The sequence below is a fragment of the Orbicella franksi genome, chromosome 4, assembly GCF_964199315.1.
Source record: "Orbicella franksi chromosome 4, jaOrbFran1.1, whole genome shotgun sequence".
NCBI lineage: Eukaryota > Metazoa > Cnidaria > Anthozoa > Scleractinia > Merulinidae > Orbicella > Orbicella franksi.
In genome coordinates this window covers 17,746,543-17,817,848 of record NC_138148.1, presented here as the reverse complement: position 1 = coordinate 17,817,848, position 71,306 = coordinate 17,746,543, and the positions used below count along the sequence as shown (strand labels likewise).

The window sequence follows — 71,306 nt, the reverse complement described above, 5'->3', positions numbered from 1 at the left end:
TGCGGCACGGCAATTGAAAACTTATCGGCCTTTACAGAATTCTATTTACAACCACTTGCCCGAAAATTACCATCGTTTATTAAGGACACCACCGATCTGCTTAACAAAATAGAAGATCTAAATACAAGCGGCCCCTTTCCAAATGGCACCTTACTGGTTTCGTGGGACGTGGTTTCAATGTTTCCTAACATCGATAACAAACTCGGCCTCACTGCAGTGAGGAAGGCTTTGAATGCTAGAGAAAACAAATTTCCATCCACGACTTGTATTTTAGAAGCTGTAAAAATTTGTTTGAAAAGTAACCATTCTGTTTTTAAGGAAAATTTCTTTCTTCAAAGCCATGGCACAGCTATGGGTCCAAAGAATGCTTGCAGTTATGCCGACCTAGCCATGGGCGAAATTGATCTCAAAGCTAAGTTTTCTGATCCGATAAAGCCGTCCTTATGGTGGCGGTATCGAGATGATGTTTTTGATCTTTGGCAGCAAGGCCTTCCTGCCCTACATCAATTTACGGATTACAATAATTCTCTGTATCCTACCATTAAATTTGAGTTAGTTTTTTCTGAGCGTGAGCTTCACGTACTGGATCTTACTTTATATCTTATCGATGGGTTTATTAAGAAAGATGTCTATTCCAACCCTACAGACAGCCACTTATATCTTCCATCTTCTAGCTGCCATCCTAAACACGTTTTCAATGCTATTCCTTTTGGAGTAGCCACAAGATTAAAAAGAAATTGCTCGGAGGAAATTTTTCTCGCCGAGAGAACAGCTGAGTACAAAAGGTACCTTGTTAACCAGGGTTATCGCTCTAAATTAGTTTCTGATCAATTCTCCAAAGCCTCCGCCATTCCTAGAAATGATTTACTTAAGACCCGTGGAAAGGAAAGGAAGAAATTATTTCCATTTGTGATCACATTTAATCCAAATCTACCCGACGTAGGCAAAATAATCAGAAAGCATTTATTCATTCTACAATCCAACCCCAAATTAAAAGAACTTTTCCCTCGAAGTTCTATCATACCATCTTTTCGTCGATCAAAAAATCTCAAAGAATTATTAGCACCATCTCGTTTCAAAACTGTCGAAGAGGGACAAATAATTCATCAAAACAATGGTTGTTTCAAATGTGATAGATAGATGCGGCCTGTGTCGAAATGTCTTCGTTGAATCCAAATCATTTCTTAGTTTTCAGACGGGCAAAAGATATACCATTCATTCCAGGCTTTCTTGTGATTCAAAAAATGTAATTTATTTGGCTTCTTGCAAGAAATGTCGCTTGCAATACGTGGGATCTACCACTACCGATTTTAGAATTAGGTTTCGTAATCAGAAGTCTGCTATGCTCACAAACAAAACAACTTGTGAAGTAGCAATACATTTTAACAAAATCCCACACACTCTACATGACTTTTCGTTCCAATGTATTGATCAGGTACAGACCCCAAACAACTCTGAGGAGATCGATACTCTTCTAATTACAAAAGAGGCTTATTGGAGTGCTCAGCTGTTCTCTTTGGCACCCCATGGCTTAAATAAAAGAAAGGAATTTCATTCCAAAAATAGAATTTGTTATAATTAATTAAATCCTCTCCTATATCGTACGTTATTGATTGATCGTTCAAAGGCCCTTTTCTTGGATTTTGTCAGCCTTTTAGGTGTTGATTAGACTCAAAGGCCCTGTCAAGGGATCTTATTATGATTAATATTATTTAAGGGCCCCTCCAGGGATTTTGTTGCTAATTTACCCTTTCAGGCTCCAAAGGCCTCGTTTTGGGATTTTGTTACAGTTGATGTTTTCGGTTATATGTAAGGGAGGGTTTTACTTTTTCCAATGCTTGCCGCGTTGCCTCTTCGGTTATTTTATTTGTTTTAGCCAGTTTGGTCTTTTAGTTTTTAGCTTTTATCTCTCAGACTCCGCCGATTATTTTCATAATAGTTTGTTTTTGACTTATTCAATATTTTTGCGCTTTGTTGATTTTGTTTTTTGTTCTTTGTTAATTAACACCACTTTTTGCTCTTTCACGTGATTTTGTACTTTTATTAATTGTCACTTGTAATAACGTAATCACTAACACCTTAATCTTATTTAAAGCTCGTTTTTATTCAAAAGTTGTAATAACTGAAGGTCTCTGACCGAAACGTTTTTTATTAAATTTTTTAATCTTTTTTACGTCAGAAGTTGTCCGTCCTCACAAATTTTTTAACTTGCTATCTATATATATAATGTTATATATATATCGATATAACTAACTGCAGACAGTACTGTTTCGGCCTTCTGGGCCTCATCAGTGCAGTGCTGAAGACTAAGATGGAGGCTAAGCTTAAAAAGCCGCCCCAAATACTACACATGTGGTAGTATCTAAGCCATTACCAGAGTGCTCAAACTAGCGAGCGAGTGAGCATACGCAATTGCCACAGTAACGACTCATCCCAGTAGAGTACTCAAACTGGACATGAAAGCAGAGCTTTGTATGCCAGCGAGCTATATATCGATATATATATATATATATATATATATATATATATATATATATATATATATATATATATATATATATATATATATGTATATAACATTATCACAGCCTACAACAACCACTGGAAACCACGAACCTCTCCAGATGACTGGTGGTTCTGGCATGTGCCATCGACAAAAACGCCGCGGAAGAGTCCGTTCGCAAGATGTTCGTTGATCACGAAGGAAAGAAAACCATCCAGGTAGTAGTGCCCGATGCAAGCGTCTATATACTGTCAACTACAGCTGGTTCTTTGATCAAATAGCGAAGGGAGTACAAGAGAACATCAAAGCACCTGAGTTCGTGGATGGAATGACGGCAGATTCCAGCACCACAACTGCAGTGCCGAAAATCGTTTCACAGATACTTTGATGTATTCAGTTTAAAACTATTTTTGTTATAAATTGGTGTTTGAATGTGGAATCCCTGCAGTAGAGATGCTAGGTACTGAAGACGACTGGAACAAGTTACAGTCCAAACTGAAGGTACTGCGGACACTGCTTGAACCCATAGAGAACGACCTTGGCTTATCATTGGCGTGGTGGGATCTTGTGGAAAAAGTATTCCGCAAATTGCTGTCTACTTACCAAGGAAGACCAGGTAAAAAATGGTGGAGTCACATCATCAGCTACCAAAACAGCTTTGATTCAGGTGCAATAGGTTTCAAGGGCTGGATTACTGGAGGGGACAAGAGAAGTCATAGATATTGATGAGATGACGAGCGGCCTGGTTAGCGTTCCACTCATCCTCGAAGACCCTGTCTGTTGTGTGAAAGACAACGCCACACTTTTAGCAGGAATGCGCGGTTTCACTGTCCATACTGGTGAGAGAAAAGAGATATCTGTGCAACCATTCCGAGGTTGGTCTCTTTTTATGTCTAAAGACGGGCCATTTCGCAAGTAAGCTCAAGAAGACTCTCCCTCAAGTAAAGTGTCTTCGTATGAAGTTACGGCAACCATATTGGTGACCCAAAACAATGAAACGTGCGGCCATGTTGGTGTCCAAGCCCCGTCCCGTGGGAGTTAAACTCTTTAGTTATATAAACACCTTCTTTTTAATTTATTACAATTAATTTGAATGGCTGCTGCCCCGTTGCTGAAAACACTTTATGGTGCCAAGACGAATACAGTGAAACCTGTATTAAGCGGACACCCTTGGGATCTTCACTAGTGTCCGCGACTGCTCATAGCACAATGTCAAGTCAATCAATGTATCAATCTGGAATAATCTACTTCGACATCGCTGAACAATGTTAAAGGAGTCTGAGCTGAGCTTTCAGAAGTAAAAAAGGCCTTGAAATGTTCGCTTGTTGCAAGTCCGCTGAATGAAAGTTTATTTTACAGTGAATATGGGAAGAAAATTTTGGGACTCAAGCTGGTGTCCACTTAATATAAATGAGGGTGTCCGCTTAATACTGGTTTCACTGTATAGCGTTTTCACATGACATCATGGCTGCCATATTGGTGTTCAGAAACAATGAAACGGCGGCCATGTTGGTGAACCAAAACAATCCTTTGAAAGTTGAACTCTTTTCTTATGTAAACACTTCCTGTTGTTCCAATAAATTTGGATGACTGCTGGCCAAGTGAGTAAGAAGGCTCTACTGTTTAACTGCGTGTAGATTTCTTTTCAGTACACAGTTGGCGCATTCGCACTAGACTACCAAGGCACATTGCTTTCTATTGCTCTACCTAATTCCTCCACTATTATTACTTTTATTATTAGATGATTGACGTCAATCGTCCAGTAATAATACAGAAATAAGACAAATGTCCTAAATCTTCCAAATTTGATCCACGTTAGCTTGTTATAAAAAAAATTGACTGCGTCATTTTAGCCTGTCGGAAACGAAGAAATCATTTGCATGAATTATAAACGCAGGACGTGTGTTAAAAGAAAGGACCCTAATTGATATTACACTTAGCTGTCAGAGCAGATATCAATGAAGGCCATAATTCCAACGTACAGCGAAAGAGTCTGACTTGAACTAACTTTAGCTAGAGTTATTAAAATTATACATAGCAAACGTCAGTGCGACTGCAATATCAGTAAATTATGATAAATGATCATGACAAAACGAAAATGCACCTTCCGCTTGTGTCAACGTTTAAGCGGTTTCTTATTTCACTCGCTTTTATTACCTGCTAGATTTGGTTTTCTAGCTACCGTTGGACGAGTTTAGGTTAACTTATACCATGGCCAAAAACGAATCCAAGTCGCCCATAATCGGTTCCTGTATGACAGCCGATGGCTTGAAACTAAATTCTGTGGTACTCGCGGAGCACCTGATTCCCTCTAGGTTTGAAGACAGCAAGCTTGTCGCAAGACCAGCGAACAAATTGTTCAAGCGTTACACAGATTCCTCCGCCAAAGATATGACAGCCGACGCTTTGAAAATGGAAACTATCTTCCTCGCAGAAACCTTGCGTCCTTCTAACTTCAAAGATAACAAGTTTGCGAATGAATTGATCAAGCCTAATACAGATTTCTCCGCCAAAAATATGGTTCCTGCTTTGGGTTCAACAGACAACGTTTATTCGCTCGGAGATTGCGGATTGTTTTCTTCCATTATCACAGCCTACAACAACCACTGGAAACTACGAACCTCTCCAGATGACTGGTGGTTCAGTGTTGTTAAACGAGTTGCCAGCGCCATCGACAAAAACGCGAACAAAGAGTCCGTTCGCAAGATGTTCGTTGATCACGAAGGAAAGAAAACCATCAAGGTAGTAGTGCCTGATACAAGCATCTATACTGTGGACTACAGCTGGTTCTTTGATCAGATAGCGAAGAGAGTACAAGAAAACGTGAAAGTACCTGAGTTCGTGGATGGAATGACGGCAGATTTCAGCACCACAACTGCAGTCCAGAAGATTGTTTCGCAGATTACATTGATGTATTCAGTTCAAAAATATTTCTCCTTTAAACCGTTATTCTCTTGTGGAATCCCTGCAGTGGAGATGCTAGGCACTGAAGACGACTGGAGCAAGTTACAATCCAAACTGAAGGTACTGCGAACACTGCTTGAACCCATAGAGAACGACCTTGGCTTATCATCGGAGTGGTGGGTTCTTGTGGAAAAAGTGTTCCGCGAACTGCTGACGACCTACCAAGGAAGACCAGATACAGGATGGTGGAGTCATATTATCAGCTACCAAAACAGGTTTGGGTCAGGTGAACATGGTTACAGGGGCTGGATTACCGACTTTCTGGAGGGGACCGAACGCCTTGTTGATATTGATGAGATGACCAGCGGCCTGGTTAGTGTTCCACTCATCCTCGGAGACATCACTAGTCGGCGAGCAAAAGACAACGCCACGCTTGTAGCAGGAATGCTGGGCTTCACTCTCCACACTGATGAAACCAAAGAGTTGTCTGTACAGCCATTCCAAGGCTGGTCTCTTCTGCTCTCTGAGGACTCGCCATTTCGCTAGTAAGCTACATAAGACTTCCCAAACGACATGATCGAAAGAGCCAAAATTAAATTAAATTTAACGGATGCGGCAAAATAGTGACTGTAATAATTAGCAAAAGAAAGGAAACTTCAATAGACACTTTAGAAACGGCGGCCATATTGGTGTCCCAGGCCAAACCTGTGGGAGTTGAACTTTTTCCTTATGTGAACACTTTCTTTGTTATAATCAAATTTGAATGACTGCTGGCCACGTGAGAGGAAACGCTCTATGGTGCCAAGACGAATTGCGCGTTTTCACTTGACGTTACGGCAGCCATATTGGTGTTCCAAAACAATGAGACGGTGCCCGTGTCGGCGTACCAAACCAAACTTTTATATAGTCTAGTCGAGCCTTTTTCTTTGTAAAAACCTACTTTTGCTCCAATAAATGTGCTTGATTAATGGCCAGGTGAATCTAAACGTCCCATTGTTGAACTGCGTGTGGTTCTTCTAAAGGTACATTGTTCACGTATGCGCACTAGACTGCCAAGGCACAATTGCTTTCTATTGCACGTCCTAATTCCTCCACTATTATTATTTTTATTGTTAGATGATTAATGTCAATCGTCCAGTAGTAAAACACTAATCGACTTATGTCTCATATCCTCTAAATTTGCTCTGCGCTACCTCGACCGTTAAGAAAAAATAACTGCTTGCATCATTTCGCTAATTCGCAATTAAGCTACATAAGGCTTCAAAAACGGCGTAATCTAGAGTCAAAACAAATAGTTTGATAGTTAGGAGTTTTGTTAAATTGTACAAATGCAGCCGAATAGTGACTGTAAAGATAAGCCAAAGAAAAGCGAACTTTATCAAATGGACATTTTGAACTCAAACAATCCAGGAGGTTGATTTTTTTTTAGCAATATTGGACTCTTGGACTCACTAGATATCTAGTTCAATGGCTTTACAGCCGATGTCTGCCATGTATGGATCTTTTTCCGCGTTTTTCGTGAGAAATGAGTGAAGTGCCTTGTTTATTTTAGCTTCAAAATTGGACACTATAATATATGTACATCATGACACACAGTACGGAATGATACAGTGTACGCTTGAACCTACCTAACTGCAGTCAAACCTCTATTAATCGGCCACCGATGAAGCGGCCATTTCTTGTTAAGCGGCCAGTTATCAAAGTTCCGAAATCTATGTCAGTAAAATGCTGTAAATGAAACTCCAATTACCCGGCCACCTTTTGTTCATCCCGATTTGGAGGTTAGCCATCAGATTTTAAAATACACGTAGTTTGACTTTCTTTTGGAAAAGACGATGACAGATGAAAGTCCGAACTGAAATAGTCAGAATTTCATGTTCATTATGATTGTCTAGACGAGATTCCATGTTCACTAAGCAATCAGTCCAATCTAAAAAATATTGAAAGTAGATGAACCTCTATAAGGTACCAACCCTATGAAGCGACCACCTCCCATTTCCTCAAAGGGGACCCTTTAATAGGGGTTTGACTGTATACCTGTATCTCTCCTTGTTATAAGGCAAATAAGACTTTGACATATTCCTTTCATCCACCCGGATATGTTGCTATGGACTGCAACCTCGATATGTTGGTATCGTGGATTACCGAGTTTCTGGAGGGGACAACAAGTCATAGATATTGATGACACGACGACCGGCCTGGTTAGTGTTACACTCATTCTCGAAGACCCTGTCGATTGTGTGAAAGACAACGCCACACTTCTAGCAGGAATTCTGTGCTTCGCTGTCCATACTGGTAACACAAAAGAGGTGTATTTACAGCCATTCCAAGGCTGGTCTCTTCGCCATTTTGCAGGTAACCTCCGGAAGACTCTTCTTCAAATAGAGTGTTTTCACATGATGTCACATCAGCCATATTGGTGTTCCAAAACAATGAAACCGCGGCCATGTTGGTGTCCCACGCCAATCCTGTGGGAGTAAAAAATGTTTCTATACAAACACATTCTTTTGTTATAATAAATCTGAATAGCTGTAAGCCACGTGAGTAAAAACGATTTATATTGTTAAGACGAAGAAATCATTTTCACATGACGTCATGGCAGCCATATTGGTGTTCCAAAACAATAAGACGGCGGCCATGTTGGTGTACCAAACCAATCGTTTAGGAGTTGAGCTTTTTTCTTATGTAAAGGATTTCTTTTGCTGGCTACGTGAGTAAAACCGGTCTATAGTTAAACTGCGTGAAGTTCTTTTTTTTTCAAAGAAGATTGTGCAGACATGCGCATTAGACTGCCCTAGCACAATTGCTTTCAATTTCCCAACCTGATTCCTCCACTATTGCTTTTTACTATTATAAGGTGATTGATGTCAGTCGTCCAGTAGTAAAACGCTAGTCGTTTAATGTTGTACATGCTCCAAATTTGATCTGCGTTGTCTCGTTAAGAAAAATTAACTCCGTCGTCATTTAGCCAGTCAGGAACGAACTGATATTTTGAATGAACTATACTGGCAGGAAGCTGGCTAAAAGAAAGAGCACTAACTGATACTGCGCTTAGCTATCAACGCACTGAGATATCAGACTGATGTCGTAAATCCTCCAAATGTGATCCACGTTAGCTCCTTATAAAAAAAAAAATTATTAAATCCATTTTGAAATCACTGGTTATCCTTGCAATCTGATTGGCTCTCACTGGTGGGATTTATTCACGAATTGCACTATTTTTTCTCTAAATCGCATCTTTTCCTCAGCCAATGAGAATGGGACAGTAAAACAAAACAAACAATCAGATTTCAAGATTAGCTCAAAGTAATCAATAAAATTTCAGGAAAATGAAAGGTAAAAAGCTATTGCGTGGAGAATTTTGCCACAACTATTGCCAAACCTTTGTTATTATTGCAGTTTTTTGTTTGTTTGTTTGTTTTTAAATTGACGAATTTAATTAATTACAGTTTCTGAATGCCGATTATGAGCTCCTCCAGGCTTAATACCTACTTTAATGGAAGTTTCCAGCTTTCCGTGTCCATTTTGACGAATATTTTGGCGATTTTTCTTCAACATCTGTTCAAGATCCGTATCATACCGAGTCCAGTAAAACATAAACAAACGAAAACCACACAACAACAAATTCAGAGCCATCTCAAGAAGGTAGATGTTTCCAGGTTTCCGGAAGTTTCAAACGAAGCAACAAAAGAGCTTAACTCTGTCGCTGTGAATAAACATAGTCAAAAGACGCCACACTGCACAAAATAGTGAACGAACGAACGTCTTACGAAGCCGGTGCCAGTCCCGCCATCTTGGAAACATCTTAAAACAAATGGCGCCGCAAGAACTTGACAAGGTCCTGAGTATTGAGTCCTACGCCGAGGTCACAAAAAGAAACGGAGATGATAACGAGCTGGACTCCCTTAAAATCATGCCATTGAACGGTATTTAAAAGAAAAAAACTTACTATCCACTGGGCAACGTGCACTCGAGGGAGTTTCACAACTCAAAAGAAATCGATCGCATAATTACACAGGCTATGCACCTTCAAATTCCTTCTCCAAAGACAATGAAAAGTCTCAGCTTCAACCACAGAAGAAAAGAAGGCCTTCCATAATTGATTCAGGCGACGAGAATTGAACTTTTAGACCTGAAGTAGACTATTTTCGTTCTGACTTCAGAACTGCTTGTTTCTTTGTCATGCTCGAATGAGTTTTCGTCACATGACATCGTTTTGCATACTAAATGGTCGCAAAGACGTTTCCGGTTCCGCTTTTTTAACAAACCGGCTACTGGAACAATGCACCAAAAATCTAAAATTTAAGGCGATAAAATTGTGCAATTTCAAAATGGATCTAATAAAGTGGCAATTGAACTTCGTATGGAAGGCGCGGTGGCCTCATGGTTAGTGCGCTCGTCTCCGGATCCAGCGGTCCGGGTTCGAGCCCTGGCCGGGGACATAGTGTTGTGTTCTTGGGCAAGACACTTTACTCTCACAGTGCCTCTCTCCACCCAGGTGTATAAATGGGTACCGGCGAACTTAATGCTGGGGGCAACCCCACGATGGACTAGCATGCATGCAGGGGCGAGTAGAAATACTCCTAGGCGCTTCATGCTACAGAAACCGGGATAAGCTCCGGCCTGATGGGCCACTTGGCTCGTATGGAGACTTTTTTTGAACTTCGTGTCGTGCAATTTTGGTCTGAAATCATACTTGTGATTTCAAATCGAAATCACGCGTATGATTTCAGACCAAATTGCACGCCACTCAGTTCAATTACCATTATTAATCACATAATTTAGCCCGTCAGATATAAAGAAATGTTCGCATGAATGATAATCACAGGAAGTGTATTAAATGAAAGGGCCCTAATTGATATTGCACTTAACTATGAAAGCAGATGTGAATCAAGGCCATGATTCCAACGTACAGCAATAGAGTCGGACTCGAACTCAAATAAGCAAGAATTATTAAAACTATGCATAGCATGCGTCAGTGTGACTGCGATATCAGTAAATTGTGATTAATGGTCATGACATTAAAAAAATGCACCTTCCGCTTCTCTCAACACTTAAGGTTACAGTATACCTTCGGGTCGGCAATTTTCTTCAAATTTGGGTTTTTGGGTCAAAATAGAGGTCGAAGAATAATCTCTAATTTCTGAAAACAATTTTTGAAAAAGGCTAAATATTAGCGGAGAAATGGCGGTTTTACGTTTTCACCGGAAGTAAAAGTTGACCTCTTGATTGACAGCCCTATGGCGTGTATGCAATCAACCGAGGCGATTTTCGCGGGAATTACCTATATGGATGTCACGAATTGACTACTCAGTTGATCAGCATTGTTGTTCTGACTACCCAGCATTTTTGATATTAGGCGTGTCTCTATTAAGTTATAAGTAAACATAGACCACGTTTAAACCATGGACCGGTTCGAAAAAGCGAAAACAGCGAAGAACGAATGAAAATACATCAATGAGTGAAGAAGCGAAAGTTCGCCACGCCGATGAAGCTATAGTTATCGTATAAGGCGGGCAAATATTCGTGGTGAGAGGAAAGAAAGGTTCTGTAAAAATTTCGGAACTTGACAGCAATAACAGGGATGCTGACAGAGACTCTTCTGATGAGTCCGATATCGACGAATTGTCGGACTCATTGAGACCATTTGAAATATTATCCATGCACAGTTGCCCACAAACAGTTGCTCTCCGCGCTCTCTTTTGTTTGTTTCTTTCGCTCAGCCACTCTAGCGTTCGTATCCTTTTTAGTCTTCCCCATTTTGGCAGACCAGCTTCAAGAAAAACCGAGCTACAGAAAAATTATCTCTCTGTCTTCGGTTCCTTGAGCGCATTACGAAACAGAAGAGTTTTTTAGAGATTCGCGCGTAAATTTCACCAGGAGGTTAACGGTAGTAAAGTTTCCCTGCACTGATTGGCTTAGTTACCTGAGAACCCAGTCGAAGGCGTTTGTGGAAAGAGTTTGTTCGCGAAGCAGAAAATTTTTCTTAGCGCCGTTTTCTCGAATAAATTTTTTCACTTGAAGCAGACACTTTAAAGAGTTATAACTCAAAGGGAATTTGTTCAATTGCCCTTAAATTTGGACAGTGGCTAGTTTAACATATAAACTACAAAAGCGTGACTGGGAATTGTTAATTTCGAAATACTTTTTCTTCGAGAGCGATTTTTGTACGATCACTCCACATGTTTTTAATCCTATTTCGAAAATGTTCTGTAACTTTTTACTGCAATTAAATATGCCAAAACGCAGACACGTTTTTTAAGCGCTTTGGGCCCAGAAACCGAGGAAAAAATTAAATTGGCGAAAAACGAAATTCGCTTTGACTTGTAGCTTTCGAAAGGTGATTCGGGCGCTCGCATTTAGTGGTCGTGAAAAATTCGACAATTCATTTTCCTTCATTTTCTTTGATAGCCAGCTCCATAAGCTTTAATTTGATATAGGGGTTTAGGTATCTACAGCTTAAACTGCACGCGCAACATCGCTTGCGCGCGAGACACCCCTGAAGGTATACTGTAACGTTAAGCGGTTCCGAGTCATTTGACTCACTTCTATTACCTGCTAGATTTGGTTTTCTATATAAGCTACTGTTGGAATAGTTTATATTAACTTTTGCAATGGCCAAGAACGAATCCAAGTCACCTGGTATCGGTTCCTGTATGAGAGCCGATGGTTTGAAACTAAATTCTGTGGTACTCGCGGAGCACCTGATTCCCTCTGAGTTTGAAGACAGCAAGCTTGTCGCAAGACCAGCGAACAAATTGTTCAAGCGTTACACAGATTCCTACGCCAAAGATATGACAGCCGACACTTTGAAAATGAAAACTGTCTTACTGGCAAAAAACTTACGTCCTTCTAAATTCAAAGATAGCAAGTTTGCGAATGAATTGATAAAGCCTAACACAGATTTCTCCGCCAAAGATATGGTTCCTGCTTTGGGTTCCACGGACAGCGTTTATTCGCTAGGAGATTGCGGATTGTTTTCCGCCATTATCACAGCCTACAACAACCACTGGAAACTACGAACCTCTCCAGAAGACTGGTGGTTCAGTGTTATCAAACGAGTCGCTTGCGCCATCGACAAAAACGCCGAGAAAGAGTCCGTTTGTAAGATGTTCGTTGATCACGAAGGAAAGAAAACCATCCAGGTAGTAGTGCCCGATACAAGCATCTATACTGTCGACTACAGCTGGTTCTTTGATCAAATAGCGAAGGAGTACAAGAGAAAGTGAAAGTACCTGAGTTCGTGGATGGAATGACGGCAGACAAAAGACCTCATTGATATTGATGAGATGACAAGCGGCCTGGTTAGCGTTCCACTCATCGTCGTAGACCCTGTCCGCCGTGTAAACGACAACGCCACACTTGTAGCAGGAATGCTGGGCTTCAATGTCCACACTGATGAAACCAAAGAGTTGTCTGTGCAGCCATTCCAATGCTGGTCTCTTCTGCTCTCTGAAGACTCGCCATTTCGCTAGTAAGCTACAGCAAACGGCGTTATCTTAAGAGGCAAATCAAATATTTTGATAGTTGAAAGTACGGATGCGGCAAAATAGTGACTGTAATAATAAGCAAAAGAAAGCAAACATCAATAGAAACTTTGAACTCAAACTGATACAATGAAACGGCGGCCATGCTAATGTACCAGGCCTATCTTACGGGAGTTGAACTTTTTTCCTATGTGAACAATTTCTTTTTTATGATAAATTTGAATAGCTGCTGGCCACGTGAGAGAAAACGCTCTATGGCGCCAAGACGAAATGCGCGTTTTCACATGACATCATGGCAGCCATATTGGTATTCCAAAACAATGAGACGGCGGCCATGTTGGTGTATCAAACCAATCCTTTGATAGTCTTGTCGAGCTCTTTTCTATGTAAAAACCTACTTTTGTTCCAGTTAATTTGCTTGAATAATGGCCAGGTGAATGGAAACGCCCTATTGTTGAACTGCGTGTGGTTTTTTTAAAAGGTAGATTGTTCGCGTATGCGCACTAGACTGCTAAGTTACAATTGCTTTCTATTGCACGACCTAATTCCTCCGCTATTATTATTTTTATTATTAGATTAATGTCAATCGTTCAGTAGCAAAACACTAATCGACTAATGTCTCATATCTTTCAAATTTTCTCTGCGTTGCCTCGATCGTTAAGGAAAAATAACTGCGTCATTTAGCCATTTCGCAAATAAGCTACATAAGACTTCCCAAACGGCGTAATTTAAAGAGCCAAAACAAATAGTTTGATAGTCGGAAGTTTTGTTAAATTAAATTGAACAAATGCAGCCGATTAGGGACTGTAATAAGAAGCCAACAAAAAAGCGAACTTTAATAAATAGACACTTTGAACTCAAACAATCCAGCGGGGGTATTTTTTTTTTTTAGCAATATTGGACTCTGTGGCTTGAAATGTTCGATCCCCAGGACCACTCAGTTTTATTAACTTAATCCTCACCGGAAACTGGCCGTAACTTTGGCGGGTTGTATTCCTGGTTGGTTGAAAAGGTGGCTGGCTGGGACACTGTTACCTGGAAATTTATTGAGATGTAGGAGTTCCAAATTGTCACAATTTTGCTGGGAAATCTGTCATCGCGAAGAAATATTTTAAGAACCAATACTTATTTTTTGGTTACTTCGTGGCCTTATAATAGTGCCAGATGAATTCGGACAAATTAGCTCGTGTTTTGCCCTTGAAAAACACAAAAACGCCAGAATACTTTCATGCAGTAAAAGTGTCAGTTGCCTGCTTATTGACCTTATAATTAAAACGCAACCAGAGAGCGCTAGCTTATCATTATCAACCTGTACCCATAGGCAACTAGTACACGCTGAATTTTATCAGCAATCGAGGCACGCTTTTCTAAAGTTTTTCTTATGACACATCGAGGCAATTCGTAGTCTTATTATCGTCGATAGACGCTGCAAGTTGCCATAATTTTTTAGCTCACAAACGCAAATTTAGACAGTTTCATTTCTAAAATTTTGCCGTTAACAAATAGATTTAGATTGGGATTTTGGTGTCAAGATAGTTCATTTGTTCACAAAAATAATTAATGAAGTATATAGCCATGATCTAAATTTAGGATAATGATGTTCAATAAATTGTCAAATTAACTGTACTTACGTTGATTTTTGATCCTATTAGACTGGAGGACCTGTGAGGCTATCGATTATAGATTAAGATCGATTCACCAGATATCTTGTTCAATTTCTTTACATGTTTGACATGTATGGATATTTTTCCACGTTTTTCGTGAGAAATATGTGAAATGCCTTGTTTATTTTAGCTTCAAAATTGGACACTATAACATATGTACATCATGACATATATTACGCATTGATACAGTGTACAACTACAGCCAAGCGCCTATTAAGTGGCCACCGATGAAGCGGCCATCTCTTGTTATGCCAGCGATCGAAGTCTCTAAATTTACGTCTGTAAAATACTGTAAATAAAACCCCTATTACCCGGCCACCATTTTTTCATCCTGATTCTGGAGTTCTCTATTGTCCTTACCCCTTTTAATTTTAAAATGCACGTAGTATGACTTTCTTTTGGAAAAGACGATGACAGACAACTTGAGTCCTAACTGAAGTAGAATTTGACGATTGATAAAAACATTCTAACACACGTTTATTATAATTGTCTAGACGTGATTCCATTTTCACAAAGCAATTAACCCAGTCTAAAAAATATTCAAAGTACACGAACGTACGATGACCGGCCTGGTTAGCGTTCCACTGATCCTCGAAGACACTGTCCGTTGTGTAAAAGACAACGCCACATTTGTAGCGGGAATTCTGGGCTTCGCTGTCCATGCTAGTAAAAGAAAAGAGTTGTCTGTGCAGCCATTCTAAGACTGGTTTCTTCTTTTGCCTAAAGAATCGCCATTTCGCAAGTAAGCTCCAGAAGACTTTTCTTCAAATAGAGTGTTTTCACATGAAGTCAAGGCAGCCATATTGTCCCAAAACAATGAAACGGCGGCTATGTTGGTGTCTCAGACCAATCCTGTGGGAGTAAAAAATGTTTTTATACAAACACATTCTTTTGTCACAGTAATTCTGAATGGCTGCCGGCCACGTGATTGAAAACGATTTATATTGTTAAGACGAAGAAATCACTTTAACGTGACGTCATGGCAGCCATATTGGTGTTCCAAAACAATAAGACGGCGGCCATGTTGTGTACCAAACCAATCCTTTGGGAGTTGAGCTTTTTTCTTATTTAAGCGATTTCTTTTGCAGGCTCCGTGAGTAAAACCGGTCTATTGTTGAACAGCGTGAAGTTTTTTTTTTAAAGAGGATAGTTCGCACATGCCCACTAGACTGCCCTGGCACAATTGCTTTCTATTTCCCGGTCTGATTCCTCGGCTATTGCTTTTTATTATTATAAAGTGATTGATGTCAGTCGTCCACTAGTAAAAGAAAAAATAACCGCATCATTTAGCCAGTCGAAAACGGAGAAATATTTTGAATGAATTATACTGGCAGGAAGCTAGCTAAAAGAAAGAGCAATAATTGATATTACATATTACTATCAAAGCACTGAGATATCGCACTGATGTCGTAAATCTTCCAAATTTGATCCACGTTAGCTCTTTATGAAAAAAATTAATTTCGCCATTAAGTCAGTCACACAAGGAAAAATAATTTGCATGAATAATAATCAGAGGAAGTGTTTTGCACTTAGCTTTCAAAGCAGATATCAATGAAAGCTATGATTCCAACCTACAGCGAGTCTGACTCGAACTCAAATTAGCCAAACTTATGAAAATTATGTATCACAAAACGTCAGTGACTGCGATATCAGTAAATTATGATTAATGATCATGACATAACGAAAACGCACCTGCCGCTTTTCTCAACGTTTAAGCGGTTTCTCATTTCACTCGCTTCTATTGCCAGCTACATTTGGTTTTCTATATAAGCTACCGTTGGAACAGTTTATATTAACTTATACCATGGCCAAGACCGAATCCAAGTCACCTGTAATCGGTTCGTGTACGACAGCCGATGGTTTGAAAGTAAATTCTGTGGTACTCGCGGACCACCTGATTCCTTCTAAGTTTGAAGACAGCAAGCTTGTCGCAAGACCAGCGAACGAATTGTTCAAGCGTTACACAGATTCCTCCGCCAAAGATATGGTTCCTGCTTTGGGTTCAACAGACAACGTTTATTCGCTCGGAGATTGCGGATTGTTTTCCGCCATTATCACAGCCTACAACAACCACTGGAAACTACGAACCTCTCCAGACGACTGGTGGTTCAGTGTTATCAAACGAGTCGCTTGCGCCATCGACAAAAACGCCGAGAAAGAGTCCGTTCGTAAGATGTTTGTTGATCACGAAGGAAAGAAAACCATCGAGGTAGTAGTGCCCGATACAAGCATCTATACTGTCGACTACAGCTGGTTCTTTGATCAAATAGCGAAGGGAGTACAAGAAAACGTGAAAGTACCTGAGTTCGTGGATGGAATGACGGCAGATTTCAGCACCACAACTTCAGTGCAAAAGATTGTTTCGCAAATTACATTGATGTATTCAGTTCAAAGGTATTTCCGCTATAAAGTGCTGTTTGAATGTGGAATCCCTGCAGTGGAGATGCTAGGCACTGAAGACGACTGGAGCAAATTACAGTCCAAACTGAAGGTACTGCGGACACTGCTTGAACCCATAGAGAACGATCTTGGTTTGTCATCGGAGTGGTGGAATCTTGTGGAAAAAGTGTTCCGCGAATTGCTGTCTACTTACCAAGGAAGACCAGATAAAGAATGGTGGAGTCATATCATCAGCTACCAAAACAGGTTTGGGTCAGGTGAATGTGGTTACAGGGGCTGGATTACCGACTTTCTGGAAGGGACCAAACGCCTCATTGATATTGATGAGATGACCAGCGGTCTGGTTAGCGTTCCACTCATCCTCGAACACACTGTCCGCCGTGTAAAAGACAACGCCACACTTGTAGCAGGAGTGCTGGGCTTTACTCTCCACACTGATGAAACCAAAGAGTTTTCTGTACAGCCATTCCAAGGCTGGTCTTTACTGCTCTCTGAGGACTCGCCATTTCGTTAGTAAGCTACATAAGACTTCCCAAACGACGTAATCCAAAGAGTCAAAACAGAAAGTTTGATAACTGAAACTTTTGTTAAATTAAGTTTAACGGATGGGGCAAAATAGTGACTGTAATAATAAGCAAAAGAAAGGAAACTTCATAGACACTTTGAATTGAAACATATAATGAAACGGCGGCCATGTTGGTGTCCCAGGCCAAACCTGTGGGAGTTGAACTCTTTTCTTTTGTGAACACTTTCTTTGTTATAATCAAATTTGAATGACTTCTGGCCACGTGAGAGAAAACGCTCTATGGTGCCAAGACGAATTGCCCGTTTTCACTTGACGTTACGGCAGCCATATTGGTGTTCCAAAACAATGGGACGGTGGCCATGTTGGTCTACCAAACCAAACTTTTGATAGTCTAGTCGAGCTCTTTTCTATGTAAAAACCTACTTTTGTTCCAATAAATTTGCTTGATTAATGGCCAGGTGAATGTAAACGTCCCATTGTTGAACTGCGTGTGGTTTTTCTAAAGGCACATTGTTCGCGTATTCGCACGAGACTGCCAAGGCACAATTGCTTTCTATTGCACCACCTAATTCCTCCACTGTTATTATTTTTATTGTTGGATGATTAATGTCAATCGTCCAGTAGTAAAACACTAATCGACCTATGTCTCATATCCTCTAAATTTGCTCTGCGTTGCCTCGATCGTTAAGAAATAACGAAAAAATAACTGCTTGCGTCATTTAGCTATTTCGCAAGTAAGCTACATAAGACTTCACAAACGGCGTAATCTAGAGTCAAAACAAATAGTGTGATAGTTAGAAGTTTTGTTAAATTGTACAAATGCAGCCGAATAGTGACTGTAAAGATAAGCCAAAGAAAAGCGAACTTTATCAAATGGACATTTTGAACTCAAACAATCCAGGGGGTTAATTTTTTTTTTTTAGCAATATTGGACTCTTGGACTCACTAGATATCTAGTTCAATGGCTTTACAGCCGACGTCTGCCATGCATGGATCTTTTTGCGCGTTTTTCGTGAGAAATGAGTGAAGTGCCTTGTTTATTTTAGCTTCAAAATTGGACGCTATAATATATGTACATCATGACACACAGTACGGAATGATACAGTGTACGCTTGAACCTACCTAACTGCAGTCAAACCTCTATTAATCGGCCACCGATGAAGCGGCCATTTCTTGTTAAGCGGCCAGTTATCAAAGTTCCGAAATCTATGTCAGTAAAATGCTGTAAATGAAACTCCAATTACCCGGCCACCTTTTGTTCATCCCGATTTGGAAGTTAGCCATCAGATTTTAAAATACACGTAGTTTGACTTTCTTTTGGAAAAGACGATGACAGATGAAAGTCCGAACTGAAATAGTCAGAATTTCATATTCATTATGATTGTCTAGACGAGATTCCATGTTCACTAAGCAATCAGTCCAATCTAAAAATATTGAAAGTACATGAACCTCTATAAGGTACCAACCCTATGAAGCGACCACCTCCCATTTCCTCAAAGGGGACCCTTTAATAGGGGTTTGACTGTATGCCTATATCTCTCCTTGTTATAAGGCAAATAAGGCTTTGACATATTCCTTTCATCCACTCGGATATGTTGCTTACCGCCTTACTCCACATCCTGGCAAGTGCGAGGTAATGTTACTCTCCAAAGCTCGGCTTATTGGTCCGCTGCCTGCCATTTATATCGGCAAGTCCATCATTGAATACAAGGCTACGGCCAGGCTTCTGGGTGTTACCTTGGATCAAAACCTGAGCTGGATACCTCACCTGAAAGAAGTCATTAAAAACTTTGCAAACAAATTGAGCCTCCTGAAGAAATCCAAGTTTCTACCCAGTCATGTGTGCGAGTCACTTTACGTAAAGGTTATCCAGCCATCCATTACGTACGCGATGCCCGTCTGGGGCGGGGTTAATCAGACAGAGTTATTTAATACATTGGAAAGACAATATTGCCGTGCTGCTAGAATTATTTTTGGCTATCCACCGGACATGCCAACAGTTGACGTTTTAGCTACCGTTAAGTGGAACACTTTAACATATATGTATAAACGTTCTTTAATTAAACTTTTTTTCAAGGGTTATCATGGCATGCTCCCTAGCACTTTGGCTGAAGAGTTGATTATCCACGGCGACAGACCTTCTTCACGACTGAAGCATGGGCTGATAGTACCGAGTTTTGCCGCCAAATACGTTAAAAACTCCATTTCCTATAGAGGGGCTGTCCTCTGGAACGCTATAGGGCGCACTAATAGATCGATACTAGAGAGCACAGACCTGAAATCTTTTTTGAAGAATGTTGTTAATTGTAACACTATTAAGGAATTTAATTTTAATGTTTTAGCCCCACAAATAATTAACAAAAGATTGGAGAATTTTATTTATTTTTAACTATTGATCTCATTTGTTGTTATCAAAATTATATTTTTTATAAGAATTACTTAATTCTTGTATTAATTTTTTATTAACTGTATTAATTATTTATCTATTAATTGTAGTTATTTTATGTATCTTATTAGTACACGACCCCACAAGCTTGTTAGCTTTGACGTCTTTTATCGTGTATAAATAAAGGTTGTATGTATGTATGTATGTATGCTATGGACTGCAACCTCGATATGTTGGTATCGTGGATTACCGACTTTCTAGAGGGGACAACAAAAGTCATAGATATTGATGACACGACGACCGGCCTGGTTAGTGTTACACTCATTCTCGAAGACCCTGTGGGAAAGGCAAAAATATCGTTTGTGTAGAAATCATTGAAGTCATAAGGCTCCCTTGGGGTTGGATCACATTCTCTCGCATTATTATACGTTAAACCCAAGGTGGTGTGTTCTCCGTCAATGCTTTCGCTTATTTTTAAGAAATTTACATCTTGTGTAATAGCACTCTGTACATATTGCAAAAGCTTTTTGGAACAGCCACTGCCTCGAAACAAACGAATTAAAAATGTGTTTTGTAGCCATGATGGTAATGTCTGGACTTTTTGCAGCTACTTTATGGGTTATCCTGCCGCGGACGCAGATATAGAGCCTCTGATCAAGGATGATGTTACCAAATAAGTCGTGGATTAACCTGGGACGTTTTCCTTCCTTCCCTGACAAATCAGATGTCCACTACCATGGTTTCATGGGGTGTTATGCACAGGGCAGTTAATGGGACAGTTATACTGTTCTTTAGGACTCCATAGAAGAACTTTGGGTAGTAAGACCTCCGCTTGGGTTTTTCCAACTGGTGATATTGGTGGAAGGATCACGCTATAAAATCTTTCATTCATAGAATCCTCTTCAAACTCCACTATAAGGCTGTTTATAAACTTTGTGTCTTCATCTATATTACTTAAATCAAGAGAAGATAATCTCTTGCTTAAAATAAAATCCATAAGTCCCATTGAATGTTGATATTCGTATTAAAAAAATAAGTATTTCGACATTCTTGCAAATAACACTCATTCCTGTAGAGATAATAAGATAATCAAAAACGGTATATGTGTTTAATCACGGATTCCAAATTTTCATGTACAGTACTCCCAAAATCTCCCCTCTACCTTCTAAGAAACAAGATAAACAGCGTGCTCGACGCTCGACGATATTTCTTTCCGTTGATAGTTTGTGGAGGGGGAGCCGGAAGGAAGCGGGTTTCATTCACCAATAATTGCTAACTCAGGACGTGCGGTTAGATAGTGTATTGTATTAAGCGGAGTATATTACTCCACATACCTAGATTGTCAGCAGTCTCTCTCTTTTGCTCTCTAATCTACATATTTGAGTTGGCAGAAAAAACAAAAGGGTATCGAGCCGTAGAAATTTGACAGGAGGTAATGTATTGTTTTTAAATGAATAAAATTGGTACTTCTCTGGCAGTTCTTTTCAAAATTAAATTAAATTAGGGACAAAACATCACTGCTAGAGACAGATGATCAATGCTAGGGACAGATGATCACTGTTAGGGACAGATGATCAGTGATAGGGACACATGATCAGTACTAGCGACAGACTGATCAGTGCTAGGAACAGATGATCAGTACCAGGGACAGCTGATCACTGTTAGCTAGGGATATTTGATCAGTGCTAGGGATAGATGACCACTGGTAGGGACACTTAATCAGTGCTAGGGACAGATGATCACTGGTAGGGACAAATAATCAGTGCTAGGGACAGATGATCACTGTTAGGGGTAGATGATCAGTTCTAGGGACAGATGATCAGTGAAAGGGAAGGATGATCACTGTTAGGGACAGATGACCACTGATGGTGACAGATGATCACTGTTATGGACAGATGATCTGTGCTAGGGACAGATGATCAATAGTAGGGACAGATGATCAGGGACAGATGATGCTAGGGACAGATGATCAGTGATAGGGACAGATGATCACTGTTAGGGACAGACAATCATTGATAGGGAGAGATGATCAGTGCTTGGGGCAGATGATCAGTGCTAGGGACGGATAATCAGTGAAGGGGCAGATAATCAGTGATAGGGACAGATGATCAGTACTAGGGACAGATGATCAGTACTAGGGACAGATGATCAGTGATAGGGACAGATAATCAGTGATAGGGACAGATGATCGGTGATAGGGACAGATGATCAGTGAAAGGGACAGATGATCAGTACTAGGGACAGATGATCAGTGATAGGGACTGATGATCACTGTTAGGGACAGACAATCATTGATAGGGACAGATGATCAGTGCTTGGGGCAGATGATCAATGATAGGGACAGGTGATCAAGGATAGAGACAGACGATCAGTGATAGGGACAGATGATCAGTGCTTGGGGCAGATGATGATCAGTGATAGGGACAGGTGATCAGGGATAGAGACAGATGATCAGTGCTAGGGACAGATAATCAGTGCTACGGACAGATGATCAGTACTAGGGACAGATGATCAGTAATAAGGAAAAGATCAGTGTTAATCACTTCAGTGTAGTTTACATGAGGCAGGATACTTCAGTTTAGTTTACATGAAATAAAATGCTGGTGCACTTATGGCATTCAGCCATGAAGAACCCATGAAGTATATACCTCCGCCTGAATATCACGTTATACCGCTCTTGACGTCATTGATATCATCTCTATACTGCAAAGACCACGACATAACGAAAATATGGCTTTCGCTTTCGTGAACCTCAGAGCCTTGTCTCATTTCACTCGCTTCTGTTATCTGTTCCTATTACTTCTCGTGGTAGATTTCAGATTTCATAGCCACTGTTGCAACTGCGAAGAGTTTACGACTCGTGCGATGGGCAAGAACGAATCTAAGTTACCTCAAAAGTGTACGATAGCCAATGGTTTGAAAATGAACTGTATCACACTCGCAAATAACCTGCTTCCTTCTAAGTTCGAAGACAGCGAACTTTTCCTTAGGCCAGCGAAGGAATTGCTCAAGCGTTACAAAGATTCCTCCGCCGAAGATATTGTTCCTGCTTTGGGTTCTATGGAGAGCATTTATTCTATCGGAGATTACGGATTGTTTTCTTCCGTCATCACAGCCTACAACAACCACTGGAAACTACGAACCTCTCCAGACGACTGGTGGTTCAGTGTTATTAAACGAGTCACCTGCGCCATCGACAAAAACGCTGAGAAAGAGGCCGTTTGCAAGATGTTTGTTGATCAGGAAGGAAAGAAAACCATCCAAGTAGAAGTGTTCGATACAAGCATCTATATTGTCGACTACAGCTGGTTCTTTGATCAAATGGCGAAGGGAATACAAGAGAACGTTAAAGTACCTGAGTTCGTGGATGGAATGACGGCAGATTTCAGCACCACAACTGCAGTGCAGAAGATCGTTTCGCAGATTACATTGATGTATTCAGTTCAAAACTATTTTCGTTTAGAAATGGTGTTGTTATGCGGAATCCCTGCAGTGGAGATGCTAGGTACTGAAGACGACTGGAGCAAATTACAGTCCAAACTGAAGGTACTACGAACACTGCTTGAACCCATAGAGAACGATCTTGGTTTGTCGTCAGAGTGGTGGGATCTTGTGGAAAAAGTGTTCCGCGAATTGCTGTCTACTTACCAAGGAAGACCGGATAAAGAATGGTGGAGCCATATTATCAGCTACCAAAACAGGTTTGGGTCAGGTGAACGTGATTACAGGGGCTGGATTACCGACTTTCTGGAGGGGACCAAAGGCATCATTAATATTGATGAGATGACCAGCGGCCTGGTTAGCGTTCCACTCATCCTTGTAGACCCTGTCCGCCGTGTAAAAGACAACGCCACACTTGTAGCAGGAATGCTGGGCTTCACTCTCCACACTGATGAAACCAAAGAGTTGTCTGTGCAGCCATTCCAAGGCTGGTCTCTTCTGCTCTCGGAGGACTCGCCATTTCGCTAGTGAGCTACATAGATCTACATAAGACTTCCCAAACGGCGTAATCTAAAGAACCAAAACAGATAGTTTGATAATTAGAAGTTTTGTTAAATTAAATTTAACGGACGCGGCAAAATAGTGACTGTAATAATAAGCAAAAGAATGGAAGCATCAATAGACACTGAACTCAAACAATTGGTGTCCCGAAACAATAAAACGGCGGCCATGTTGGTGTCCCAGGCCAATCCTGTGGGAGTTGAACTTTTTTCTTATGTGAACACTTTCTTTGTTATGATGAATGACTGCTGGCCACACGCACCTGAGTGAAAACGCTCTATAGTGCCAAGACGAAATGTGCGTTTTCACATGACGTCACAGCAACCATATCGGTGCTCAAAAACAATCAGACGGTGGCCATGTTGGTGTACCAAACCAAATCTTTGATAGTCTTGTCGAGCTCTTTTCTATTTAAAAACCTACTTTTGTTCCAGTTAATTTGCTTGAATAGTAATGGCCAGGTGAATGAAACCGCCCTATTGTTGAACTGCGTGTGATTTTTTTAAAGGTAGATTGTTCACGTAAACCGCTAAGGCACATTTGCTTTCTATTGCACGACCTAATTCCTCCACTGTTATTATTTTTATTATTTGATGATTAATGTCAATCGTCTAGTAGTAAAACACTAATCGACTAATGTCTCATATCCTCCAAATTTTCTCTGCGTTGCCTCGATCGTTAAGTAAAAATAGCTGTGTCATTTGGTCATTTCGCAAGTAAGCTACATAAGACTTCACAAACGGTGTAATCTAAAGAACCAAAACAAGTAGTTTCATAGTTGGAAGTTTTGTTAAATCAAATTGTATAAATGCAGCCGAACAGTGACTGTAATAATAAGCCAAAGAAAAGCGCACTTTAATAAATAGACTCTTTGAACTCAAACAATCCAAGCGGGGGGTGGGGGGGGGGGGGAGGTATTTTTTTTAGCAATATTTGACTCTGTGGTTGAAATGTTCGATCCTCAGAACCAGTCACTTTTATTAACTTGATCCTAACCCGAAACTGGGCGTATTGTTCGTGGGTTGTGTTGCTGGTTGGTTGAAAGGGTGGCTGGCTGGGACATTTACCTGGAATTTACTGAGATGTAGGAGTTCCAAATTGTCACAGTTTTGCTGATAAATTTGTCATGCATCGCGGAGAAATATTTTAATTAAGGACGGTACCTACTAAATACGAAGGTTTCTTCGCCAGGTTAGGAGCACGCGGAAATAGTAGATCTTTGCAAGGGCTACTGAAATTCACAAGGAAAGATTGGGGTAGCGACACATTTTATCGAGATAATTAGCCTTAAATCTCAACAAAAATGTTGACATAGCATTTTTCTGAAAAAAGAGAAGGAAGGGATATTTCTTCACAGATTTCATTAGAATTCGCCTTTACACACAGAAAAGCAAACACATTTATAAAGATCTTGAAACTGCATGGTAAATGGTAACTGGTAAATTGCTCATCCCGATTTTGGAGTTCTCTGTTGTCCTTACCCCTTTTAAGCAGCCATCAAAAATTTAAAAAAAATCTTAGATTTATTTTCTTTTGGAAAAGACGATGACAGATAAGAGTCCTAACTGAAATAGAATTTGACTACTGATGAGAACAATCTAACGCACGTTTATTATGATTGTCTAGACGTGATTCCTTGTTCACTAAGCAATTAACCCAATCTGAAAAATATTCAAAGTACACGAACCTCTATCAAGGAACCACCTCCATTAAGCGACCACTTCCCATTTCCTCAAGGGGGTTTGACTGTATACCTAATATCTCTCCCTGCCATAAGGCACGTAAGGCTTGGACATTCTCTCTCCTTCCATTCACTTCGATTTGTTGTCAGAATTCTAGAAGGGATTGGAACGGCTTAGGGAGAAGGGAGAACGAGGTTAAACCATTTCTACGTTTCTTAGTGGTCGATAACATTTAATTGCCAATACCAAATAGTTGTCGACATCACAATTTCTAGTCTGTAAAGGGCCCTTAGCTATCTTTAATTCAGTTGTTTTCACACCCTCAGTGCGACGTCATGCAATACAAAGCAACTATGTCACACAACACTGCTCAAGAGCATTCACTTTATTGAGGAATAGAGGAAATGGACCTCACTGTTTGCTTGAAATCGTTTATTCTTGTTTGGATATGATTCATTCCCTAAGATTATGGATGTAATGTAAACTACATATATAAAAAAAGTTATAGTGTTGTTGAACACAAAAATAATTCCCTCAAAGTACTGTGGAACGTACGTAACCAAAAGTTGATTTGTTATGAAAAGTGACTAAGACGTTACGCACTTGATCAAACAAGTAAGGGATATCATCACCACAGGGAAAGTTGTCTCGATTACTTTATTAATTCTTCTAACTAGTACTGTACGAAATGTATGGAGACAAGAAAGGAGAACTTGTAATGTAACATTAAAACCAACACCATTGAGACCCATAAGTCTCATTTGGGCTTGGAGATCAAATTATAGTGCAATCTTTGGCTACATCAGGGGTCTTTCATATCCTAATTAGCATGCCAATTGTGTTGTTCCAAAAATTATCCATACCCCTGCCATGAAGGGTACTTTTAGTTTGACCAACCTCCCTCACCCCCAACCCCACCCCCCAGGCACAGATCTAGGTGGAGAGTGCAGGGGGTGCACTCCCCTACCTGAGATAAGAGTCAGTTCCGCCAGCCTTAGTGGTGCACCCCCTCTTAAGAATAATCCTGGATCCGCTCCTGCCCCCAGTCTCTCTGGAAATTCCCGTTCCTTCAAAATTTTGGTTGTTAGCCCCCCACCTCTCCCTTGCAATTTCCAATAACCCTCCTTGGGGTGGGTAGGAATAGTCTCTGGAACAACAAATTATGGATGCATTATGCCAAAACAAGCATTCCAATCATTCCCTTGCAAATCTGGAATTTCATCATTAAATTCATATTTTCATTCTTAGTCATGCTAGCTTGTTGTGCATACTTGAAAGTAAAAGGCAACATTTCAAAATTAAGACGCAAATTATAATGTCAACAAAGACTGCCCAATAAGTGACACAGCTTTCCCAGGCCCTCAGGTGTGCAGGTGAACTAAAACAACTCTGGATAAACATGCTGTTGGGATCATAATTCAAAATTCCCCCAACAAGTGCAATGTAACTATATGGAGACCGAGGGGGCAGGGGGGGGGGGGGAAGCACTCAATTACAACATGTAAACTACAACAGCTCATACATTTGGTTAACTACATAGGAAAATAAATCAAAAATAACATTCTCATGGACTGGAAACAATAAAGAACTCTATAATTATTGATCCTACATAACAATCACATCGAAACAAACTGAACAGGACAACAACACACTAATGATTGTCACACTTAAGAAAATGTCAGACAGAGGCTGAAGCTTAGGCAAATTTATAGTCCCTCATTATGACGAATAACTCACAGTGGAGAGCTAGGTTGGGAGTGGCTTCTGGTGTGAAAACAGAACATTGAGGAGCTGAAACTGCACCTGAATCTGTCCTCTCCTAAACCACTTACATTCTTTTTAACCATTAGATGTTACTACATACAGTGTATAAGACAAAAAGTGCAAGCCTTTCTGACAAATACTAAGCAAGTAAAAATAGAAACTATTTATGGGTTCAAAATCTCCATCTGCCTTAACCAACACTAACATAGTCCAATAGTGGCATTCCATGCAAATAAGAAACTCTCTTACTCTCACAGCCCAAGTGTCATATTGTTACTACATTTTGCTATCTCAAGGCAATGTATCACTCTGTAAACCTCCCTCTTACCAATGCTGCCACATTTGTATGAGTTTTTTTGGTAAGTAATAATGAATATTACAAACCCAGTAAATCTTGAACATTTACAAGAGGCAACAGTTGCTGAGAAAACTTTTGTCAATGACTATATTCATCTAACTTGCCCATTTAACAACAGCCACCCCCACCCAGTCCTATTTCAAGTACAGTCTTATCAGTTATTGTACAAAGTTTTATTTGTCACTCAACTGTTACTTTCATAATATTGTTTTGTTATGTTATAAACCTTCAGTTACATGTAACTTATAATCCAACGCAAGTCTTACAGCTTCTGGAAAGTTTGGCCCTTAGGTTTTTAAGCTGTGACTAGTTACTTGAACTGGGCAACTTGAAAGACAACAACAACAACAAAAAAACAGAAATAACAGAGATGGCAGTCTTTTTCATAAACAGACCTATGCTGAGAAACCATCCAAACAATATGCTTTGTAAAAAAAAAAAAATACAATTTGAAACCAAGTGAAGGAAATTACAGGTCTGTTTTACTCAAATTCACTGACTACTTTACAGATCCATCTTTGGCAGGAAATAACCAGACCTAATTGAGATTATTACAACATTAACTTCTTTAACGGCTTGAAGTTTAGGATTGAAATCCACCACTCAAAACCTAAAAAAGGTACGAAGTTTCTTGAATACACCTTATTCCAAAATGGCAGCCAATTTATTATTCTTTTGTTTTCATGTTAATTAGCCCTCTTTGCCTCATCAACACGTACAAAATACAAAAAAACTTTGAAGTGAAAACGAGGCAAAAGGGCTAATTAGAATGCAAACAAAAGAACAATAAATTGGTCGCCATTTTGTAATGAGGTGTATGAGAAGTCTGTAACATACTTTATTATGATTTGCTTATGTTGCTCACTTAATTAACAAATAACATTGATTTATAGTCTGCATGCTTCAACCCTGGTTATTGGTCCATGTGTAAAAAATTTTGCCATCCTTCATTCTCTCAATAAATGACACTGTTACCACCAGAGGTTGTTGTTGTGTGACGTTCATTTATCTTTACTCCAGCTGCATTTGTCATGGTGTGCACCGCACACATGAATACTGATATAGCTAGGAAATTAAACCACTTCAAGAAATCAATTTGTGAGTACATTTGTAAGCATTGAACCATTTACCCGACAACACTGTGGTTAATTTTATTTGAAGCAGCCCAGTTCAAGTAGTTCCAGTCTATTTTATCTCCTCCTGTTCTAGTAATCTCACGCTCAAAACATTTTAACCATGTTTTAACTAAACAGCTTTTAAACACGTCTATGCTTTCATGTGAATATAAAGCTAAGAAATTTTTTTTTTATAAGTAGATCTTGCGTGACTGAGTTCTTCAGGTACAACAGACTAGCCTTTAATTTAAATTTAAAAACTTCCTATTACAAGATCAGTTGTATCTGTAGGATCTGTTCACATGACAGCAAACAAATCTGTTGAAAATACTGGGGTCCATGAAACAATAAGATCATGTAAAATGAACATTGGAAGGCCTGAAGATGCATGTCCAAGTGAACTTCTCTGCTCATGAATTTCAAGTGTTAGTGGAATTATTATTCATCCTCTTTTCACATTACTTGTGATCTAAATGCATAAAAAAGTCCAATGCCTCACACTTGAAAATAATATTAAAAAAATAATAATAATAACACAAAGTACATCAAAAGAAATCCCAGCTCGCATTAACCTGTACAAAGATATTTTGCTTTCACTCCCGATGGTCTACATTTATAATCTAAGTGTTAATCACCTTGTCGCATTAACATACATGTTAATTATTTACCAAGTGTTTAATGAGGCACCATTGCTTTTATTGTCCTTCATTACAGGCACTTCCCAAGGAAATTATGTCAGATAATTATTTCTATGATGAAGCATAAATTTTCTACTTGATATTAAGTCAACTGTCTGGAGTTTGCTCACAGTTTTGTCCTTGACATTTTTTACGATGTCACAATGAGGAATAAAAATCTTATTTCATTCCATTAATCACAGGTTCACCCTTGATTTAATTACATCTTAAGAGGACTGTCTCCAGAATCATTCACCGAAGTCGTGAGATTTCTTGTCTCACAGCTGCAAGAAAAGTGATAAAAGTGCTCCGTAAGAATTGCAAAAATCATTTTGATATGGTATGGAACACCAAACAAAATTAGCTTTCTCAATTTTCAGTTCTCTTTAATGGACCCTAGTCAGTCTCCACCATTTTCAATGTCATTGAAATTATTGATTTGCATGGTGAGGTGAAATCTTATTGCTCTAGTCTACTATAAGTCGTGTTCCCGAAAGTTTTTAATTATCTTGAGTAGTTTCACAGTGATATCTTTCATTTCGACATGCTCCGAATAAAATATAATAGCCAAACTCTCGTATGTAAACTAAAACAAAGGTGTGGCTGACTAGGGCCTTCTAAGACATTTAATGTAAAATTGCATGGAGACATGTCTGTTGTCTTGAAAAGGATTTAGGTACAAATCTCTTGTCAGTTTTTTTCTATGCAGACGTACCTTCAATTATTTCTCTTTTTGCAGCATCCAATTCTTGTCTAAATTCAGCAAGCAATTCCTGGAAAAGAAAACAGGCCACTTGTTAGAGAAAGAAAACAGACTTGCAAAGTATTCCAATCTTGTCCAGTCCAAAAGTAGATGCACAAATCTATAATTCTCAGACTCATTAATAATTCATCAAGTTTAGACAAAAGAAATCATGACCGTGAAGGAGGTTCCTCAGTTTTTGTTTTGATTTAGGTATATCCAACATGAAAGACCATGTTTGACCATGTCTCCAAACACCTAAAAGCTTGATCTTTAAGCACTGAATATATACCAGTGCTGGAAATAATTTTTCTCCTTTAACAGGACATGTGTCCTTTCAAATCTTCATTTTAGTCGGACATCTTATCAATTTGACCGGACACTAATTTGCATAATTGATTAGCATAATTAATAAGCATAATAAAATTCATTGTCATACTGTAAAGATTTTTAATACATATCGTTCAACACTGTATTTAAATTTGATTTATTTATCATTTATGATGATTATATGACTTAATCTACAAGACGACTGCACAGATCTCTCCTGGTTATCTCCTGATTGTATGTTCTTCAAGCAAACCTGGTTTCCTATTGAATTTTACCATTAAAGGGACACAGTCAGCTTTAGGACCACACTGACTTGGACAATAGTTTTCTCACTTTGATAAAAGTTCACCTCAACCTGAAATCAAAGTACATCTAGAAATCCACTTCAATCTTTGCAGTGTTTTTCTTGATTTTCAATCGTTCACTGAAAAACCTGTTTTTGAGTGTGCTTTCATTCAATCCTATGATATTATTTTCATCATATTTGGTTAAAAACAGTATGGATTGCGTCCCTGTGATATGCAAATTAGATATGAAATGGTATCTAATGCGCATATGCACCAGCTGACTGTGTCCCTTTAAAGCAGAAGCCCATCACTAGGAGTGTACAACTACCCCAATTATTCCTGTCCCGGTGTTTTCACAGACCGATCTATTTTTAGTTTGAATTTACCACGAATTCAGCCCCCCCAGGAACCTCAGTGACCAATCACAAGCATGGACTTTATAATTTCACCAGAAGATTAGGTTGACATGTCCATCTAAGGCCGCCATTTTTCTCCTTACTGGTTCGAGCTCATATAGACCGGTACTGACCTTTTTCATGGGAAAAGAAGCCTAAAAATAGACCATTCTGTAAAAATACCATGACATAGGCTTAGTATGGGAGTCGCAGGCTCCTAGTGATGTGCTCCTGACCAAAGTTGACTCAAGGGTACAAACATGAAGTGCTAACAGCATATCGCAATGTACGTAGTGCATAATAGGGAGATTTCTGAAGAGTATTTTATTTGGCAAGTACAGGAAAGATGAACACTTCTGCTTTATGATATGGCAGAAGCCCATAATGGGCTCCTGGATATGGCTGAGACTGTCAGAGTCAAGGGCCTAAAATTAAAAAAAAATCTTGAGTCGCCATTTGGCAACTAAGTGATAACAATCAAGTAGGAATTTTACTCAGAAAAGAACTCAATGCATAAAATCTGTAAAGAAAAAATTTTCAAGACTTTTTTGGGCGCTAATTTTGTGTACGTAGCTAATGTAATGTCTCTGAAGGATTCATGCACTTCAAGAGACACAATCGGTAGGCATACATGATGTACTCAATGCTCAAGGGTTTGCAATGCATTATAGGACAATTTCAAACACAAGCAGCCATTTGCAAGTTTTCCGATGTGAGGGAATCCTTTACAGTAAAGCAAAAGGATAGATTGCTTTCTTTTCTTACGCTGAATGCTATAGAAGCAAAGGTCTTTCACTATGTAGTTCTGGAAGGACATAATGTCTGAGAAAATAACCGTTATTGATCGTCAACACAGAGAAACGTAGTCGCCTTTATGGTAGCCTTTGAATGCAGACGTATTTTCGGCTGTTGACCAGAATTTTTGGCTGCCAAAGATGAAAATTTTAGCCATAGTGGCAACTGTACCGGTCGCAATTTCGAGCCTTTTAGCAATGTATCTAACCAAATTTTATGGATGGACAATAACTTGGTGTTGGTAAAATGTTCAGACATGATGTCCGATGACCGACTGTTATTTCCAGCCCTGTATACACTGCAAAATCTCAATCAAACAATTGAATAGTCAGTTAGCCCATCACTCAAACCATCACTAAGTTATACAGGCAGTCACAAACTTGACATTCTAATGCATGTGTAGCACAAAAGGCATACAGGGTGGTAGGCAGGCAGTCATTGATTGCAACATTTTGATTTTTTTCAGAAAGATGACCAAGGGGATCATTTAATACTTCTCCCTAAAGTAAATAATGAACCAAGCAATGTACTACAATTATTTTGCAAACAATGCATAGTTACATTTTCATTAATTTGTGAAGTTTATCTTCCTCGAAAATGATCTCATAAATAAAATAATTAAGTTACAATTTGTAAAAAATCAATTGGAATTGACAGTGGCACTTTCCAGGCTCTTCATCCACTATTTCATATCTAATTATATAGCTCTGTCGAAATCCATTATTCCCAACAGACCTATTTTTTATTAATTTTTGCAAACTGTCCAAATTTAAAGTAAATTGGATAGTTTTTGCTCGAGCGTTTAGTTTAGCTTTAAACAAACTGTCCAATTTGAGAAAAATGTGGATACTTTCCATCAACCAATGAAATGTCAAGATAAATAAAAGAACTGAGTATTGGCCAATCAGGTTGTAGCTATTATCACTGCCATCAAACATCATCGAGCGATTGTAGCTCGCTAAGTTTTCTTATGTTTTGATAATGGCAGAATTTCCCGACTTTTCTCTCCACCTTTTTGACGTCTAAACTTTCAAATGAAGTCTTCAGCTAGGTTTCCAGAGATAGATGCTACTGATTTACTCAAGATGAGCGAGAATAATCAGAACAAGAACACTCAAAGAAGCAAAAAACCTGTGTTAAAGTGTTTGACCTGTGATGTGCTGAGCAAAGCGAAGTGAGAAATACTGTACTTTAGGTGATAAAATATTTGCCTTGTTCATCTGTTTTTGGATCCTATATAATTAATAGGTAATAGGACCAAATGCTTGTCCAATTTGGAAATAATTGGATTCAAAAAATTCCTCGGACTGCCAAATTGGACGATGCCGTAGGCAGAGTCCAATTTTGGCTGTCCTCAGAATTTTTTTCATCCAATTATTTCCAAATTGGACAGCATGTAGTCCTATTACATATACAAATTGGAAATTTGAGTATAATTCTGTTTTTTTTTTTTTTTTTGTTTTTTTTTTTGTGAAAGGAGAAAAACCGGAGAACCCAGAGAGAAATCCTTGTAGCAAGGCAAGGGCCAACAATTAAACTGAACACACTTACGATGCTAAATACAGGATTCAAACCTGAGCCACATTGGCAAGGCTGCACTCTAAGCAAAATTGCAAGGTGCCAAAGGGTTCTCATGTAGGAAATATTGGGTGCCCACTCTAACAAGTTTTCATAAGAATGAAGTTAAACAAGTCGCCCAAAGACAAAACTTGGCCGCCTGAGGCACCTGGGCTCTGCTAGATGACAGCCTTGATTAGCCTCTGTAAATCCGGGTGCTCCTGATCTAAAAAAATTTTCAAGGAGTTTTCAAGGCCTGTGCCAAAAATGAGGCATCTTAAAAAAAGATAAAGCTTTCAGTTCCCTTCCACCGAATGCAACTTACATATGTACTACATCCTAAGATCGGCCTTACCGTTTTTAATTCTTCTAGCTGGTCGTTGCTTAATGATGATTCACTCTTGCTATTTTTCCTGCAAAACAAAGTGCACTTAATTTTGGTTGTTGAGTAGTCAACTGGAGCTAAAATAAACCAATGATATGATTATGATTCACACAAATGCCAATGCAGTGGCAGCAAGTCCTCCTTACCTGATTCCTCCATTACTGGTTGGTTTAGCTGTTGACAAGAAGTTTGTCTTGACATTGTTGTTTCCAAGAGCTGGGGCTGCTGGAGGATTGCTAGCATTTAAGCGAGGACCTGTGCAGAGACGATCAGCTAATCATTAACATCTTCAACTCTGGTTTAATTATAAGTAGTCCAGGTTGTCCACAACACTAGTTGGATTCACTGTATGGTGCTCTAAAGCAAGACAGGTTACTTTACATTTTTATTTGGCAACCACAATACCTAAAGTACAAAAAGGAGGATCTTACTCACCAGATGGCAATCTTTCTGTTCTTGTTTCAGCTTCTTCCTTTACTGGCTTGGGATTAAAATGTGAACAAACACCCAGCATTAACAGTGAAAACCGCAATCAAAGGCAACCTTAGATGACTCATAAAAATACAACTTACATGCAAGCAAAACAGTCATCATATAATTATGTATTTCACAGTCTAACTTAGTTAATATACAACACACAAACCCTTAAAAGTTCTACCCTTCTTTGCACAACACTGTATGGGACCAACAATGGGACAAGGAAAGAGGGAATATAGAGGATTTTTTTGGACTTAAGCCTGAACATTACAGTTTACTTGTGTCAGAACCAGTGGCACCTCAGCTGGTACATGAAGCTGTTAGAGGCACTTTAAAAACACAAAATGTCGTACCTCCACTTCTCTGCCTTCCTCTTTTGCTTTTCTACAAGGAAAAAAAACAGGTTAAATTCAGCAGTGGAAGTCAAGACCATTTATTTTGCATTAACTCCTGTACATGCAAAGTTAAAAACAGTGAATGTATGAAAACAAACATGGTGTGAACCTAATAACAGCCTGAAGAACATCCTGTGGATTTGGTGGCCCAGACTAAAAATGCAATAAGGAGCTTTAGAGAGGCACCAGTAAGACAAAGAGCTTAGGTTGGATTGGCCAGAGAGCCCCAGAGTAATTAACCCACAGGGGAAGCATGATAGGGAGACCCCAGCCCACCTGGAGGTATACAAGAATAGAATGGCAGAGTAGGAGAAGAGACAGCTTACTAGGCACAAGGCAAAAGGCACTACACAACACTAGTTGTTCCACCAGGAACAAAGAAGACTACATGTAATTAATATGAGTAAGGAAGTAATCAACCGGCCTCAAGAGTCCTCATGGGCCCGATGAGGATGAGTGAGTGAGTAAGTAAGTAATCAAACTGAGTTAGAAGTCTTTATTGTATTGAAGCAACAGCCCACCTTGCTGCGAGCTTTCTTTGCATTTCTGCCATCATGTCCATTCCACCACCCATAGCCTTGCCACCACGACTCGTTGAATTAGCTCTTTCATTTCTTGGACCTTCACTCTCTGCCTGAAGAGTCAGGTAATCAAAGTCAGAACAAAACATTCACCAGGCTTTAGTATAAATTTCAAATGATTTTACAAGTACATAACAATTATATTACAGGCTTTTTTGCTTTTTTCTGAAGTTCATGACGGAATGGAGTACAACACTGCAGAGACAAATTCTGCTGCAGATGTGAGTAGAAGTGACTATACTGTACACAGATAATATGAGTGGGCCTGAGTGATCACTTACTCCTGAGAAAGACATCTGAAGCAATAAGCACTGGCAATCTCATTTCCACTGTTTACATTAATCGACAATGTAAAACAAGATTCTGTTGAGGCTATCCACTTTATGAGTAAAAGACTGCCTGAATAAAGGACTACATGGCACAGAATTGTTTCTGCAGTAGTAAAAACACATTTCATAGTATTGGAACCAGTTGCATACAATATGCTGTACAGTATTGTTCAAGACATGTTCTTTTTAAAAAGAAGCAAAATATATAAAAAAAGATACTTTAGTCCATTACAGTGTCAATTGAAGCTAACAAACAAAGATAAAAGGCCAATCAACAGGTTTAAGGTGGCTTACTACATTTTGATGGAATATAACAAAACAACTTGAACTCTTTTCAAAAATGTTCCAAGATGTTTTGCCTTTCTCTATTTACTGCTTGCTTAAGTCCTTTGCCATTCTATGTGAAACTTGAACAATTAAACGTCAACAAATGGCCAAAATAAACGACTGAGTACCCAAGGAGAGACTGGGTACTAGTAGGTTAAATCACGTTTTTCTCAAAATCTACCTGTATGAACCCGCCTCAAATTTTCAGGAATAAGAAATTGGCTCTGATTTAATATTCACCCAAAGTAAAATAAAAACCTGTTAGACAGATTTTTTGGAAACTAAGAAAACGTGAGATAAATTCTTACAGATTTTTTTAAAATTTTGGCTTCAAACGTGATTCACCCCTACAAATCAACTGTGAAAATTTTATCATGGGTTGTACGGTAGATTTTCGAGCAATCCTCGATCAAAGACAAGCTTTTACAACCTTGGACGAGAGTTGAATTGCACATGCCCTTTCTTTAAGCGCATGCTCATTTGACACCATGTATCGCGTGCAAGAAAGCAAGAGTAAATTGGCACTCCTTTACCGGTTGTTTATTAAGCTTTTTTGTCATATTTTTTTGGCCCTAGGCTCTAACACTTGTTTGAACAGAGTTTGAAACTATTGCTTCGTATACCAATTGAAAGTGATTTAACAACTTTCAAGAGCTGAAGTGGTTTTCTTTTCCTCTTAGGGTCACTTCCATCATTTTTGCATGCACGATTAATACTGACGTCTGGCAAGCAATCGTAGTGCGCACTACTGAGTCCCCGAAAAACTCTAGAAAGCCACCTTAAGCTTGATTATTTAAAAATTACTCTGACCTGCACTTCAAAATTTTGCTGATTACAGGCAAGAAATCCATCTTTATTGGCACTACAAGAACATTTTAGTTTGAATTCAGTTTGAATTTTTTTCCAGAACATCAGTGACATCATTTATAATAACTCGTTCTGTTACTTAAAAGTTTCAGCTCACCCTTACCTTAGCTGCCTTCTTTAATTTTGCTGCAGCTATCTGGTCAGCTAACGTCCCACCACCCCCTCCTGGTGCCGGAGGAGGTGGAGGAGGTGCAGGGGGTCCTCCGCCTCCTGGGACAGGGGGTGCTGCAGGAGGAGCAGGTGGGGCAGGAGGGGCCGGGGGAGCCGGTGGAGCAGGTGGCGCCGCTGGCGCAGAAGGAACATGTGGTGCACCTGTCAAAGATGAAATGAAGGTATATTGATGAGTAGACTGAGTCAAATCCAAGTCAGCTGCAAGTCCGAGTTCCTTTTCATTACAAAGTTACTGAAGCAGTGTAAAGACATAGGATTCCAACCAACCCGGTAGTTTTCAGGAGTCTTTTGGCTTTTTCACAACAAATTATTTTTCTAGGTAACATATTCTACTTTGATTTGAAGCTGTATTGAAAATTACATGTCACTATTACAGGCATCGTGTATATGAATCAACTTACTCTGTATGACTGGCTGTGGCCCAGGTGATGTTGATAAAGAGGCAGTGCTTGACTAACAAAAAATACATGTAAAATATTTTTTAATCATTAGCACAGTCAGTTCCATTAAGCACTTACTGTAAATCTGTTTCAACAACATGAAGAGTCTAGTAACTAGCAGCTCAAGATGAGCTGCTCCCGTACATTATATAGGAACAAATTAATAAACTAAACAACAAACTAAAATTATGCAGACCCTGTGTGACCACCTGTGTGATCAGATCATGAACATGAAAATGACATACAGGTACATATACATGTAACTAGCAACCCACTGCAACTTTAGAAACCTGAGGAGTGTTGGGGATTTTCCAGTGAAAACAAATCAGTCACTCAATTCCAAGGCCTAAACTCTAGCAAATACATGTACATGTATCCTACAAATGATACTTAAAATGTAAGTGTCAAAACCTTCCCACTGAAGCCAGAGGCGAGTTTTGAACAATTTACATCATCACTTCTATCGTTGAAGGGTGTGCAGATCATGACAAACTGTCATCAGTTTGTTAACCAAGACTCAATACTTACATTGGGGCTTTCTGTCTCCCGAGGGACATCATACTGAGGGTGGTATGACCTGTTGTCTGGGACAGCTGAAGGAGCCATCCTGCCACGTGAGTACTGATCATGAGCATCATAATGTGTCTGATCCCGAATCTGTGCAAGCATTTCATCTTGCTCATTACCTCTGCCATTACTTGTGTGTGACAATGGCATAAACTGCTGCTGAGTTATTGAGGGAGACTGTGGGATTCCAGCTAAAAAGAAATTGATATGCACTTTTATTGTACATAGAAACTTAATTGCCTTACTAGCAAATTCTACAATGTTTCACTTCGAGGCAAAAAGTTCAGTATCAGTATTTCACATTAAAGTTACTGGCATGGAATGCAGTCTACCAGTAAAGAACAAAGTCAACAAATGTAATCCGGGTATATTTTTTATCTTGCCATGTATAAAGTACCGCTCAGAACTAAGCGAACCAAAGTTCCCGTTAATTACACATTAACAATGCAAAGGGGTTAACACGCGTGCGCGTTTTGGTGCGTTAGACTGTGTTTTGACTTCGCGTTATAACGCGTTTAAGTAAACGCATTAGTATGTATGAGCTTGGTTATTGTTCGTTTCTTTTGTTAATTTGTGAAAGGAAGTTAATGACCTTTTCTAAAGACAACATTTGGTAATGTCGTGTGTTTTCAAGGAGCAGACAAGTTCTACAGTTGTATTTCTTTCATACCGGCTGAATATTGCAGCAGTTACCTACATACCATTTTATTTTGATTCATTCAACCACAAATAAAAGTCCAAAATAGAAACTTGGCATACCATTGAAAGCAACACAACAATAATATTCCAATTCCAGTCTCATTTATGCAATTTGCTGCTTTTGTCCCTCATCTTGTGGAGAGTAAAATTCAATGCTTGGTTTGCAATATCTCTTCTCAAAGCATGTGTGTCTCCAAGTCCCAGATAAGCTCGAAAACAACTAATGGAACAAAATTGTTTTGTTTGACTCCTTATGCTATGCAATAACAGTGAAAAATGGAAATATCAAGGCATCAAACATCTCCTGTAAAATGATCGCCACGGGACTGCATATCTGTGAGAGACACTGTGTAAACACTGGAAACAGCAATGGACATCACAATTTTCATTCATGGCTACTTTAAATAATCCTGGAAAGAAATTTAATTGGGGCAGATTTTGATTACATGCTAGGTAACCACTTCTGAACTGTGAGTCACGCATAATGCAATCAACAAAGCAATGTTTTAAAAGTTTAATTTTCGTCAAACTTCACCTTAACACTTGATATTATAACCCGTGTGCCCAGAATTTACTTGTTTCAATCTTTATCAAAAATTTAATTGGAGGACGGCTTACCTGGGCTCTTGCCCGTGGGTAAGTGAGGAGAGAAGGTTTAATATACTTCCCCAAGAGGAAAATCTACTTGTACTGGAAGAGGCCTGTGTTTCCATCCTCATGTAATTTACAACTTTCTCCAGTTTTTGAGTGCCGGGTTAAATGAAATTGTCTAGCTTTCAATCTGTCGTTTATTTTGTCGATGTGATTGCTGCTATTAATGTCCATCTGATACAAAGAAAATTTTGGTGAGTATGAATGCCACGCTTGATTTGAGAACAGAGCTTATACGCCGGGTAAATGAGTTTGAAATGAAATTTTCAGGCGAACTAGCGATGGTTTGATGCAAAAGCATTCAAAATTTTTTGTCATCTTGTCAACATCAAAGCATCTTATTTCAGTGAAAGAGGTACAAAGCTGTATTTTCCAACTGCTCTTGTTAATTCCCTGTGTTTTGATTTGAATTTTGCCTAGCATGGAATTACTAAACATAAATCACACATTTGTTTGATCTGTAGTCTTGCTTTGTTCGCCATAACAATGCATCACAAAAGGAACATTGGTTATGAATAACAAAGGCTAACATGTTGGCAAAAACACACAGGCCATTTTGACATGCTAGGGGTGCGTTAAGAATGCGCACGCGATGTCTGTTTAGTTCTGAGCGGTACTGTAGAAGAAAGCTACCAAAAAGTCAATTTCAATCAGTTGCAAACTTGTCACGTACTTGTACTTAGTCATGGTTTTGTACAGTTCTTATTAATTGAAGTCTGCTATCTTTATATTTTGCACCTTGTAAAAACATTACTCAGTGTACACTAGCAAGAAAATGTATTCAATTGTTTCAAGATAATTCTTGACAATTTTTTGAGTACTTTTAACTCAATATCCGATTCTTGTGAGAATTACGTATCAAGTGTCAAGTCACAATTGTCTGATATTGTAATTAGTGATAGAAACTAATTAAAATTAATTACGTAACATTTTGCTTAATACTCTCATGTTAACTCTCCACTTTCATACCAGAGCCACCACTCCTAAGGTTTTCCAAAGCAGTATTTACAGCCTGTCCAAAAATTTGGGCATCTTCTTTGCTTGGAAAATTCAGACCATAGACCTGTCTCTGATCTCTCCATTGATGAAATGTCGGAGTTGCTTCGTTGTATTTTAATCCTTTTGCCAGTGCACAATTTATGACAACCTAGGGTTAATATGCACTGTTAGTAATAACCTCTTGAGGATATTGTATGAAATTCAGCCAGGAAGAACATGGATTTATAGATACACTCCACACACATGTGTAGAGATGCCAGTGTTACATGTAGGAATCCCAAATCTGGGAGACAACCATGCAATTCTTTGTGAACATACAGTGGGTTCAGGTCAGGCATTTAATGGTCTCGGTTGTGGCATTAAATTTTGTTGATTTGATTAGATTTTGAGGAAAATGCATTGCTATGTGGGTAACGAAAACCTCATGTCTGAGAAAGATGTGCCATGACAAGTGACAATGTAGCTGGCACACAGGAGAAGTCACAGTTATCTCCTCCTCTTGATCTTCATGTAAGACATTCAGTGACACCACTGAAGGAGAGGAAGAGCCAGACGAGTAATTTGATTCTGTTCTAAGATTGGGTTAACGAGTGACAAAGTACCTTTTCCTAGACAGAGCATTGCATTTCCAACTTACATGTAGTAATGTCTGACATTTTGCTTTACAATGCAATCAATCAGCAAACACAGTGAGCATGACAACTGAGAGAGTAAATGCCGGAAAATCCACAAGCCCCAGGCTCTTGGAAGAGACTTTCTTTGCACACTGTGCCATGCTAAAACTACCACAGATCCAAGAAGTAAGTCTCTCAATTCAACCATTAAAAATGCCTCAAACATCCCAAATTTACCCAAACTGAATGAGACATTTCCCAGATTTAGCCCAGATAAGAGTGAATCCTTCCATTTCAAATGAATTCCATCAAATCCACTAGCAGGAGATTTGATTACTGGTCTAGACGACCGGGAGAAATTTTTTGTCTGTAACTGGGAGAGTTGTCAGGCATGCAAGTAAACATCAACAACATTTTCAACTGCTACAGCAACATACCGTATGATCTTGAACTTTTCTGCCGACTATTCTATAAGTATTATTAACTGGATGGTGATAAACGTGGACTCTGGAGATTCCCGACGAGCCACCTGAGTGTTCCCATTCTTTCCTGTCATTGTTGTAGAGCATTACAGATGCCCGTGCCTGGGCAATAGACTGTTCACTAAAATGAAAGAACAAAAATAGGAAGCAAACTGATGAAATTAATGGCAATGTTAAATTGAAGCCTCTAGCATGCTCACTGGAAAAAAGTTACCCATCCTGAATTCCCTCCCCATATGAAATTAAAACTATAGGCTACATGTACAATATAGTTTTCAATTTGAAGATAGCAAGTGAGTAAGTACTAAGTAAATACTTTAATTATTTAAATAGGGTTTACACCAAATTTTATACATGTAGCCAAACCTAACAAACTTGTGGCCCTCTGTAATACTCACATTGCAATTTCAATAGCACCAAAAATTAAATTAATAAAAATACAAGAATGGATATAACTATATAACTATAGGATTATTCAATGTAAAGCCTGGTTTTCACTAGGACATGCATGTAAGTACAACCACAAGCATAAGCATAAGCATAATTATGGCACTGAGGATGACTACAACACAAGCATAAGCACATACATGTACACTGCAGGCACTCACTGAATGGATAATTGCCTTATTTTCTGTTCTATACCTCCTTGATACAGGAAAACAGGATGGCGGACTTTCACTTATGCTTATATATGCTTAATATGCAGCAGCACATTCTCACTTGACATGAGCATGAGCACAAATACAAGAAGAACAAAAATTTGTGTTCAGCTTGTGCTTATTGCTTCTGTTGTAGGTGTCCTCACTACCGTTGTGCTTATGCTTGTGCGTATTTCATAAATGTAAAAACCCGGCTTTAGATTTCAAGGTTAGAATTAGATGCAAATAGTACTCAATAGGTAGCTGTATAGAGTGGTAGATTAAGGTTTTTAAATATGGCATTCACATAGTGTGTGTATCAGATGTTTTAGACCTGGTGTCTCAAAAACTAAAACCTACGATCTAAGACCTACAGTGTATGACCTAATACCCCATCCAAATCTCAAAAACTAAGATCCTAAGAGCCCCTTCATATCTCAAAAACTAAGATCCAAATCAGATCCAAAAGTGTGTTCCTCATCATTGTATATTGTAGAGTTGTTATCGTAAGCTAATTATATATTTATTTTTGATTGTAAGTTAATTGTAGATATTTTATTCTTCTGTAAGTAACTTTAATGTAAGTAACGTATGTCATTGGTAAATAAAAAAATAAAAAAAAAAAAAAAAGATCCATCTCTTATAAAAATAATGATATAGATTGCCTTTTTGTATTATTTAAAGGGTTGCAGAACTGCACTCGAACATAACTAGATTAATTATCATTTTACAATACACAAAGACAGCACACTCTTACGAGAAATAAAAACAATGTCCTTCTACTACATGGACTGGAAATGTGCATACAAAGTGTATCACTTACCGGTAGTTATTTAAACAACTCTTGAAGTTGATAATGGTACATGTAAATTATTTAACCACTGCAGCAAGTTTGTGAAGCTGACTTTTAGAACATTAGCCATATCAGCTTCCATAAGTTGCTTCAAAGGTTAATTTACCCCTATTAACTTCAAGTTAAGAAATAGCTTCAGTAGCCCACCAATACAGCATAACAGTTTCTAACTTTAAACAACCACATGCATTGCAAATAAAATGTTTGTAGCAAGTTGTCATATTTCTGAAAATATGATGGAGAAGTATAAAAACTTTAAAGTTAGATTTATGAGATTCCTTCTCCACATTTTTTAACTCAAAGTAAGGTAGAACAAATTTATTTTGGCATGAGTCCAAATCAGACAGAACGAGGATATCTTAGGACAATACAATGTTTATATTGCTTATTTACATAGCAATAGACTGTCCATTCTCAGCCTCAATATGGCACTACAGAAAATTCCATTCATATATCTAAACACAACACGTCCTAACACACTACCAAATCCTAAAAATATCAGTCAGATCTTGTTTTACAAGGAAACTGAAACGTTGATAGGGAACGTTTCGACGGAAAAGAATCAAGAAAAAGAAATTTTGTCTTGTGATTATCCATAGCTCGTCGCTATGGATCATCGCACTTACAGGAGATAACATCTTGAGATTTGCATCATTTTAAAAGTCATCTACCAACAAATTAATTTGAACTGAATAAAATACGGCTTTATATACTAGAATATCTTGGCAAATCTAAATAACAGCTATCACGCCACTGGCAAATGTATGTTGTTTATCCTTATCGATACGTAATTGCCGCCAGCAGGGCTAAGAAAATGTTATTATATTTCTGCTTTGAGTATATCGTCGTCAAAGGAGGCATGTTAAGACTTGTAGGACATTTGCCGACGAATATCTACACTACAGGAAGCTCGCTTCTCCACCAAAGCTGAATATTACAGCGAAAAAGTGAGATACCGTAAAGCTATGAAATTCAAGAGCTCGAACATTTTCAGCCATTCGATTATTTTGCCACAAAACCCAGCTATGTTTAGAAATAATTTGGCATTCCAGCTTGCTTTCTTTTGAACACGATAACACCAAAAGGCTACCTAAACAAAAGTGACAAGTTTATAAAATATAGATTACAAGATATCACAAGGAAGAGAATTTGTAAAAGCGAAACCCAGTAAGCTTACAAACTGAAAACAAAACCCCACGTACACGACGAAAACAATGATGTTGTTTTCCACACTATGATAAACTGAACTCGACTGGTTTTGGGAACTGAAAATGTAATATGCCCCAAATAAGACGATAAAAAAAATGTTTACATCTGCTCCCATTCAGTGATTAACCGTTCGTTAGCAATTCAGCTGGCTCGAGTGGGTGCATGCTTACATTGTTTCCATTCGTCCAGAAAACAAGAACATGGAGGGCAAACTTGATCCCCGATAAGTCAATGTAATCATGTAATCCTAACAAAAGTATAGCAACAACACGTAAATATATTTCTTCAGATTACTTCCTCATAGCCCCCTGCCAAATCTTTTCTTTATACTTTATACAAAGCCTACCCCAGGGGCACTGGAGTTCAGGGGAATCCAACACTAGAATGCAAGACTTTCGAAGCGATTACATGTTCCAAATGCCAATGCCGAAGCCATCAATTGCCAACAAAACAAGACCGGTTTGATCAATTGATGGTTCGAAACGAAAAAAAAAATCGTCACGTATTAACCAAAAACAAACTAGTGGGAATCACAAATCCATTATATACAAACTTATGGCAGAAATATTTACACTGTTTTGACGAGCTGACTGGCTGTTATTGGGAATGTTCGACCGACAAGCGATCGATCGTCTGACATGTCAAGTCGAAAGTAGATCACAAGCCAATAGAATATCGATTCTTACCTCATACTGAAATATGACAATCAATGATTATCGTTACAAGGCAATTGAACTATCCAATGCTCGACCAAACGACTGTTATTCCAGAACTGTTCAATGAATAACTTGGAAGATTGGGAAATTCAAGCTCGGGTATTTCAAAATCGCCGCACCCAAACTGTTCTTTCCCTGGAATTGGTCGACTGCACTCGACGGGGATGCCGTCTAAGTTCCGTGATTAAGAAATAAAGGTCCACGACAATTCAATAGAACGCCGATTTGAACGTTCACTTCCGAGAATTGGGCCACAAGGAAGGCATGGAAGTCTTTCTCTTGTGGTGTATTCCACCGGATATGCCCACCTCACACTGCCGCCATTGCCGCCATATGACGTCATTCGAAACTCGCCCCAATCTGCAACTCGGGCGCAATCAGAGCCTAACCACGTGATTTCTTGTTTGTTCCGCATACCTGGGAGTCACTGGGTGCTTACCATTTAGTTAAAAAAAATATCCGAAAATTGCGGTTGAAAGTCAAATGGAACAGTGATTTTTTGGAAAATCCGTTCTGAAATTGTAGACTGCCTCCAGAGGTAGTCCTCTTTTTCCGTTCGGGACGGAATGGCGGAAATTTCCTTACCATTTGCTAAATTTTCCAGTTTCCAGTCTCCCGTCAGCCGAAAACAATTACGGGAAATCCAATTGCAAATAATAATTGCACTAACGCGGCGTTAGTACAATTTGCAATTTTGGACAAGCCCTTACATTGTTTAACGGTCATCCCAATCGGTTTATTCTGCCAAATGGTAAGCACCCGCTAACTCTTCCATTGTTATGAGGGGTTTTAAATTTCACAGACGTGGAGGAGTATTATCCAGTCCCTAAACTCTCCTTTCTCCGCGCGCTTTAAAAGAGTTGAACCCAGGTTCGAGAAGGGAGAGTCTTTCTCCTCTCTCCTAGAGTTCAACGCCGATCCGAGGGAATGGCCCTGGGAACGAGGTTGAGTTCAGGGATTGGACCAAGAGTGGTAGAGGGGGTGCTTAAGTCCCCCTCAGCCATTCGCCTAACCCAGCCGTTTAAGAAAATTGAGTAAAACCGAAGAAATTCCATTAATTATAATGTAATCCAGCACATCCTCGTAGCCGAGTCTCTTTGCGTCCAAGAACCAAGTTAGAACAGACCTCTTCTAGCAATTAGCTGGTATCTGACGCTAAAACGGAAATGACGACATGGTTCTTACCGTTTTTCTCTAATCACTCTGCAATGTAACGACAGAGCAAATCATTTTCATGCTAAATTTCATCAGAAATAGGCATCTCGTTTAATAATAGCTAGACTAAACACCGACAATGTTATAATCATTTACAATTCTCAACAATATCATCACATGGTCTGAAATCCATGGGTCAACAAACCAGCCAAGCTATCACGTCTTTTGATAGGATCCTAGTCGCATTTACTTTTCTTTGTACACTGGACACAAATTAAAACGCCGCAGGTTTAGTTCGAACTCGGGTTTTGGGTTGTCACTAACATTTTTCTGGGTGCTGGGTGTTGCGAGCTTTCATCAGGTCCTTCACAGTTCTTGCGGTCAAGCAGTTGCTTGCATTATGATCCGTGCAGAGAAAGAGTGTTTCAACAAATCCGCACGCCGCATAAATTGAGCTTGCTTATAGAAGATACTGATGTGTTTTCCTCTCTTTCACTGACTTATATACGGCTCACTAGTGATTATTTCAAGTTTGTGCTTTATTTATGTTTATCAAAAGCTAGCACGGGCTAGAACTTTATGTTATTTGTCGTACTTTCTGCAGTTCCAACACTTTCCGACCGACATACTGTAACCATACGGATGTTCTTTTTTTTCTTCAGTTTCCAGTAAAAATTATTCTTTTCTACCATGGCGTTTTAGAGTGAACTGAAATTGTATATTGTTTCAAAGGACGGCTGTTTGTCCCTCTCAACTGTAATCTCAGTGATCAGTTGTTTTATAATTTTTATACCTAGGAAGAAAAATTAACCTGGGCATTGCCGCAGTCATTTTTTTTTTCTGGCTACAGCCATAAACAATAACATAAAATAAAATTCTTATTCATTTTTACACTAGTTATGGGGCTTATTTATATGCCCGTATTCTAGACAGAAAAGGCTACCATAGAAACAGTACAAAACGTTAAAAGCACCCTTAATTTCGGCTTTGATCGACTGCCCCGTGCGAGGTTCATGTTTTATTCCAGAATTCAGTGTGATTAGCTCCGCCGTTCAAATGTAACTTTTGGCCGAGTTTAAATAAAATAGTGGGAAAACTTTAAGCTTTAGAAATTTTAAGTTGGCTCTCAAGCGCATCCACAATTCTATTAAGTTTTGTGTCAAGTTGGATCATCACATGTTGATAACAATTCGATAACAAAAATAGGGCTCACCGAGTAGCTCGTTTTTGAGTTGTAAGTAATTGCTTTTACACCAGACAAGAGTTTAAAAGCCGTTGCTATCGTATCAGTAAGGGTTTTTTAAAACATTTGACTATAAAAATAAACGGTAAAAGTTTGCGACGTTTCGACCGCTCTTCGGTCATTATCAAGCAGGATGTAAGAAGTAAAATTTGCATAGATATATATAGCTACAAAGAAGTAAGAATGTGTGAAAATTATTAATGAAGTAAAAATATGTAAAAAGTATGTAAAAGAATTTACAAAGTAGTGCTTAAAACAATAAAAAACATGTAAAACTAATTAAAAAAAAAATTAAACGCATCACCTTAATCTCAGCAAACAGGACTTAATCCATCTCCTAGAAGGGGCAACAAAAGATAAAGTTTTCCTGTTTAACGGTCAACTTTATGAACAAACCGACGGTGTCGCCATGGGCTCCCCGCTTGGACCCCTGCTCGCCAATGTCTTTATGTGTAGCATTGAGGAAACCCTGGATCGTGAAGGAAAGATGCCCAGCTACTACAGAAGGTATGTCGACGACACACTGACCATCATGCCTAACCAAGCATCAGCCAACAACTTTCTGGAGACTCTGAACGATTGCCACTCCTCTATTAAGTTCACAATGGAGATAGAAAATGACCGCATGCTTCCTTTCCTTGGAACGCAATTGCTCAACAAATCCAACCACGTTGAGACAAAGGTTTATGTGAAGCCCACAAACTCTGGTCTCTTGTTACACTACAAGAGTCATGTTGACGATCGTTATAAACGCGGCCTACTAAAAACTATGCTGGATCGTGCGTTTCGACTTTCTTCTAACTGGACCTACTTCTCCGAAGAATGCGATCGTCTCAAGTTGTTGTTCTCCCGTCTTGAATACCCAGATGACTTAATTAATTCAACCATAACACGCTTCATTGCCATCAAAGTTTCTGAGCAACCTGTTCCTTCACCGACTGACAACAACAGTCCAGAGCCCGTTCGGATTGTCCTACCATTTAAAGACCAAGCTTCAGCTGATTTTCTTCGCACGCAACTGAAAGATCTTAGCATGAAAACAAACACCATCATCCAACCTGTTTTCATCAGCCACAAGATTGAGCGAGACCTGAAATCACGTGAAGTCAAGCCGCCGGTCGTTGACCAACAGTCCCTTGTGTACCATTTTAAATGTGACCTGTGCGATGCAGGTTATGTTGGTTTTACGCGCCGGCACTTGCACCAACGCGTCGATGAGCACAAAAACCCATCGTCATCAATTGGAAAACATTTTCGCGAGGAACATTCTTTGGCCCCTAAAGATCTTACTAATAACTTTTCGATTTTAAAGAAATGTACAACCAAGTTTGACTGTCTTATTTTTGAAATGTTTTTTATTCACGAACTGAGACCAAGCCTCAATGTACAATCTGACTCTATTCGTGCGAAAGTTTTTAAATAATCTTTTTTTTAAAATTAGTTTTACATGTTTTTTATTGTTTTAAGCACTACTTTGTAAATTCTTTTACATACTTTTTACATATTTTTACTTCATTAATAATTTTCACACATTCTTACCTCTTTGTAGCTATATATATCCATGCAAATTTTACTTCTTACATCCTGCTTGATAATGACCGAAGAGCGGTCGAAACGTTGCTATCGTAACTTGCGAAATTAAATTATCGTCTCTTGGAATTGTTTGATGTCGTTATTGTAACGAGGTTACATTGATTCATCAAAGTAGAAGTGCTGAAACTATTACTAGCCACCTTCAGTTGATTCCTCAGATTTGCATTGCGAATCTGTATACTGCGCACGATTTTCGCGTCATGAGCGCGCGCACATGAGCACGTGCATACACACAACGCGAGACTTTTTCCTCAAGCTAAGGTCGACGACGAAATAAATGCTCGTTTTCTCTTAAACAAACATGGTGACATTGCATAAGTTTGGTGTACAAACTATCCGCTTTAGGTTAAAGAATTAAGAAAAATTGTTCGCAAGGAATAAAAGATGTAGTTAAAAGAGTGAACTGTTATATCCCGTGCGACTTACACGAAGTCGTGGTTAGATGATATATATTTAGTGTGACTCACATGAAGTGTGTGATAATAAAAACCATGTGCTTTTGGAGTGTTACATTGGCGACGAGGATGGGATTCGAACCCACGCGTGCACAGCACATTGGATTGACCAAATGATAGGTCATTGTTTTGACTGTCAAGTTACTACCAAAGATCGCAGACAAGAACCTATCAAACCATCGGTGATCCCGAAGGAACCTTGGGAAGAGATTTCAATCGATTTCGGAGGACCTTACCCAGACGGTCATTACAACTTGGTAGCAATTGATCAAAGAACCCGATACCCGGAAGTAGAGGTGGTGTCCTCAACAGCAGTGAAGCCGACTAAAGAGAAGTTGAAGAAAATGTTTGCTCATCACGGTGTACCCAAACGAGTGCAGTCTGACAATGGTCCGCCATTTAATTCGAAAGAGTTTGCAACCTTTGCAAAAGAAGAGGGTTTTGATCATCATCGTGTGACACCAGAACACCCCCGAGCCAACGGCCAGGTGGAACGGTTTATGCAAGTGTTAAACAAGACGGAACAAATCGCCCACCTCCAGGGAAAAACTGGACTTGACAGGAATATGGCTGTCTGTGATATGTTGATGGCATATAGGGACACACCTCACCCTGCCACTGGGGTTACTCCATACCAAGCTATGTCGAATAGGCCTATTAGGACCAAACTTGATCACACAGTACCAAGAGAAAGAAGTGAGCAGGATGAGCTGATCGATGAGAAAGACCGAGTATATAAAGAGAAGATGAGACGCGATGGCGTGAATATCAAAGAACACAACTTCTGCGTGGGAGACTATGTCCTACTTAGACAAAAGAAGGTGAATAAATGGTCGACCGCCTATGAGCCTATCTTCTACACAGTTATCAGAATTAGTGGTTCGACGATCATGGCAAGGCGAGTTACAGATGGTCGTGAGATAACCCGAGATTCAAGCCAGTTTAAATTGGCTAATGCTATCATGCATGAGGAAGGTGCCAAAGGAGAAGATAGTGAGGATTGGAGAGAAACACTACTTATGAATTCTGGCAATCCAAGCACAGTCCAGTCCAGCAGTCCAGTCCAAGCCATCCCTGAACAAAGTGATTCTGCTGAAGAGACTGTTGCAAACGGATCATTAGGGCATGCCAACCAACAGTTGGAAGAGCTTCCTACAGTTCAGACAGAAGAAGGTTCTACTTCCAGCTCTCCTACTCCCAGAGTACAGTCATCTAGGCCTAGACGAGAGCGACGTCGACCTGCTTATTTGACTGATTACGTCACGTGACATGTTTACATTAATTTTGATCGGACACCAGAAACATTTAGAATATGCAATTGAGTTGAACTGCAGTATTAATTAGATAAACTTTGATATTTTGTTATGAGCATACTAACCTACTAACCCACTATTTTTAAACATTAATTAGTCACATTAAGTCTCAAGACTTTGGTTCTGATTGATTCAAAGACTCTGGAACATTGAATTGGATTTTGCTATCCTGTGTTATTATTTTATTGTATGTGGACTGTGTAGACAACTGCAAAAAGGGGGAGATGTTATATCCCGTGCGACTTACACGAAGTCGTGGTTAGATGATATATATTTAGTGTGACTCACATGAGGTGTGTGATAATAAAAACCATGTGCTTTTGGAGTGTTACATGAACAAAACCGTTACTCGAGGATGCGAATTATGAGCCGAAAACAACGATTCGAGGAACGTTTTGAGTCAATGTCGTTTAGAATTGTGTGATTTTTCCATAAATGATATTTTATATTGTTCCTTGTGACCGAGCCGGACTTCCTACCTATCAAGATTTTTTTCGAGTACTGCTTTAATAACCTTTGTTTTCAGTTACCATAAAATTTAACGTGAACTGACGAAATAACGGGCGTGGTTAGGTAAAGCTGGGGTAAGATTAGCCCATCATGTCTCTCAAGCGAGCATGGTGACCTATCCTCATTGCGTTTTTCGAAACCACGCTTGGTAGGGAACATTCAGGAAAAGTATAAAAAAAAAAATGTTCGGCAACTTTTATTTCCGAGGAATCACGTTAACTGGCTTGAAATCTAGTATGAAATGAGTTTAGAAGTGTTGCACCATGTAGTCACTTGCACTCACACGATTTTTAGCATCACTCGTACCTTCATAATACCACACATCATTGTTCCGGCTGGCATGCATCATTCATGGTTGGTAAATGGTTTGAAAATGGTTTGACCAACGTGACAGACAGAGACGAACCTTACAAAAGACAGGGGGCAGTTTACAAGATCAAATGCTCCGACTGCCAGGCTTCCTACATTGGTGAGACTGGCAGAAACCTTAACACAAGACTGACTGAACACAAACGAGCCACGAGAAATGGTGATGCCAACAATCACATTGCTGTACATCATCAACTGACAAACCACAACATTGACTGGGACTCTGCTCAGTGCTAAACCTACAGTACAACCTATTTTCAACGACTGACTCTGGAAAGCTGGTACACTAACCTAGAGCAAACGCCTCTTAATAGATGTCAACAACTACCGGCGCCTTACAAACGACTTATCCGTGACGGAAACGAAACCGACAAACGGACTTCTAACAGACCGACTTAACAATACACGGACCAAAAACCGACCTACTTGACTAACAACAGACGGATCGAAACCCACCAATGACTGATGACAAACTTTACAAGAGTCTTTCCGCCAATACCATCATGGCTATACTGACCAATCACGTTCAACGAACATACTTATAACATCATCGACTGACAAACACTATTCACTTGACTCTAAAGATGACTTCCGCTCAGGTTGTCGAAACGTCAGTAGGGACTTTAAGCAACGACAACGCGGACGGCGACGGGAACGCCATAAGATCAGGGAGAAGCCAAAAGGTCCACTGCGCATGACTGGCGGGAAACAAGTTGACGTTCTGCGTTCGGGCCCGACGTGAGTGAAGCTCATTTCGCGTTGTCTGAAAACGTGAGTTTTCGCTTTCGTTTCCTCTGCTGTGTCAACGCTAAATAACCCGTGTTACTAATTTCGAGGAACTTTAATGCTTGTCTTCTCTTGTTATGTGAGATATTTCATTTTAACGAAACGTCGAGAAATCTGAAGCGAACTCAAGCCAGTCGGCGAACATGTGAGTACCGTGAAATATCTTTTTGAAAGCTTATGCAAATAAAGACAACTTACACGAATTTCAATCGAAATTTTTCCTTTCAAGAAGTACTCAAATGTCAAATGGCTCATTATGGGGAAATTCTAACATATTTAGAAGGGTAGACACCATTAAAACTTGCGTAGCTGTTTCCATTTTCAGTCGTAAGATTAGTGGTTTACTTAGATCTTTATCAGTCGGCACACGGATTTGTCGCGCCAGTCTGATTTAACATCTGCTGATAATAAGTTCATTTACTTCATTGCACAGCTCAGCGAGAAGGGGCAAGTTGCGTTTGTGGAAGCGAAATTGGGACCGGGACTCGTCGTCTTCAACCATAAGGTTGGTCGAGATCATTCGACCGGTTTAAATCGTACAGGAGTAGAAGTTCGTCATCGTTTAACACACCTTCATCGTGATTATCAAGAGTTGATTGCGAACTTCTTTCAATGAAGTCATCCTAGTTCATCCTGATAAACAGAGGACGAATAATGTCAATAAGCTTGACAGTGCGGAAACCGTGGTTTCCGACGGTGCTGCTTAATGTTTGTGAATTCCCGCCACAACGGCCTTCTCTCCCCAGCCTTCTCACAGGTTTCGGCGTCCCCGTCGCCGTCCGCGTTCCCGCTGCTTAAAGTCCCTAGTCACCAACAACAGTTCTTTTCAGAACTACACTCACCCGGACGATCACACTATACGAACTACCATTCATGCTATTAGAAATTAATTTATTCAATATTGAACTTGTTATTGAACAAGCAACAAAAACTTATTAATAATAGTAACTGGACCGAGCGGATAGAGCACAATTCAGGGAGTAATTGCAAATAGGCACGCAGAGAACCAATCACGATCAAGAATTTTGTTATAGATACGATTAGTAGTACAATATGGTAATTTGTCTCTGGGGTGGGGAAGATATCTAACTTTTTAAGAAAATGAAACGTCCCCAAACTATAGAGCAGACAAGCTGCGTAGCAGGCTCTCAAGATGTGAAGAGAAACTCACGAAAGATGAAGCAAAGAGAAAAAAGTTAGGCATGTGAGGCTTTTATTCTTAGCAAACTCGAATGTTAAGTCACCGAAGCGAAAATTTTAGTATTTTACTAGTCCTAGTGTAGCTTCTTTTATTGCTGATAGTTGTGAACTAAGGTCATGTTAAAATAACGAAAGTTCCTTAAAACGTATAGTCTTCAATGCGCCTTATCTCGAAAACAAGCCCGGTTTCTCCACCCCATTTTAAAGTTGATCTTTACCTTACTAAATGTTTTAAACATAATCTGTACGAGGGAACACTTTGGGCGCGAATCAAACATCCTTAAGTGTAAGAACCGCATAAGCTTAGCTTATGATAAAAGGCATACATACTGGGGAAAGGTCGTATCTTTGTAAAGCTGTTATGCAAATTTAGAGGAAAATGATATGTTGAAGATTTGATCTGACGGTTAGTGTGCGTGAGCCTTCAAACGCAAAACTAACAGTTGATTGCTGTGAAAATTTATTTTTAGCTTGATGAAGAGAATATTTTTGGATCTTCGGCACTTAGAAAAGGGCAAGATGAGAATTATTTACAATATCAAAAAGCCTCACAAATTTTGGCACATTGATAATCGATTACTTAAAACTCCATAAAATCAACATACCCAGTTAATTCGCTTGAAGTAAAGTCCATCGACACAAAAACAAAGCCCGAGTTTTTGGCTCCTAAAATGTCAAAATGGTCGTCAAGGCGGTCATAACCCGAACAATGAAACACGATACGGGAAAAACCGAAAGGAAACGAAGCGCTAGCCAACGGAAGGAAAGAAAAGCTGCTTGCTGGGGAAACCAAGTCTAGGGTCAAGAATTGGACCAGAAGTACTTTTCACGAGAACTAACGGTTAATGTTAATAAACCCATTTGCAGTTTTAGAATACCAGAAGAAAAAGTGTTCCAAGCAGATGAAACAGGATCAGAAACGGCCAATGATCTCTCCACGACAAGAAGGTGCTGCTGGCTGAAACACCGTCCCTCTAATATGTATGGGGGATACACACCGAAGCCAGGTTTGTTGACTTGTTAGAGATATTCTTACCTTACAGCAGTATTAATCACTGTGATCAATTATAGTCTTAGCGAATAAGTCACTGTGTATTTTCGAAGTGGTATTTACGAGTTCCTTGGCTCTAATTTCTACAAGGAATGACGATCTTTTCACGTAACCCAGCGTTTGCGGCCCAACTGCACTACCTTTACAATTTGTTTGACAAGAGGAAAGCAGGTCAGTAAAAACTCATTGAAAACGTTTTAAAACGGCCTCAAACTCCACAGCAACATAAGAAATGCATAAGTGAAGGGGGGAAGGCGCTTTCATTGCATTTTTTTTCCATATTCCAGGCGCTGAATACGTTGGCTACGTTCCTATATAAACTCTTTTGTTAACCTTGTTTCATAATAACGATCGCATAACGACGTTCGCAGAAACGCAACCTTGATCCCAGACTCTTTCTCCTTTCCTTGGGATCCTCTCACGCAGTGGTGACATCATCATCATCATCATAAGCTTTATTTATACACGGTATCAAATTCATCATACAAAATATGTTCTTCCATTGAGCCATGTCTAACCTAGATATAAAAGTTACAATTTATAAGTAATCTACCACGAGCACTATTTCTACTAATACAACTTATACAACTTATACTAATACCAATACCAACACCAATACTAAAACTAGTACTACTACTTATCATATTTATAATAAAAGCTATTAAGTTCTAAGTAAAACATCATTAAAATTATAACAAATAGCGATTGCTATGTCGGCAAGGATTCTTTAAAGCCAGTAAGAGTGGTCTGGGTTTTGGTTGTAGTTGGAAGGCTGTTCCATAGTGTAGCACCTCGATAGTGCAGGCAACGTTTTCCGGCCTCAGAGAGTGGTCTGGGAATAAAGAGATTATGAGCAGAGCCTCTCAAGTTATAGGTGTGACTTGGGCTACTGGTGGTGAAAGAGCTACATCTGCTACGACCTCGATTACAACTTTGTTATTTTATAACTTCTAATGTTTCTCGGTGGCTTAGGCAAAACAACCGATATTTTGTCATTATAGAAATCTTCACATGTCCTTGCTACCTGAGAGGCTACAGTCTCCTGCATGTTGAGTAGAACATTAATACTCTTTTTCAACGCCACGGCATAACACTGAAGAGCGGGTCCGCTTTTCAAGCTGCTGGAACCGGCAAGAAAAACCAGTGGGCAGTTTCCAGTGGTCATACCATCGTGCAAATTTTGAAGAAGATCCACAAGTATTTCTCCACAGCTTTTTCTGAAGTATGATGAATTTGATATGACAAGAAACATCAGCAAATGCTTCAGGGAGAAGCTGTCGCATAATCTAATGGGCATGTGTGCAGCTGCATCTGCATTACCACTGGCTTCAACAAAGTGAGTCTCATTTATGAGCTTTGCCACACGGTAGCTGACAGCAATTTGTTCGTTTTCACTGAAGATGTATTTCAGTAAAGCTGCCTCTGCTTTAGACCATGAAATTCTCCAAATAGCTCCAAGCTTTGGTACAACATGAAAGCCAGCCCTCTTGATCTCAGTTTTGACAGAGAAGGCCGGATGTCCTTCGTCTATGAGGCTATCAAATATCCCCGATAGTAAAGGCCATCCTTTGCATTCTATGGCCAATGCTAAATCGACTGACACCTTTAAATGATCTTTCCAAACAAGATCTAATTTTTCTGACGCAGAGGCTTGCATAGCTCCACTCAACCCTATCCGATCAAAGGCGAGACCAGTCGAAGTCAAGAGTTTTAGATTCGAAGGCCAGGTAATCGATTTAAATGCCTCTCTTAACAACGAATAAAACTTCTGCTTGATCGTGCTACCGTCTAAACAGCGAAAAGTGCGTTCATTCGAACTTGCATGGTAAGGAAGATCTGTATTAACAGAAACTTCTTCAAAGAATTCTGACCACAAATGCACGACATCATCTTCGTTGTGTGACAGAACTTTCATCAAAATATGACGCTTCGATCTGCCCATGTAAATTATCTCACAAATTTCCGAGAGTCCGGAAAGCCATACCATGAAATCGAATTCATCGGGTTGCATAATTTTGGTTCCTTCGTAAAAGCTACCAGAACGTGTGAATTTGCTAGCAAATCTGACGTCTCTGGCAGCGACACTTTTGAGCAACGAAGAAATCGCTTCTTCTACAGCCGTTTGGATGTCATTGATTTCCTTGCTATCAGGAAGCTTAGCGTACTTCTCATCCAAATACAAAACACACTCATCCAGCGCCATTCTGTGGATCGAAAAGTGTAAATTCTTCAAGGCGTTACTTTCACTTGGTCTCAGTCTTTTCCGGATTTTACACTGCGCGCAAGGACAGACGGGACAGCTTGTTCCAAGCACGAGAGCCGCCATCTTGTCATTGCTTTAGCAGAAGAACTTGGTGTATTTTTAGGATATGGCTAGTGAAGACGCGAAGGACGAACTCACAGAGGTTAATCAAGAGAAGGAAGAGAGTACAGAAAACAATGACGCTGCGACGTCGGATGCTAAAGAAGAAAGTAGCGACGATAAAAAGACAGAGAAAGACGGAGAGGAAGATGAAAAAGAAGTCAAGTTGTATGTCGGCAATCTTCCCGATCAGTGCAGGCGAGCATCTCTGAAGGAGCTGTTTGACAAATATGGAAAAGTATCACAGTGTGACATCGTCAAAAACTTTGCATTTGTGGTAAGTCTTTCGGATATATTCCCTCACAATAGCAAGCTACAACTAGCCATTAATATTTGCAAGACACTGTTTGTATGGGTTTGGAACAAAGCAATTTGTTATGAAGAACGTTACATATCCCTGCGCTTAATCAGTTTATTTGATCTACCCTTAAATGTAACTAAATAGATAAATGAGTAAATACAAAATAAACAAATAGTAGCATCGATTTTATTTGCTACATGTATTTATAAACTAAGTATTGGAGGAGAAACTTGCAACCAAAGGACTACAATATCAGGAATGTAGCGTAGAGTAAACTGAGCAGGTTGTTTAACGGGGATGCTAGCTTTTCTGGCCTTTGTAACTTAAAGAGTACTATACCGTACCACTAGTCTTTGTTTTCTAGTAAAATTACAGCTGGCTCAATAAGTATTAAAGCTTTCCCTCCAGTTTCAAACCTGGGTTTCAACACCTTTTAACACCAGTATGGTGTTCTTATGTTCTTATGTCCTTACCAGCTGCCATTTATACTTAGAGGCCCTTTGCAACAGAAAAAAAAAATGAATTGTAATTATTTTGTATGTAAATTTCTCAGCACATGGTGGGTGAGAAAGGTGCAAAAGAAGCTGTTGATAACTTAGATGATTCAGAATTTAGTGGAACTCATATTCAAGTACAGGTGAGACCAGAATAAAACAGAGTTAAATAATGATAACGCTTGAATAATATCATGAACAATGTCTAAGTATTTTTGAGTAATATAATTAGAACAAACAAGTAAATTTGTTAAGAATTCCAGCTGGTGGGAGGCTATGTTTTTGGCTATTTATATTAACATAGCGGTAAGAACTTGAAACAGCTTTGTTTAAAATTAAAACATAGGATTTGAACATCAATGTATAGGATTCTGGGTTAAGCACACCGCGACTGACCCTTGCATACAGTACCGCTCAAAAGTAAGTTACCACCTCTCGTCTTGTTTCTCACAAGACGAGACTCTCGCCTTGCGAGACGAGAGTCTCGTCTTAAGAGACGAGACTTTCGTCTCACGAGAACCATTGAAGCATATATTTTGGAATGAATTACAAGCAATTACCTTGCGAGAAAGTGATTAAATTCTCGCAACGCGGTGAAGTTTACCCCGTGAGGACATCTGGTTTTGCAGGCTCTTGTTTCACACGCCACTTCAAGGGAGCCAGCTTTAACTTACAAGCGAAAAACTTAAGTGAAAGTGATGAAAAACGAACGTCAAAGACGTTCGCCGAAACTTGAGTTCGGCGGTCGCTTTAATTATTTCAATGCAGCGTGTTGACTTTGCGTAAATATGAACAACAGCTTTTAAGTGGAAACTTGCTTCGTAAGACCCAATACTATCATAGCAAATGAAGAAACTGAATGGAAACATTGCTTTTTATTCTCAAATCAAGACATTGGTGAAAGTGCTTGAGTAATCGATGAGTAAAGTGTCAATAATTTACGGATTATTTTTAGTCAGTAACGCAGTGAATTTGCATAAGTGTGCATGTCCTTTGAACTCGCTTTTGAATCGTAAAACCGTTGTTTTCATCCATAAAATTGAATGTAATCAATCTTAAAAATCGAAATATTAACCACCGGAAAGAGAACTTCGGTAAATCTGTACATGTTTCGTCTGACAGCGAGAAAGGAAGTGAATTTTTGATTACATAACAAATCGAAAACGTGACTTTGACTTTATGCACGCGTTCTTTGCTAAAATAACAAACGCACGTGGTAGAAGTGTTCAAAGAATTGGAACGTGAAATGGAACGCAGCAGACGTCAGTTTGAATACTGAAAGTTATGTTGATCTTAATTTCCTTGTTAAACGCGTTCACCAAGAGAGACAAAGTCTGTTGAGCGATTGATGGAAAGATGCGATCTTTTGGTCAAAATTAATTAGTTGTGTTGATGTTGAACTCGCCTACATGTACAGCAATTGATAAAAGGCTTTCGGAGAACCCTACAAACAAAGAGAAGCGTTTAAAAAATGAAATGGCTTTATAGGAGTTTTTAATAGCAAATGCTGCGAGATAAGCTGTGTCACAGAACTCACTTAACTGCAAAGTTAGCAACGCAGGTCAATCAGCGATCGAAACATGGTTATGAAAATTGTGAACTGCTTGAAGGCCAAGAATGTTCCTGAACGGTCTGTGTTTGCTTTTAAACATGTCACTCTTAACCTTTCTTTCATGTATACATCACCTTTCTACTGAAGTGAAGTTTTTTTTTGTTTTTTTGTTTTTTGTTTAATGTTATTGCCTTACAGAACACAGAATAAATGATTACAGTACTAGATACTACTTGGGAATAACTACTTACAGAGCTAAACATTAACTATTGTACTAGATGAAACTTATTATTCTTACAATACTATACTTACAATGTTCACATTAATAGTGTTTACAACATACTGAAGTGAAGTTAATGACTTCACAAATCGCCGCGTTCATTTGGTGAAAGAAGCCACTGGTATCGCCCAGCAATTAGAAGCAATTTCAGCGTACAGGTCTGGACACCGTGGAAGTCATGAATGATATGTTTTCGATTGAAAACTGAAAAATTTGCAGTGTATATATTCACAGATACCATTCTCAAACCATGTGGGTTGAAAATTTCCGGAGTTACACCTTTTATGAACGTGGTAAACATGGGAAATCCAGTGCCGGCGCTCGCAAGCGAAGCTTCGTCAGATTGCGCAAAGTTTTGCTGTGTTGTTGCTGCATTGTTTGCTTTACAATAGGCTATTAAAATCTCGCGAGAAGTTCAGGCAGCCGTACTTACAGTTTTTTAAAGCTCTTGCGAGATGAGACTCTCGTCTCGCGAGACGAAAGTCTCATCTCTCGAGATGAGAGTCTCGTCTCTCGAGACGAGATTCTCGTCTCGTGAGACGAGAATCTCGTCTCGCAAGAAGGTGGTAACTTACTTTTGAGCGGTACTGTAATTCACCTGTTTTAATTTACACTTACAGTGTTTTCAAATTTGTTTACAGTATGCTAAAAGTAAGGGAAAGCCGTCTGAAGATGAATGTTTTCAGTGTGGCAAACATGGACACTGGTAAGTACATTGTACAGTGTGTGCCCTGTACATGAAATTTGTCTGTCTTTGCAACCCTTTCATCATCTTACACTTTTTGCAAAATAGAGCCCAGAATACCAGCCATTTTGACAGTGGCAATTTCATCATCAAGAAATGGTACATAAAGATTTCAAATAAAGCTCCTTTCATCTAAAACAATTATTAAAGAGAAAATCGATTAAAATGTGATAGAACTCTCACTGCATGATAAAAGACCCATGTTATGTCATGAATTATCCCTGTCACACTCGAGGGGATATAACTTGTTGCGTGTGGTTCAGAGTTGGCTTCAAGACTCTTGCACAACTTCAGAAAGAATCGATCCTTTTAACTTGTAGAATTCACACTAACATGTGCCCTTGACTATTTATTTACACAGGGCAAAAGATTGTCCAAAGAGAAGGAGGTGAGCATCTAGTATCACTATTAGTATCAAACAGTATCAGTATCAGTATCAAAGTGTTAATGTTTGTATCTTTAAGGGACACAGTCAGCTGTGGGACAGCGCTGACCTGGACACTAGTTTTCTCACTTTGAAAAGAGTTCACCTCAACCTGAAATCAAAGATATGTGTTGAGTACATCTAGAAATCCGCTTTGCAGTGTTTTGCTTGATTTTCAATCGTTTACTGAAAAACCTGTTTTTGAGTTTGCTTTTGCTCCTCCTATGATATTATTTTATCGTATTTATAATGCTAATTGAGCTGAGTGAAGTGCAATTTGGTCTGAAATCATATGCGTGATTTCAAAATCGAACAAGCGCGCAGCGCGAGTTCGATTTGAAATCACAAGTATGATTTCAGACCAAAATTGCACGACACAAAGTTCAATTGCCACTTTATTAGATCCATTTTGAAATCGCACAATTTTATCGCCTTAGATTTTAGATTTTGGTGTATTGTTCCAGTAGCCGGTTTGTTAAAAATAGCGGAACTGGAAATGGCTTTACATATCATTCAGTATGCAAAACGATGTCATGTGATGAAAACTCATTCGAGCATAACAAAGGACAAGCAGTTCTGAAGTCAGAACAAAAACAGTCTACCTCATGCATAAAAGTTCAATCTGAATCAATGATAGGAGGTTTTCCTTTCCTCTGTGGTTGAGGCCGAGACTTCTAGTTGTCTTTGGAGAAGGAATTTGAAGGTGCAGCTGGTGTAATTCTGCGATGAATTTCTTTTGACTTGTGAAACTCCTTCGAGTGCACGATGTCCACTGGATAGTTTTTCTCTTTCAAATACCCGTTCAATGGCACTCTAGGGATTCCAGCTCGTTATCATCTCTGTTTCTTTTTGTGAACTTGGTGTAGAACTCAATACTCAAGACCTTGTCAAGTTCTTGCGGTGCCATTTATTTCAAGATATTTTCAAGATGGCGGGACTACCACCAGCTTTGTAACTCTTTCGTTCATTCACTGTTGTGTAGTTTTGACTGTTGTTTATTTATAGCAACAGAGTTGAGCTCTTGTGTTGCTTCGTTTGAAACTACCGTTAACCTGGAAACATCTACCTTTTTGAGGTGGCTCTGAATTTGTTGTTGTGTTGTTTTCATTTCTTTATGTTTTACTGGACTCGGTATTATACGGATCTTGAGCAGATGTTGAAGAAAAAATTGCCAAAATATTCGTCTAAAAGGACACTGAAAGTTGGAAACTTCCATTAAAGTAGGTCTTTAACCTAAAGGAGCTTATATAATCGTCATTCAGAAACTGTAATTAGTTAAATTCGTTTTTTTTTTTTGGAAAAACAACAATAGCAAAGGTTTGGCAAATATAGTAGTTGCAAAATTCAACACACAATGGCTTTTTGCCCTTCCTTTTGCTGAAATTTTATTGATTACCTTAAACTAACTTTGAAATCTGACTGCTTGTTTTGTTTTACTGTCCCATTCTCATTGGCTGAGAAAAAGATGCGATTTGGAGGGAAAAAAAGTGCAATTCGTGAATAAATTGCACCACTGAGAGCCAATCAGATTGCAAGGATAACCAGTGATTTCAAAATGGATTTAATAAGGGTAAAAACAGTATGGATTGTGTCTCCGGGATATACAAATTAGCTATGAAATAGTATCTAATGCGCATGTGTGCCAGCCGACTGTGTCCCTTGAATGTTAATCCTTGTATTAAAAAAAAGTAATTTTGAACAAAGTGAGGTTGGAGGGAATAAAAAAAAAATCAAACTTTTGCCAAAATTTTAATTTTAAGCTATTACTTGCCTTTTGTACCTGTTTTGCACATAATTATAGTAATTTACTTCCTTTCATTGACAGCCTTTACAATCTGTCTTGTTCTTGTTGATGAACATTTACATTGCAAGCCTGACTTTCCAGCTCTTATTTCATTGAGTTAAGTCTCGGTGTGTTATTTGTGTCTTTATTTGTTTCATGTAGGTATGATGACTACCGTCGTGACTATCGAGGATATGACTATGGACCTCCGAGACGGGGTCCGTATGAGCGACCCCCACCTCGAACTTACTATGACCCCTATATGGACCGACGCCCTGCTCCTAGCAGAGACTATTATGGCTATGGTGGCTATTCATACAGAAGCCGAAGTCCTGGAAGATCTCCCCCTAGGTATATGTGCTGAAAACAAATTGCCTTTTTTCATTTGTAAGCAAATTGTACATGTATGCACAGTGGGACTTGTATCTGTAGGTACCAGCCGTGAGACAGTTGTGTGACCTTCAGGGCCCATCTGCATTTGGCAAATGTGTTTTATTTTGCAAAATATCTGTCACCAGTAACATGTTACAAGTGTGTGTGGTGATTTAAGCACTACCAAATTCCACCAAGCCTCGGCAAACATCACCAATGCCATTGCTTTACCTTGTTACAAGGGTCAAAACTAGCAGATCTCTCAACTAATTTTAGAAGAAAACACTAATAAGGTTTTAAATATTTTTAAAAACACAACAACGCTTTTCAGTTTTTGGAACATGTTTCGATGTTTCAAACATCATCAGCCATAATGAATATATAAGGTTTACAGAAAGATCGTTATTATATATGTAACAGCCTATACAATGAGCCTTTATAAATTTAAATTAACATAAAATGCAAACTTATTTAAACTAACCAATAAAATTTTGAAAAGAACAATAGTGAAAAAACACTAAGCTGAAATAGATACATTTAAAAGTGTAACAATAAATTGACATGCTCAACTTGTTTGTTGAGTTCTGGATTTAACTGTTCGATATGAAAGCTCTCCTTCATTTTAAGTTGTGAGAAAGTCTTAGCAAAATCAATAATTTTAAAACTGGAGGCATCACAATTGTCTCGACAGTGCTTAGAACAATTGAGATGTTTAAAAACATGGGAATTTTTGTCCCGAAAAAGATGTTCATTAACACGTGTGTGAAAATGCCTATTGGTTTCACCAATATAACGAGCTCCACAGCTCGCACACGTAAACTGGTACACAACAAGTGATTTAAGAGACTCAGGAATAAAATCTTTAGGACTACACATACTGCTAAGTTTGAAAGGAGAGAATATAACTTTTACATTTAAATCTTGGCAATACTTATTAATAATAGATGAAATTTTCTACCCTGTGTAGGTAGAATAAAAACCAATATATGGTAGTTTATAAAAATGGCATTTGGATGTGTCAGATGTTGCAGTATCTACATCCTGTTCTGTGGTTTTGATCTTTTTGAGATAACCCTTAACCGACGTGTCAATAAGCCAACTCGGAAACAAATTACGTTTCAAAATAACGGAAAGGTTTTTGATGTCATTTTGAAAGCCCTGAGTAGTGTTGTTAATTTTGTAGGCTCTGTCTATGAGAATGATCTTCCTGTAAACCTTATATATTCATTATGGCTGATGATGATGTTTGAAACATCGAAACATGTTCCGAAGACTGAAAAGCGTTGTTGTGTTTTTAAAAATATTTACAACACTTGTGCTATCAAGACCCTTTACTAATAAGGTTGTTTTACTGTAAACAGGAAGTGTTAGATTTTGTATGTGATGCAAATGATAGGTGGATTTTTAAGTTTTGACACTCTTAGTGAGATGAAAAATTGGTGGAGATAAAATATGTCATTATTTTTAGTAGTATTGTACAAAATTTACTGTGTAAAGGGTTCTTCACCTAGTGGTGAAGAACCCTTACAAACCAGTTGAATTTTCCCCTCAGGTATACTGGAGCTTATGAAGGTTACCCAGCTCCTCGTGATGGATATGGAGGTCGCAGGTATGAATTTTTTTTACCTTTGAACTGTGAGTGTCAATTCCCTTCAGGTGATTTCTCCTTTATCAACGATAAGATCAACAAATGCAACATCATTTGTTACGAGTTACATCTTCAGTTAAAGCTGCACTGGCAGCCTCTGTGTTGGTTTTATTGATGATACAGGGTAGATCACCACTGGGAATTATTCAATTGTCCAAATTTCCCTTGTATTCAGTGTGAAAAGAATCGTAGTTACTGAATTAAACAAATCATTTGCCTTCAACGGGAATTTTTTGGAAATCTATTATTGCTCAAGCTGCAATTGAACAAACATCCGTAATGTATTTAGACTCTGTGATCCATTTTGTAGATTTTCCATTAGGTTTCTTTTTTTTCTTAGGTATTAAGCGTCTGGAATACCCGAGCCGTTGACGGACCGAGTAGCTTTCGTCGTGCGGTCGGTTTTGCAGTTCCTGTATGTCTTGCCGAACGTCTCATGGTGGATCGTGCGGTTGAAACTATCATTTTTACGTTAAATTTTGCAAATGACGTTATCGTGACTTTTTCTTGTAATGCAACTTTTTATGGACACATTTTTTTTTTCTTTTTAAGTTAATGTAAGGTTAAATCAAATTACTGGATCAGAACTGTAAAACTCATAAGTTAAGACTGTTTGATTGCTTTTAGGAATGAAATTGTTGGGAATTTTTGTTATGTGTTTTAGCTTTTTCGTATGATGGAGCACATGATAGAAGTTGTGAATCGTAGTTTGTAGTAGTTCATTATTTACCAACATGGCGTGTGCATATTATAGAATGGCAAACAAGAATTTTTTGGAGGAAATAAAACCTCGTTAAATGTCTCTAATTTTTAAGTCTCTTCACTGAAAGTGATCTTTTAGTAAACACTGTTTATCCCATTGTGGATACTCATGACGTGTACCATCTAGCAAAGAACTTGTAGACCGTGGATGCTGAAAGTTCCATTGCTGTTGAACTCCATATAGAATTATTCTGCAGTGTATTTGTGCGATGGATATCAGTTGTGCGTGGCGTTCCAGTAACCGTTGTGACGGAATTGCAAACGTTCTTCGCAGGCTGACCGGCACTTTTCATTTTCGTCGTTGATGTGTGAGTAATCGTCTTCTCGAAAGGAATCATTTTGTTAATAGATCGACGTGTTCTTCTCGTGATTCGTGCTCGGAATGTTCTAAGCTAAGGAGTATTTTCTCAACGTAATAAGTTTTTGCTCCTTGCCTTGTTAATGAGTTACGTTCGTAAAGGCTTGATAATTATTGTTGCTGCTGAGTAATGTGGCAACCTTTTTGTGGTGATTTAAGCATCAAAATATTTTCTTTTTAGGTAGTTTATTGGAAAACTGTTGACAGAGTGAGGAAATACTGTGCTATCCAGCCAGCACCAAGTGTGGCACTGATGTCCTGCTTTTGGCATGGTTCAGGTTGGGTGTTATTTCTATTGTAAGCAGTGAAGCAAAAATACAAAATAATTGCGAGAAAAGGGATTTTTCCATCTTTCGTCATTTATGACAAGTAGGCTTTCAACATTGCTGATCCTAGCAGTGTTCAAGACCCATGTCTTATATGAACCCTGTAGTGACTGACCTAGCTTGCTATGAGTCTCTGTATACATTTAAGGTGGCTCCATAGGGTAATCATTTATGGCGTTGCGTGCGCAAGTGTTATGTTTTGAATGCCGGTTTTGCATTCATATTGACACCCAGTCCTCTCAAGCTAATTACATGTAATAAGCAATGATTAAATAGTGTTTTACTATCATCTCTGTTAAAAGTATTGGTTTTAGTCCTGAATTAGAAATACCCAAACAAATGTTTTTTTTTACTTTTTTATGGCTTTACTTGCGATTTTCTTGAATTTCCTTCGGTGAAATCTTCCAAAATTTTCACAGCATATCACTTCCTGCGGGACAAGAATTTTAAACACGAAAAAAGTAGGGTTTGTATGGGCAGGTTTTTCGATTTTTGCAGATTTACTTCTTTTACCACTGCAAAAAAAACTGGACCTATAGATTTCCCTGAAAAACGAGCTCCAACTAAAGTAAAATATTTACTACCAATCTGCCAAGTTTTACGAAATTTCACTGAAGGAAACGCGAGAAAGTTCACTGTCAGTTTTGCTTGTTGTGCTTATGTTGACGTACTAAAATATCGAAAAACACTGACGTTTTCCTTCGAGCGCACGCAGATTACTTGCTTTCGTCCTCAGCGTGCATGCGATCGTAAAACTATAGGGAGCCACTTTAAGCTCAGACAGTTGAATTGATTATCGAGCGAGTGTCTAGGGGCTCGTAGTTCTGAATCCAGCCAGCTGGTCTCCTACCAGTTTGAGATGTAAAGAGTCTTTTTATAAACATTTCAAGAATGTGATGGGGCTGTTTAACACATTTTGAGTTGTAAACTCCATTTTTGGGTCGTCAGTTTTGTTTGTTACATATGCTGACTTTTTTTTTTTTTTTTTTTTTTTTTGCAACTGAAAACTTTAATAACGCTGCTTAAGGGTTATTGTTTAGAGGTTAGCGAAATTTAAACAATGAAATTTATAGAAATGTTTCAACCAAAGTTACAGTAGAAAGTATATATAAAGTATATAGAAAGTTCAACATTTGTTTTCGACGTATGGTGTTGCTAGAAATGATTTTTTTGAGAAGATATTTAATACAGTCTTACAGACGTTTGCAATACGATGTAAATAATATTGGTACTAGGTTTTTGTCCACTTGTTACTTGAATTTCTGGTGGATTCCGTCTTAAAACGATAAGGTTATAACTCTGTAGCGTCGCCACATTAAAATAAATACTTTGTTCAATGCAAGGACTGTTAATCTAGCAAAAACATAAAAGATAAGTCATCTATTGACCTATGCGACAGCCTTCTCCGACATTTTTTTTATATATGCTGACTTAATAAACCTACTGATCTTTGTTTGTTTGGTGTTGTTTTTTTTACATTCTACAGGTGCTGCAGTTGTCATGATTTAGTCCCTTCTGTGATGGAGACTCAATACTGGCCGTAAATTGATATTGAAACAAAAAACATCCTCACAATATTCCACCCCTGCAATGTGAAAAGCATTTCAATTTATCGTATACCAGTTTACCAAAAATGCCAAGATCATTTGCACTTTACCGAATCTGTTGGTACAGCTAAGATAATACAGTCTGAAATGTCCTTGTGACCATCATCTTTAGTTCCCTCCCTGCTCCCCCAAAAAGTAAGCCCCTAACTACCACTATTGTGAAACTGTTGAAGCCACCTTTTGGAAATGCCAACTGGTCATTTCCTTTGTTTTTCACCTCGTTCAAGTGACCGCACAATGATTCTGATAATTCATGCACGTCAACGCTTCAGTAAAGTATACACCACTTGATCACATTTACTATGATATAACATTGCCTAATAATGTTTGTTGACAAGTATCTCAAATTAAATTTCAAGATGAATTGATTTGCTGCTGGAGAAAGACTGTTACCCTGAGACTGAGCTAGAAAGCTTTACTCTAAAACCTCTGATAAGCGACCAGTCTCAGTGTTTGGTTGTTTTTGAGAGCTCAACCTTGTTAGCAACCAGCTCTATTTTGGAATTTCCAAGTTGCTTACTTGTGAGAGCCTCAACTGTATTTCACATTACCCAGAAATGTGTCAAGTGGATGCTGATACCCATACCATCTTATTCAAGCAGCTATGCAAAATAGTCCAGTGCAGATTAACGTACTGCACAATGTTTATATTCGTGTCTCTTACTGTACTCATCCTGATTGTGCACCCCCTCCCCTGTACACCCACCCACACCCACACAAACGCTCTTTGAGGGAAAAGTAGCAAGATTATTAATTTTGCACCTAGTCATTTGTGTCCAATCGAGGCAAAATTTCACACGTCCGTTTACTTAGTGTAACCAATATAATTATGATTGTTTTAGGACTGAAGTTTTTTTTTTTTTTTTCTAAAAAAAGTGTACGTTAAGTGAAAGCAAATAAACATTCTTTAACAACGGCTTTGGTGTTTTGCTTCTGGTCTAATTGTTGGCCTGTATAGTTAGTGCACAAAGGGGACAGAGCAAGTGATCTTTTTTTAGTCGGCATAAGAAGAGGGTAAGTGAGAAAGTATGTGAGTTCACTAACCCTTTTCATCCTGGTTACGCATATATGCGTACTTAATGGTCCTTAATGGTCGTGCTCTTTGTACCACATGTGATTTCATCAATTGAAATGTCACCAGATATTCTTGGTATGCAGATGGTCGAGCTGGGATCGATCTATCCGCACAACAGGTGGTTTTGGCTATCGACGGCATTCTGACGTAGCGAATTGAAAAATTGGTAAAATTTTGGCTTTTGCGCATGCACCAAATTATAGTATTGTACATTTCGAAATACTATCTTTTTGGTCAAAAGATAGGTTTTTAAGCGAAACTAAGGCCCATTTAGCGTCATGACAGCCAAACAACTAATTTAACGGTTAAAAACGGCCATTTTTATGAAATTTTCAGTTTAAAGGGTTAAACCACCAGTACGTTGAATTCTAGGATTACATAAGGATTATTTCAATCACCATCTTCTGGACAACTTTGTTAAGCCACTGATAAGCACTTGAAAACGTAAACCGCATTAATCTTCTAAGGCCGTCCAGTCTGTCGGTTCACACACGGTCCGTAAGTTGCATCTTGTGAAGGTTTCAGAGGGGTAAACCAGTCTTGCATTTCATCCGGGGGGGATCTTTGCTGCACTGAACGCCGTGAAACTGTTGATGGTCTGGACCGATCAGGCACGAAAGTGTTTTAGGGGTGAATTATAACAGCTTGACCCACGCCCAGATCGGTCTCCTTCCATTTTTTTCGACGAGCATCCCCGACCCTTGGACGTGAGAGTCTCCCCCTCCCTGTATCCGGCCTGAATGGCGAGGTAAATTGTTTTACAGCCCGTACAGTTCTATCGACCGTCAATATATATTGATTTTGCACACCTCAGGAATCGCAACTTTGCCATATCAGGTAGCAGATTGTATTCACCAAATTTGAAGGACGTAGCAGGGGCTAGAAGAGGCTCAGTTAATTATTAATTTGCCATACATTTGTCTATTTTTTTTTTCCCGCGAACCTCAGACAAACGTATGGAAAATTAGAAAAATGAACTGGGCGTCTTCTAGCCAAGGTACATGTACATCATTCAAACTTGCTGAATACAATCCTCTACATAATACAGTGAAACCTTCCTCAGTACAAAGAACGATATTCTTCATCCCAGTAATAGTAACAGGGGGGGGGGGGGGGGGTTTGAAGGTGTACGCACAAGAAGAAAATTTGCGATAACTGCAGAAATCCTTGCGCGCTCATTGGCTAATTTTCATTGTTGATAAGCGGACAGACAAATGAATCTATAATTTATGCGATGCGTCAACGAGCGAGAGGGGACAATTTGACAATTGTTATCGAAAAAGCAAATTAACCTCAGTTTTTAATGCGTCTGTCCTGTTATTGACAATGAATTTCGTCATAGCATTGTCAAAATAGCCTGCGGATCCAATCGGCTATCGCCTCGTAGATCCAAAGCCGGATCCAAAGCTACTTTGACAAATTTATGACGAAATTCATGATCAATAACGGGACAGATGCATAAAAAACTGACGTTAATTTGTTAAATTTTGAGCGCCGAAGGCGCTCTAAACTAGGAGGGTCTGGGCGCAAGTTCCCCCAAGAAATTTTGAAATCTTGACATCAGCTTGTACTCACGCGCGTACGTGCGTGTATGTCTTATATGGACGCTACACCCCTTAGTAAATATATGGAAAAGAGCCTCGATATAATGAAACCCGGTTTTTGGGAACATATTTTGCCAGTTCCCTGCGATTCACAAATTGTTTAAGATTCTATTTTTGAAGAAGTTGTTTGCCATCCAATTCCCATGCAAACACTTTAATTTCTGACCGCTTTGCCTGCCCGGCAAGATGGCGTCAAAAACCGTGATAAGGTCTATCTACTAGCGTTCTATCACGAATGCCGTTCTTTGATTGGCTACGCTACTCACTATCTATTCTGTGATAGATACTGAGTAGCGTAGCAGTGTACCCTTGCTAACCAAATAACGGCTGCTTCTTGGGGTTTTCGAGGTGTCTGTGAAGAGGATTTAGATAGTGTTGGACGACTACTAGATTTATACTAAAACAATTAGATTATTCGCTCTCGATTTCTATGCGTGACAGTTGACTCGGGCTGCACCCTCGTCAACTATCACGTGATAGAAATCTCGAGCTCATAATCTAATTGCTTAATAGAAGAGATTTATGTGTAATGTTATTTTTTGCGCTGCGTTCTAACTATTATATGTAACCGAACGCTTGGATCTGAAATAGGCTGGCTAGCTGGGGTACCAGATGGGGGCCCTAGAGGGTGTTTCAGTGAGAAGCTTCCTAGGGAAGAAGAGAAGGGAAGGGAGGCTCATAGGCCCCAGTGGAGTTCAGGCATCCCTTAGGAAGTGTAACCCTTAAATTTTACAAGTATTCTCTGAACGCTTCCCCTGTTCCCTCATCCCCGACTCATAACTCATCCCCTTGAAGAGGGGCCTGGTGACGACAGGTGAGTCAGCATCGAAGAGCGCATGACCATATGAGTTATGCGAGCCTGCGACATCTTCTAAAGAAAATCTAAAAGAAAACAGAATGGTGAGTGAAATTTTCTATCTTTTTCGGTTCTTTTCCGTCGCAAATCATCGCTTATTTTCGTCAA

The 71,306-nt window shown here is 39.0% G+C and overlaps 8 protein-coding genes and 2 pseudogenes across 10 annotated transcripts in view; 8 read left to right on the top strand and 2 right to left on the bottom strand.

Annotated features, from left to right (window-relative positions):
- The window catches only part of LOC145485577 (uncharacterized), a 4,957-nt pseudogene extending 1,179 nt beyond the window's left edge, over positions 1–3,778 (top strand).
- An 854-nt stretch (positions 3,779–4,632) lies between these two features.
- LOC145484757 (uncharacterized) lies at positions 4,633–6,092 on the top strand. The gene has a single exon (XM_081463392.1). The coding sequence runs from the start codon at positions 4,715–4,717 to the stop codon at positions 5,951–5,953; it is 1,239 nt and encodes a 412-aa protein (XP_081319518.1). The 5' UTR covers positions 4,633–4,714; the 3' UTR covers positions 5,954–6,092.
- A 5,929-nt stretch (positions 6,093–12,021) lies between these two features.
- On the top strand, positions 12,022–13,184 carry LOC145485576 (uncharacterized; annotated as a pseudogene).
- A 3,077-nt stretch (positions 13,185–16,261) lies between these two features.
- Positions 16,262–18,028, top strand: LOC145484773 (uncharacterized). The gene has a single exon (XM_081463407.1). It carries the CDS (start codon positions 16,363–16,365, stop codon positions 17,470–17,472), a length of 1,110 nt encoding a protein of 369 aa, XP_081319533.1. The 5' UTR covers positions 16,262–16,362; the 3' UTR covers positions 17,473–18,028.
- Positions 18,029–22,600: 4,572 nt separating this feature from the next.
- On the top strand, positions 22,601–23,987 carry LOC145485575 (uncharacterized). Its single transcript, XM_081464225.1, has one exon. It carries the CDS (start codon positions 22,601–22,603, stop codon positions 23,837–23,839), a length of 1,239 nt encoding a protein of 412 aa, XP_081320351.1. The 3' UTR covers positions 23,840–23,987.
- Positions 23,988–25,351: 1,364 nt separating this feature from the next.
- LOC145484753 (uncharacterized) lies at positions 25,352–45,322 on the bottom strand. The gene is made up of 13 exons (XM_081463387.1): positions 44,945–45,322; positions 41,514–41,679; positions 40,433–40,610; positions 38,075–38,304; positions 37,508–37,559; positions 37,039–37,247; positions 35,353–35,465; positions 34,790–34,820; positions 34,395–34,440; positions 34,106–34,214; positions 33,930–33,987; positions 30,184–30,241; positions 25,352–29,752 (listed from the first exon to the last, which is right to left on the bottom strand). The coding sequence occupies exons 1-13, from the start codon at positions 44,947–44,949 to the stop codon at positions 29,721–29,723; spliced, it is 1,287 nt and encodes a 428-aa protein (XP_081319513.1). The 5' UTR covers positions 44,950–45,322; the 3' UTR covers positions 25,352–29,720.
- A 2,281-nt stretch (positions 45,323–47,603) lies between these two features.
- On the top strand, positions 47,604–49,000 carry LOC145484783 (uncharacterized). Its single transcript, XM_081463419.1, has one exon. The coding sequence runs from the start codon at positions 47,782–47,784 to the stop codon at positions 48,793–48,795; it is 1,014 nt and encodes a 337-aa protein (XP_081319545.1). The 5' UTR covers positions 47,604–47,781; the 3' UTR covers positions 48,796–49,000.
- Positions 49,001–55,092: 6,092 nt separating this feature from the next.
- Positions 55,093–56,975, bottom strand: LOC145484744 (cyclic GMP-AMP synthase-like receptor 1). Its single transcript, XM_081463378.1, has one exon. It carries the CDS (start codon positions 56,973–56,975, stop codon positions 55,575–55,577), a length of 1,401 nt encoding a protein of 466 aa, XP_081319504.1. The 3' UTR covers positions 55,093–55,574.
- Positions 56,949–67,023, top strand: LOC145484804 (uncharacterized). 3 transcript variants are annotated; one of them, XM_081463443.1, is made up of 7 exons: positions 56,949–57,288; positions 57,866–57,949; positions 60,280–60,344; positions 60,745–60,771; positions 62,753–62,941; positions 64,515–64,571; positions 65,912–67,023. In XM_081463443.1, exons 1-7 carry the CDS (start codon positions 57,019–57,021, stop codon positions 65,913–65,915), a joined length of 696 nt encoding a protein of 231 aa, XP_081319569.1. In that variant the 5' UTR covers positions 56,949–57,018; the 3' UTR covers positions 65,916–67,023. The 3 variants fall into 3 exon arrangements, with proteins under 3 accessions (XP_081319569.1, XP_081319567.1, XP_081319566.1); XM_081463441.1 differs by lacking the exon at positions 65,912–67,023 and adding an exon at positions 64,951–65,408; XM_081463440.1 differs by lacking the exon at positions 65,912–67,023 and having other exon boundaries at positions 64,515–65,408.
- A 3,752-nt stretch (positions 67,024–70,775) lies between these two features.
- Positions 70,776–71,306, top strand: part of LOC145484751 (26S proteasome regulatory subunit 4) — a 9,723-nt gene continuing 9,192 nt past the window's right edge. Inside the window, exon 1 of the mRNA XM_081463385.1 lies at positions 70,776–71,242. Coding sequence (XP_081319511.1) covers positions 71,240–71,242 — 3 coding nt within the window. The 5' untranslated portion in view covers positions 70,776–71,239. The remainder of the gene's footprint in view (positions 71,243–71,306) is intronic.

Bases quoted from the DNA above. Each gene is read 5' to 3' on its own strand.
- LOC145484757 (XM_081463392.1), top strand. From the start codon at position 4,715: ATGGCCAAAAACGAATCCAAGTCGCCCATAATCGGTTCCTGTATGACA.
- LOC145484773 (XM_081463407.1), top strand. From the start codon at position 16,363: ATGGCCAAGACCGAATCCAAGTCACCTGTAATCGGTTCGTGTACGACA.
- LOC145485575 (XM_081464225.1), top strand. From the start codon at position 22,601: ATGGCTTTCGCTTTCGTGAACCTCAGAGCCTTGTCTCATTTCACTCGC.
- LOC145484753 (XM_081463387.1), bottom strand. The intron at 35,466-37,038 runs GTAAGGGTGAGC...CTGACTCTTCAG, and splicing joins AATTAAAGAAGGCAGCTAAG to GCAGAGAGTGAAGGTCCAAG. The intron at 30,242-33,929 runs GTAAGGCCGATC...TTTCTTTTCCAG, and splicing joins AGCTAGAAGAATTAAAAACG to GAATTGCTTGCTGAATTTAG.
- LOC145484783 (XM_081463419.1), top strand. From the start codon at position 47,782: ATGGGCTCCCCGCTTGGACCCCTGCTCGCCAATGTCTTTATGTGTAGC.
- LOC145484744 (XM_081463378.1), bottom strand. From the start codon at position 56,975: ATGGCGGCTCTCGTGCTTGGAACAAGCTGTCCCGTCTGTCCTTGCGCG.
- LOC145484804 (XM_081463440.1), top strand. From the start codon at position 57,019: ATGGCTAGTGAAGACGCGAAGGACGAACTCACAGAGGTTAATCAAGAG. The intron at 57,289-57,865 runs GTAAGTCTTTCG...TAAATTTCTCAG, and splicing joins TCAAAAACTTTGCATTTGTG to CACATGGTGGGTGAGAAAGG. The intron at 62,942-64,514 runs GTATATGTGCTG...TTTTCCCCTCAG, and splicing joins CCTGGAAGATCTCCCCCTAG to GTATACTGGAGCTTATGAAG.